Source organism: Haliotis cracherodii, unplaced genomic scaffold, assembly GCF_022045235.1.
Source record: "Haliotis cracherodii isolate W230 unplaced genomic scaffold, xgHalCrac1.p SCAF_18, whole genome shotgun sequence".
NCBI lineage: Eukaryota > Metazoa > Mollusca > Gastropoda > Lepetellida > Haliotidae > Haliotis > Haliotis cracherodii.
In genome coordinates this window covers 2,380,433-2,432,178 of record NW_027266273.1, presented here as the reverse complement: position 1 = coordinate 2,432,178, position 51,746 = coordinate 2,380,433, and the positions used below count along the sequence as shown (strand labels likewise).

The window sequence follows — 51,746 nt, the reverse complement described above, 5'->3', positions numbered from 1 at the left end:
TCATGTATTTTTGGTGCAGCAACAACTGTTGCATTAAGGACAGCACATCATCTTTCCATAAATGTTTAATCATTGGGTGAACAAATGCTCAACTCTACTGGGTCATCCATCCATAGGACATGGTGAACCTCCATGGGTTAGTTTCATGAACTAGGGGCGGTCTGGTAGCCATGTGGTTAAAGCGTTCGCTCGTCATGCCGAAGACCCAGGTTCAATTTCCAACATGGGTACACTATGTGAAGTCCATTTCTGTTGTCCCCTGCAGTGATATCTATATTGCTAAAAGCGGCGTAAAACCACTCCTTCCTTTCATGAACTGAGGCACATGTGTACAACTAGCAGCAATAATGTTGATGTTGTTGAGTTTTATGGGGCAGGGTCCAGTTTCACAAGGCGATCTTAGCATTACGACTGTCATAAGCCTAATTAAAGTATTGGAGTTACGATCATCATAGAGCTTGGATCACTTTGTGGAACATGTCCCGGGATATTAAGATCTTATTTCCGTACAATTCGAGTCAAACAATGAGTTACTGGGGTTACTGTGTATCTGTCAAAGTTGTTTTGCAGTCAGTGTTGTCGTGTTTCATTGAAGCTTTATTTGTCACTGTTTTCCTTTATGTATGTATCAGATTGTGATATATATTTTTGTGTCTTTTATTATCAAACATTCCTTGTTTCAACAAAATCTTAGCCCTTTTATATGAACTATTTTGTTTTATTTATGAACAATAAATACTTGAGATATTTGTGTTTGTCTTGTTGATGACTGATGTTAATGTGTTCCTCTCAGGTCAATCATGGGTTATCGAGACCTGTAAAACTTGCCACACGCATACAGAGAAATGCATAGGTTGTGCTAATATTCTTGGGATATTCTGGAACAAATTGTAAACACTGTTTGTATATCATGGTAGAGAGGAATGTACAGGTGGCTGTCGACTCATTGTATGTCACTTGTTGAAAGAAGGAATTGTTTCTTGTTGTAACTGGTATGGACTATATGAGACACAATCAGTCAACAGTCTTCAGAAAACATTCTATTCTATGACATACAATCAGTCAACAGCCTCAAGTACATTCCATTCAGTCAACAGTCTCAAGTACATTCCATTCAGTCGACAGTCCCCAGTACATTCCATTCAGTCAACAGTTCCCAATACATTCCATTCAGTCAACAGTCCCCAGTACATTCCATACAGTCAACAGTCCCTGTACATTCCAGTCCATACATATGGACAACCAAGGAACTGTATGCATGTTCATCTATGCAGTATAAAAATGACACTTGCCTGTGGCATGACCTGGGGCTTCATGTTATGTCACTTGCAGTTTAATTCTCTTCCCAATATTTATTAGAACATCTTAAAATGGATCATCTGTTAACTTTAAGTCACAAAAAGTGTACTTACAATAACAGGTTTGCTGACTTAGTTGATGCATGTCATCTATTCCAGTTCCATAGATGGGTGTGTATGAAGTCAATCACTGGATTGTCTGGTCAAGATTTGATTGTTTACACAACAATAGCTGCAATATTACTGAGTGCAGCAATAAACAGCGAACAAACAAACATGTATTACATGGGTGGGTTAGGTTTGTTTTTATGCACTAATGTACTGAAAATAATGACCCCCATCATATTTTTGGATGATCCTTCCAATGTCCTTGATAATTTTTTCATGACCCTCCCTGAAAAGACAAAATACAAATGCCCTTTATATTTTATAATAAAATTTCCATTTTAACCATGACCCACCCATTTAGGTGTATTTTTCATGACCCTCACCAAGAGACTGTCATATTTTTTTTACCTTCCCCTGATTGTCTCTCTCCCTCTGATAAATGATGTTTTACTTGTAAATTGTTGCGTTACATCTGCATGCGATCCCACTAAACTGTTTAACATCCAAAATCATTCACTACGGGCTGTCTGTATAAAGGAACTCGCCGAAGGCCGTGACTCAAGCAGACAAGAGACGATGAATGGGGTCACGTGACACCTGTAGTAATAATACGCTCAGGACGGCCGTGATCGGTTGAGACTTGGGGAGAAAATGCGAATTATTTGGATATTAACCGTGAACCTGTGAATATCTGTGTTTGTGATGTTTCCGATCGTGTGTGTGCTGTTGTCTCTTGTAGGTAAGTGGCCACGAGTTGATCAGATTTATGTACTGGTATTCTACCTGAGCGTTCCTTTTACAGGTGGAATATCACGCTTCCGTGATGGCGTCCAACTGACATAGATTTCAAACAAGCCTGTTGTCGAAACGTACGTGTATACCTGCAGAGGAAATATCTCCGCGTCACAGAGTAGATTGGATGCAAACAGGACGCTGAAGTTCAGAAATACGCACACGCCAATCAATTTGTCGATTTCACCGTGAAATAGACATAACATGCCCGTCAAAACAATGACAGCCACGAGCCGGAAGTCAACACCTGCTTACACAAACACTGCTTTAGCCATTTAGTTGTTTCACAACGAATTAAATCGATGTTTGAATAGCTCAGTAAATCATCTTTCTAGGGGTAGAGACTGTACAATTCGTATCTCTCGCCCACTTCCACACGACGTTATATACATTTATAATACAGGCCATCGCATCGGGGTTATATGACCGGATTCGGTTGTCTCCTGAATATGTATGTACGCAGTGGTGTTAGTGGTAATGGTATTAGTCATGGTAGTCCTGGTGTTGGAAATGTAGTCGTAGTTGGATCAGTACTATGGCTATATAGGCAGGGTTACAGAATTTAAAACTGGGCAAACAGCACTTGTTTGCTGCCCAGTCATTCATCCACTATTGACACATTCTGTACGTTTATGAAGTGATATGCATGATATATACTGAGGGGCTAAAGAAAGTATACCAATTTATTTGTTTGTGTAATTGATTTTTTTTTTAAAACTGTCGATATATGTGCTCGGTGTCTTGGTTGATTGTTGTTCACCAAACGGCGTGAACGTTTGCTCATTATATTAACCCCTGGTTTGTCTGGTCCAGATTCGATTATTTAGAAACAACTGTGATATAGGTGGAATATTGCTCACTGTGGCGTATGACAGCAACCATTTGCGTTACCTCTGTTTTTATCTAGAGTTTTGAGTTGTAGATGTAAACCATAACATAAGATGTAAAGGGTAAAACCAAGTTACGTCTTGCTTAGATTCTACAAAATATCTATGAGGTGTCCAGGAACAATGTCACCTGTCTCCTGTCTGGAAGTGCACACCGCCCTGGTATGTTGTAACGGGTGACGTGATATATCACATGTCACGCTTGTTCAAACACACCACAACATGGACTGCAATAAATATCAGCTCTAACCCTGGCTACAACCAGTATTAAAGACAAATGTACACAGTGTCTGCTTAATGTATGTGTGTGAATCATGATGCACTGCTTTTCCTATCTTATCACGCCACCAAGCGGAATCAGCCACCCTGAGTGAGGCTAGTTGGCAGTATACTTGATCTGAGTCCTTCAAAAAACACTTTCTTTGTCTGTTAGCTCAAAACTTAGGATACATTTGAATCCTGCGTTATTGATGACCTAATTACTCAGACAATGTCCAGTTTCACAGACAACACTCATTACAACGTGCAGATTGAAACTGAAAATAGTCTCCAAACATTGGTCAACCATTAACCCCGAAACACTCCGGCTGTTTTCTGTGTTTACACGGGCGGATTGTTTGTTTCCGGGAATATCCAAGCATCAGCTCCGACAAATAGAACGGCTCAACGCAGAAGTACACAGACAGACAGACAGACAGACAGACAGACAGACAATAGTTTATTAACGTCTCACTCCTGTACATACATAAAACAGCTTTATACAACTTGACATAGATAAAATGTACAGAACCATTCAATAGAATTATGAGAGACGAGTTATCACAGAATTTATACATAAATGATATAAAGATGATATAGTAAAAAGTTATCCATATAAAAGATGTTTTCTACGATTAAGAATTAAAAAGCAGACTTTGGCAAGTATAAAACACACACTGGAGTCACTGAAAATAAAACAAAGTTTGTCGACATCAGGCATATCTAAAACATTATAAGACTTAGCAATACATTCATTAAAAAGAGTTGCCCTGATATCATCATATAATGCGCAGTGAAACAAAACATGGACCTCGTCTTCTACGCTGTCATTACAGTGAAAACATCTTCTATTATTGACAGGTACACCTTCGTATCGACCGGTTTCCACTCGAATAGGAGCCACACCACATCTAAACTTGGCTAGTGCCGATCTATAGTTTTGGGGCATCTTATTTGAAACATAGTATTCTGTCCCATATACTTGTTTGTAACATCGATACATTCTCAATTTATTAAGCCCATTTCGCCCCCCTTCCTTTCTTAACATATCGCTCCAACGGGTAACATATTCATTTTTACACCATTGTTCCACCTGTGTACAAACAGAAAATTTATCAATAAAACCTGTAGCGTTTAATAGATGTCCTAAATCCATATTATTAAACTTCTTTCTTACCCTACCATTCCAATTTTTACAACCATTTACAGCGTATCTATCAGCCCAGTTAAACACATGTTTGTTTAACCTACTAGACATATTCTTAAGGCGACACCATTGTCTTGCTACACTTTTCCACTGTCTGACAACAGGCGGTATCCATCCCATGTCCCCATTTATAGCGACGTTAGGGGCGTATTTGCCGAGTCCCAAATAAAATCTAATGGCCCTATGGTGTACAGCATTTATTGCTGACACATCGTAATTACCCCAGATAGCCGCCCCGTAGTCAAGAACAGACCACACCATACTATCGTACAATTTGGAATATGTTTGGAAATGCATACCGCCTATTGTCTTAACTTTGGATATCAACAGACCCAAAGCCCTATTAGCAGACTTCGCTGCTGCACGTGCCATTGCAGTAAAATCTAAGTGGTCTGTGAACAGTAGGCCAAGATAATTATACTTAGCAGCAATGTCTAAAATCATATTTCCGACATTAAAAACATGCGTCGTCTGTATGACAGACGGATTTCTAAAATGGACAATTTTAGACTTTTCCTTATTGATCTCGATCTTATTTGTGCAACACCAAGTATGTAAAACATCTAACAGTAAACTGAGATCAGCTTCATTCTCAGCTAGCAATGCTAAATCATCTGCATATGCTAATGCTGCAATATTAAAATTGTCTACAGTTACACCAATATTAAGACTGTTGAGAGTATGTAATAAATCATTTATGAACAAGTTAAAAAGCAAGGGAGATAACAAACACCCCTGTTTTAAGCCACGGTTTACCGTGAACCAGGAAGTAAAGAAACCATTCACTCGAACACTGCATTTAACACCCTTGTATAATGATTGCAAGGCAGGCAACATTTTGCCTCCAATACCATGGTGAGAAAGTTTATCCCATAAAATGTTTCTATTAACACAGTCGTAGGCTTTCTTAAAATCTATGAATGCAACAAATGTAGATTTCTTTTTTACTTTTCTGTTTTCTATAATTGCTGTTAGCGTTTGGACGTGATCAATAGTAGATCTTTTTTGTCTGAATCCGTTCTGTGAATCATGGAGTACATCGTTAGCTTCTGCCCACAGTTGTAGTCTTCTGTTAAGGATACTACAATACAGTTTATAAATGGACGTAGTCAGGGTGATACCCCTGTATGAGAGGGGGTCTCTAGGGTCCAGGGTTGAGCACTTTGGAATGGGACTAATTATGCCTTTCGACCATATTTGAGGAATGTATGCAACGAGGTGATAGAACAGCGTCTCACCACTAATGTTTGAAGATTCCGCAATGTGACAACACAGTGATGGATATATGTCGAATGAATGAGGTCATGGTCGCAATGCATACATGACATCACGTACCATGTGTATAATACTGCGCTAATCATTAATTAATCTACTTCGAATTCAGATCTATCGCCAATAAAATGCATGACCGTCTCCTCAAATCATCCGTCCGTATCTGAATTTGTCATGAATTCATGTTAAAAAGGACAAGATTATTTCAATTCAATTCTTTATTGACCTAAAGCTTTGCAGCTTATTAGTATAACGTTAAAACTGTTGATACAGGTGACTGAAGAATAATATACCTATGGAGAATATACACAAGCCTATATTTAATTAATTCTTAGCTGACATGCTCTATAAAGAAATTTGCCAAGACAAGACATCTGCTCTACATTGGTAATAGTACATAACTATACAAGTTTAAATACTGAGGGTATTTTCCAGTAGTATTTGATGAGCGTTTGTTACTCTCAGGGCAGTGACACAAATCACTCAGGTTGTTACCCGTGTAACAAATAATCCTATTGGACTGGGCCGAGTGGGAAGCGGTCAAGCTGAAGTCGAGGCGATTCATCAATTTCGGCCTAAGTGTATCATTCATATGGAATTCTGTGAAAGAAATGCCAGCTAAAGATTCCACCCTCAGGTTTGTGTTACATATAAGAAACCTGGGGGTTCTTTTTAATATACACATCAGTCCCGCATTTTAACCTTATTGATTATATCATTCTTTAGTATAAATCTGTTGGCAACAAACGACTTTATAGTTTCGGGACAGCCAGATTAGCGATCGTATCATACAGAAGTTGTGACCTCCTACACCCCGTGTCATCATGGTCATGATTACATGCAACTGCGAAAGACACTCAGTGCTTTAAACGTTAGACAGACGAAGCTGACTTGTAGATAGAGAGACAAAGACAGTTGTTGAAATATCAGTCCAGAGACAACTGATTTACATTTTTATATAAATGGTGAAAAGGGTGAATCTGGCTTTACACCAAACCAGCAAATTTGTAGCTATAGAGAAAGAAATTTGGAAGTTATGACCATAATAATTTCATGTTTTCCAAACATAATGATTTTCTCATCAGGAAGACCTAAATCGATCTAACCGCAAAGTAATGTCCGAGCATTCCGTGCATGCACAGCTAGGCTGTCGTGAACTTGAATATTGCTGACTGTAACGTAAAACAACATTCACTCACACTGCATTCGTACAATCTTCCATTAGCTAATGACAGAGATGCACATCCGAAGAGATGATAATGAATTTGTTGGAGCCTATAGTAAGAAAGTGAACACCAAGTATATATGTATAGTATATGTATTAGTATCAGCGATATAACTTTACACCACGTCCATGACGGGCACAGACGTAAAGACGTTGGTCATGTAGCCTAAGCTAAGTGTATTTCATTAAGCCAGCCGGCGCGGGGTTAAGTTGTAGGTGTATATATGTACGCTATGTCGGATTTATTGCACAAGCTATGCTATGTCACTATAGTCACTAGCTCTTTAAGGGTTATGGTTCATATGTATTAATCATGTTATTATTCATACGGTTCATTGTTTGATTTCTCTGCCTCAGACTTGTTCATATCGGAGGGGCCGGAATTTGATTTTATTATTTGCACAGCGGATAACAGGAAATTCGTTGTTTCTCATGACAGTGCATGCAATTTTTATCTTCAAAAACTTTATTAAAACTTTCCCATATTTTATGTTGTTATCATCATGTCTTTCGTCAAAATCACATCGTTCAGATGACCACGTCTGTCGTCACAATAACATCCACCAGAAATGACTTCGTCACAATCACATTCGTCCAAATGTCCTCGTCACAATCACATTCGTCTGAAGTGTCCTGGTCACAATCACATTCGTCCAAATGTCCTCGACACAATCACATTCGTCCGAAATGTCCTCGTCACAATCACATCCGTCCGAAATGTCCTCGTCACAATCACATCCGTCCGAAATATCCTCGTCACAATCACATTCGTCCGAAATGTCCTCGTCACAATCACATCCGTCCGAAATATCCTCGTCACAATCACATTCGTCCGAAATGTCCTCGTCACAATCACATCCGTCCGAAATATCCTCGTCACAATCACATTCGTCCGAAATGTCCTCGTCACAATCACATCCGTCCGAAATGTCCTCGTCACAACCACATCCGTCCGAAATGTCCTCTTCACAATCACATTCGTCCGAAATGTCCTCGTCACAATCACATCCGTCCGAAATGTCCTCGTCACAATCACATTCGTCCGAAATGTCCTCGTCACAATCACATTCGTCCGAAATGTCCTCGTCACAATCACATTCGTCCGAAATGTCTTTCGTAACGATGACATCTATCAGCGACGTCTTTCGTCACAATGACATCTGTCAGAGACGTCTTTCGTAACAATGACATCTGTCAGTGACGTCTTTCGTAACACTGACATCTGTCAGAGACGTCTTTCGTAACACTCATACCCGTCAGTGACGTCTTTCGTCATACAGTCACACATCTGTCGGAAACATCAATTGACGGCTTTTAAAAACCGATACGTCTTTCTCTACGCAAACAGATAAAGATCCAACAGACAAGTATAGGCGCTCGACTTTGCATGCTTAGTAAACACATCAATATGCAGATATGTCAAGGAGGTTATTCAAAACCGTTCGAGGCAACAAGAAAGTAATCATTTTATTCGTCGGATATTTGGCACAAAGTAAGAAGGTGGCGAAGGTTTATTGGCTTTTTTCAGTGCCACATTCCTCTTAAAAAGAAAAAGAAAAAGTTAATAGTTCTCCCGAGGGACGTATATTAAAGTGTCAAAACCCCTTCCAGAATCGAAAGGAATCTCTGCTAAAAAAACCCAGAGCTGATTGTACAATTTCGAGCTTGGGATCATTCATCACTTGCAAAGAATGATGGTGCCAGGTGTTTGCGAAAAGGTGAGCGTATCCTGCTCCGTCGGTGTCTTCCGTCAGAAACACATGCAAAGACAAGCCAAGTGTTTACCTAAATAAACACGGAATTATTAGGTAGAAGTCAAAATAGGGAATTACATCGGACACAAGTTTTGTCACTGATGCGTCAAATTTGGAATGGCTTCTATAAGACTTTTTGAAAGCTTTACGGCTTTTGAGCAAAAGTCGTTTGACGCTTTTTTAAAAATCTTCGTAGAATCTTCGTACGTATGACACGTACCAGATTGAACTGAATTGTGTATATCTTCATGTTGTCACCAAGTGATAAAAAACCGTCCCCCAAAATTGAAAAAATCCCAACATTAATGAAAACATAATCAATTTGTTGTTGCACTATCTAGGAACTTGAGGAGAATTGTTTTCCATGAAAATTTTAAAAATAATGTGGTCTCAAGATTTACACATAAATAGTTGTATTTGTGTGTTGGATGCGGCTGAAAAGAAGAAGTTTGGCCCCTCTTTTCAAACCCCAAATAAAAGCCGGAACTTGAATAAAACCCGGTTTCTCGAATAAACGCCGGGTAGTATTTATGCAAGGAATTTCCCCCATTATTACCCTTGCGGTTAAACGCCGGGGTGAAGAGCGTCTGAAAGACATGTACACCGGGGCGTTTAATCGAGGAAATACGATACTGTCAGCGTAAATGACAGAACAAGCAAGCTACCTGTGTTCTGACTTTGAAAGTTTTAGTAATGTACAGACAGTAGGTTATACAATCAAGCCCAGAATTAATTTTACAGCTGCCTGCAATAATATTTTAACAACCTGATCGGATGCTGAAAACCACAGAGTGTCAATCAATTTTGTGAACAGCCTCTTACATTCATTTTTATTTTGTAGAAAATGCATGCGTATTTTTTACCATTGTTTTACAGTTAGGAGATAAACGTGCTGTGTTTGAAACTTAGATTAATGTTAGGCCGAATTGAGTCTCTAAATTTCAAATGAAACCGAACGAGTAGCGTCCAGTTTGTTCATTCTATTTCGAGTATTTCACGTAGTCATGGTAGAATCTCTCAAAACTTCTAATTTGCTAATTGAGGTGGCTCGTTACTTTATATGCTTTTATTCAAAGATATTTTAAAGAGATTGCCAATGTTTTAAATATGTTTTTTTTTTTTTAGTTTTTGTTGTTTAACGCCGCACTCAGCAATATTCCAGCTATATGACGGCGGTCTGTAAATATCGAGTCTGGACCAGGCAATCCAGTGATTGACATAATGAGCATCCACGTAATTGGGATACGATGACATGCATCAACCAAGTCAGCGAGTCTGACCACCCGATCCCGTTAGTCGCCCTTTACCATGTTTACGGCAAGCATGGATTGCTTTTTAAATATGTACCGAGGTGAGATTTCAAATAAATGATCTGTTTGTCTGTCTGTCTGTCTGTCTGTCTGTGTGACTAACGTGCTACATTGTTTTCTGTTCCCTCCACCAGGGTTGGGGGATGGCCAGGTCCAGCTGCAGCCAAACTGCCCCTCGGGGGAGGACATCCTGCGCTGCAAGGGGGAATATGTGAGGGACTTAGAGGGGATTATCGTCAACCCCCTCGAGGAGATCTACACCACCAACACATACTTCATCAAACCGATGGAATGGACGTATTATGAAACACAGCAAATATGCAGGTTGGAAATTTGAATATTTTTTTTCTTCTGAAATCCTGTTTTGGTTCATGTCTGCTTCTCCGTCAAACCTGGGCAAAGGTGAATCGGTGATATCATGCTGAATCGGTGATATCATGCTGAATCGGTGATATCATGCATCACAACATTGTGCAGAGTTACGTCCCTTATCTGCGCAAGGATCCGTTAATTGTGTTTCGATTATATGTGGGAATCTTATGGCTTCACCTAAACCAGTTAACCTCTACGACACGCATCACCTTTGGCCTTGATGTCACTGAAATAATGGGGCTGTCGGGTAGCCTAGTGGTTTAACCGTTCGCTCGTCACGCCGAAGACCCGGGTTCTATTCCCGACATGGGTACAATGTGTGAAGCCCATTTCTGGTGTCCCCCGCCGTGATATTGCTTGAATATTGCTAAAAGCGGCGTAAAACCAGACTCACTCACTCACTCACTGAAATAATGTGTTCAAGCTAATAGCTGCGCCCTTTTATTGCGATCCCCTGGTCGTGTGTTCAAATCCGTGATTGGCCCCGATTATGATCCTCGGTCTGTCTGCATCTCGCATATCGTCTACCACCCGCACCAGTTTTGCACGTGGCATGACTGAAATACATTGTAATGTGTTCAAATCAGCAATGAAACTCATGAAGTCTCTCTTTGAACCAGGGGCGGGCAAGTCGTCTAAAGGATCGTTGTGTCCCCCAGGCGTGCCCGAAACTTGTGATCTTGGGTTTGAATCCAAGCTTCGCCCGGATTGTGTTTCTAGGTTTGTCAGCACCAAACCAAGGATCGTGCGTTTCACCAAAATTGCAAAGACCTTCATCACTTCGGGCTTTGAAACTGACACGCCGTGATATAACTGTAATATTGGTCGAAGGGGCGTTTTTACACAACTCACTCACTCGATCATTCAGGGCACCGCCTTAATTCGTCTTCGTGGTTTGCTTTCAGATTCAAAACCCAGTACATAAACTATCTGCTGTGCGCAATAGATCTGCGCAGACGGTGCATGCTGCAGGACCAACGCCAAGTGTTAATGTCTCGGGCCCGGATCGAGCAGTCGATCAACTATTTGTGCAGCACCTATAAGTGTGATGAATGCTCAAAGATCTATTGTGATTACTGCTCAAGAGATAGATGTACGGTTGGATTTCACTGTTCACTGTTTTGAATATATATTTTGGGTACATGTTGTGTGTGTTACTCAACACTTGGAATATTAACAAATATGGCGTAAAACCTTACTCACTCACACTCGAAAAACAACTTAAAAACAACCCTTTCAGAGTTTGAGTGTATCTATACGGATAACCTGTGCCCGCCAGAGTGAATTCATCATGTAACTTATTTAATCCTTTAATCTGGTAACCTTAATCTCTGTATACGAAACAAATCCCAGCAAAACAGGAACTGCAATTGAAATGGAAAATCTTCGTCTTGTGATGTTTTATGGCAAATTTCACATTTTACTTGGCCAAGTTTTCCCACTCCTTCACCTGAAGCGATACAATGTATTTTTTTGTTGCGCATAATACTCGATTTTTTAAATTTTTTTACCGCATCCCCTAGAGTGTGTGCATTATACTTGGTTGCACACTACAGTCAAGTAAATACGGTATATTGTTTGTTGTTTAACGCCTGGGCCAGGCAATCCAGTGATTGGTATCGTGAGCAACTACAAGGTCCGTCGGGTACGATGTGACACGAAATCAGCCAGGTCACCGAGTATGACCACCCGATCAATTAATTCGCGTTCAACCTGTTCTAACCACTGGGGCTAGGCTTGGTCATATCATTCAGCCTGCGTCATGTTGGGCTTACCCAGCGCCTGTAGGTGACTCGTTGATAAGCTGCAATACTGGTCAGAATGGCGTTAAACCCACTCTCTCTCTCTCCACCAACACTTCAGATTTCCAGTACGAGTGTGCACAGAGGAATATACCCCAGGTGAGGCAGTGCATGGGGGAGTACGAGACGATTCCACATCACTCAACAACCCCCGACATCGAGAAACGAACATGGGAGTTCCAGAATTACACTTGCAAGTAGGTAACGCTCTGGTTCAAACTAAGGCATGGTATGGTGGCTCCAGAGTTACACTTGCAAGTAGGTAACGCTCTGGTTCAAACTAAGGCATGGGATGGGGGCTCCAGAATTACACTTGCAAGTAGGTAACGCTCTGGTTCAAACTAAGGTATGGGATGGGGGCTCCAGAATTACACTTGCAAATAGGTAAGGCTCTAGTTCAAACTGAGGTATGGTGTGGGAGTTACCCAGTTTTCTATAAGGTTTCCACCGGATTGAATCCCGGATGAGACTCCACCCAAAATATTACTAGCGTTAATACTTTCCTCAGAAAGTGTTATCCCAAATATAGTATAATGTAAAAATGACCATGTTGAAAAAGGCATTGTCTACTCATGCACATAATGTCTCAGTTGGCAAAACACCCCACTTTGTTTTAACCCTTTTTTTCAACAAGACTCACTGTTTTGTGTAATGTCTCCGGCTGACCCACCATTTTGTTTCAACAGAGTGATCAACACCTACCGCAACTGTATAATCAAAGCACACCACCCCTGCGGCTACTACACCAAGAACGTGACGGTCTGGGTCTCCTTGTTCGCCAGACCCTACATCTGTTCAGCCACGACACACACCGCGTCCGTGCTATTGACAATAGGCATAATACTATCAGCTGTCATTCACAGAATCTGTTAATAACGTGTTTGGTTGGTTTTCATCTTCATATTTGCAATGGAAAATTCATAATTGGTATTGATATGAATCATTTTCAGTGACGGAACAGACTTTATAAAATACGTATGAAATGATGAAGAATATCTCAGGTATTTCAGCTACTACAAGGTCAGATGTCTGGTCTCGGGTAAAATTTTGCTCATTGCATAAATATAACTGACTTTATGGGGTTCAAACTCGGTTTTTTACTCTGTCGGATAAGGGTATAAATCGCAGTACCCAGGGTACCTGAAGACTTTTTAATATATATTTTTTTAATTCGATGAAAAGTGATAATGTTTGTGATGTGTAAACAAAATGATCTTGACTTGTGTAAGGGAGATAACTCTTGTTGACTTCTTCGAAAAGTATAGCGCTATTATAAAAATAGCCTTAGTTACTTTAATGGTAGACTGCTGGGTACGTGATCTCAAGATGTGAATGAAACCGTGTTTTGTTTAAAATATTGTGTATGTACAAATATCAAGGCATGCTTTCTACAGTACTTGGCAATACCAGTATTATATAGAACGTTAGGACTAGAGTATGTTACTCCAATACTTGCTTTAGAGGGAGTCAACCCTTGAACTACAGGTGCTAGATAGATCGGTGAGACGTAGTGTAGTTTTTTGGTTTCCATGGTAACGTGGTCACTTTCTTGAATCTTTGCGTGAATGTGACACTTGAAAACATGTGTTGAAGTATCGAATTACGATTATTGTACATATATCGCCGCCATGTTTTTGAAGAAGTGACAACAGTTGGTTCAGGTTTGTATATTGTAAAAACAAGTGTTGAAAGTATTGTTTTCCTACATTCCCTTAATAACTCAATAAAATAAAAAAGGAACATATTTACCAAGATCAAACGATGTTCATTTGTACATTTAACATTACCATATACAACTGCATTCGACAGCAATATTTTTGAGAAACAAAATAAAAGTCTTGATTTTCTTAGATAATTCGGTCAATTTATTTCCTTCTATTTTAAACGATTTTCTGAATTCATCCATATGGCAATTAAAAAGAATTCTCATTTTTGCGTGCAGCTGTATCAATGATATTTTTGTAGATAATATCTGAATATTGTGGTAAACTTTTGTAAATCGTGATGACATTGTTCTTCCAAGTTGTTTTTCAAAACTCAGCAACTGTGCTTATCTTCCTTTGTGAAAAATGCATCTGTACTTATAAGAACAGGTATACTAAACTCTCATTTTTACATCTTTTATTATTTATACAAATAAAACACCTTTTCATTTAAGCATGTCTTGTTAAAGTGTGTTTTCTGTTTCAAATACTGGTTGTACATGATTTTAATATATATACAAACATGTCTGTGTATATTTCCTGCTCCACAGTGAAAACGCTTACTCGTGTTTTTATCGCTTCTTTTGTTAAAGATTCTCATTGTAAATATAAGAGGATGATTGCCATTTTTTTCGTGTTTCACACCGAAACTTTTACTCGCATATCAAAATGCATGTAATGAGAAAAACGAAATTGCGAATTCTTTCCACCCAGATCAATGGTATTCTTGACTTAAAATAGGGAGAGAGAAAATATTTGTCAATGTTTTAGTTTTTGGTACTTCTCAAGATTTAAAGAAAAATCGGGTGATATGTGACGCGCTTTTGAGGTTTGACTTTTTAAGAAGTTGTTCCCGTTCTTCTTTCCCCAATAACTATAGATCGATGGGCGAAACAGAAGAACAATGCAAACATTTTTATAAAAAGTGATGTCTTCACTGTTTTGTCTGTTGGATGAAATAAGGAAAACAGAAAGTTTATTTTTAATGACAAATTAAATGGTTGCCTTCCTTACAATATTGACCCATCATGACCTACTTTTTACAAGTTATTTTTGTCATTTTTTAAGTAAGTTAAACGATTCGCCGAGAAGAAACTATCCTACTCAAATGTTTAATATACTTCCGTATTTGTGAAACGTTTAGCCAGTGGATGTTTAAAGCAGGAAATCAAACAGAGTGTATAAGCATCAGGAACTCCATTGGTCATCACTAGCTTTATGTCCGGGCTGACGCTGTGCCTTGTTTAGTTCATTCGCGGAATGAAGGAACTGACTACTGATTGAGTCAATATTAAAACTGATCTCAACATATATCTGTACATGTTTTGTCTGCACAATATAACGAGAACGCTTCATATGTAAAACAAAACTACCAAAATTTCTACTTGTTTACTCTCCAAAAAGATCTGCTTTTATCTAACGTTTGCCCCGCACATCATTGATGGTGCAGGGTCTATTTGAAGTGCGTTTCTCTATCGTTTAGGAAACAGTGTATTCAAACCCGAGTAATGAGCATGTCTCCTTTCCATGTACCGTTATCAATTGCAATTGCCAAGGAACGTAATAGGCATTGAAGTATGTCTTTATGCTAATTGTGCGAGTGGCGGGTGCCACCGGTATGGCAGGACATGCTAACCCTTTTCGCGAACACCTGGTGTCATCACTGATTTTCAGGTAATCGAGACTGGTTATTCTCTGGCATTGGCGTTTTATATTTGTTGACTCAGGAAATATGCTGATCATGTAGAATTTTGTTGAGTCATAAAACAACTCTTAAAGAGGATTACAGTGGGTGCCCAGTCTAGATTTAGACGTTATGACGTGAAGAATCAGCAGAGGGTCGTAGTGGAGTTTAGAACACAACTGTAAGCTTGCTAGAACTAGCATTTAGAATGACCCCACTTTAGCATGTCTTTCTACTGTCAGTTAAAACCGTTCGTTAATGTTAACGGAAAGTGGCGAGCTGAATTGAATGAACCACCAACGTTAAGTAACGTGAATCGGCTTAGTGATATTGCGCACGTCTCGTCACGCGGCGTTAGAGATAAAAGTAGACAAGATCCCAGGCAAGCATTCGGCTTGGTCACGGGGTGAAGAACTGGTTACGCTCCTTGACTACGCGGCTACCTTGTCACTGTCACGATCGATGCAACGGAAGAGGCAGTGACACAGACCAAGCGATGCACTCTTTGGCGATGTCGAAATAGATTATATCTTTTCTTTAATTCTATGTCTCTACAAGAAGAGTTTGAATTTCCCAGGAAGCAATTCAAATGCATGACCGGCATGCAATATATATCTTGCAATTGGGCGAAAAGTCATAAAGTCTGGGTAGCTATTTCTATTCACATTAAATATTCTACAAGGATTGAGTCCAGCGGTTAAAGTGTTCGCTGGTCAGGCCGAAAACACATGGATACAATGCGTTAAGCCCATTTCTGTTGCAGCCGATGGATTAGCCTTGTGGTTAAAGCGTTCGCCCATCACGCCGATTCGATTACCCACATGGGTACAATTTGTGAAGCCCATTTCTGGTGTCCCACGCGGTTATGATAAAACCATACTCACTCATTTCTGTCGCAAAACATCCCTCTTTCACTTACTTGAAAATACCCAAACCTGGATTCAGTGGCGTTAATTATTACTTGGCGGATTAAAATACTCACATTCTCATTCTCCGTGTTTGATCTTGGTTTGTTTACATTCTTGATTTAAGAGTGTAGATATGTATTTTACAGTTACAGCTCTATTTGTACATTAGCAACTTTTAAAAAAAAATCGAGATGATTGTGATTTTTTATGTACAGCAGAATATTTTATTATTGTCCTGTTTGACAAATAAATAATATACTACATACTTCATAGTCACTGGTGTTTATGTATATTTGACCAGCTAGTCTCAAGTCAAGTACAAAGATTTACTGTGACAATTATCATTAGCGTTTTTTATTAACGACCCATAGGTCGATCCCCGCCGCGTCATACTAAAAAATGCTGAAGATGGTACTTGTTGTTACCCTGCCTGGCGCTCGGCATTAAGGGCTCAGTCACACATACAGGATGTGTACTGCCGTTCTTGATAATACCATTCCCGATTAAAATTTGTCCAAAGTCTGATCAAGATCCTGTGATTCGTGGCGGGAAATTCACAAACAATCAGATATTATTCACGAAGCGTCCCGATTCATCCATTTCCAGCATAATTCGTCCCGATTCTCAATCCGAATCTGATCCGATTTGTGTCTTCCGCATGGTAAAAAACGACCGAATCTGTCCCGACAGCGTCCCGATTCTACCGAATGAGATCCGACAGTGACGGGACAGTGAACCGACAAAGACGGTTCGCATTCGGCAAGATCTGGACTCAATCGACAAGAAACAGCAATGAACAATTCATGCCCGTTCATCACGACAGCGTCCCGATCCACAGGACACCGTCCAGACAACACAGGACATTGTTACGATTTTGATCAGATATAGCAGAATCTGCCACGACATAGTCACGATTGTAATCAGACTGGACAAAATCGGCTGAGTTTCCCGAATGTTACGAGACGCACCATACTGTCGGGAGTGCTTGTTCGACCTCTCTGGACCTTTCCCGATCCGTAGGACTCTGTTACGTACGACTGCGCTCAGACAATGATAGGACATTCTAGATCATTGAGGATGGTAATCCGACTTTTTCACTGTCGTGTCGTAGCGCTGTCAGATCACAAACTTGAGCCATAATCGGCACAGTGTGAACCTGGCTCAAGGGCCCACAATATAGACTTATCTGCTGGGAGTCATTTAATGTGTCTGAGAGGGGTATCCATGTTAAACTGTGACGTGGTATCTTAGTGGGCTAGCATTATCAAACCAATATAATATGCTGAACTACAATCGCATGATTGGGTGTCACTGGATTTATACGAAAGAGATCAGATGTCAGCGAGCTACGAGAATATCGCAGCACCTTATGAAGAATAGTTACTTTTCTGTGACAAGTAAAATTGCGACATCTTCACAGGGACTTGGGTGATCTTATTCTTAAATAATGATAATGAAGTAGTGTCCTTTACTTCAGTTTGAAGAGTGTTCCACAAATAACTGCTGTCATGGACGGAATATGTATAATTTTGGACAGTGCTTCTGTGCCCGTTTGACAGTTTTGTAAGATGTTCAAAGTTTTTTTTATGTCTTCGTCTAGAACTAAAGGTAAGCAACGAATTTCATGATATAAGCTTGATTTTGGGGCAAACTTAGGTAAACATGTGACAATTCTTGCTGCTTCGGATTGGACCATTTCTAGTTTACCGCTACTTTCTACAGTACAGCTGTCCCAGACGGCTGATGCATATCCTATATACAATAGATTACATACATCATACACTTTTGACAAAATGTTTCTCTAAAATAGAAGTTACATAGTTTAAACATATTTTATTTCGACTGAAAATTGGGATCGGTAAACAAGACGACGCTTTTTAAATACATCTCCCTCTATATACATCAAGTAACAAAAAATATTCAAGATGTATACACAATAATTACACAATATATACCTTGGCGGTGTTATCAAGTACACAAGTCTTTGGGCGATCGGTTTTATTGTCATCTGCTCTGGTTTTTTTTATCAAAGACGATATGCTCGTCCGACCATGGACGACAACTGCAGCTGAACTGCGTCAGGCGTTCCTCAGAGTGTAATACGCTCAAGTGCCTATGGTCTTCATCAACCGCCTCATCATCCATCGACGTTGCACGGCAGTAATCAATGCATATGGCGGACACACGAGATACTGACTTGTGATGCCATTTTCTCAAAGACTAGTGTTATGTTTCACTTTAAGAACATTTGACACTTCAATTTCAACCTTGGTGATCAGTTTTGCCATGTTTCATCTTTTTAATATGTCTCAAAGTATGGTAACAGTGTTTGGACAAATAAGGTTTCTCATATATCTATCCGTGGTGACGTTTCTTTTGCGGTTCAGTATATATGCAATACATAAGTATTCATTTACCAATACTATTCATAGAACAAGAGTAGACATACTACTGTTGAATATATTACTGACAGTAAATTATTGACAGAGATAAATGTATGTCTATCAGCTACAGCTATTAGCTGTACACTACATAAATTACTACTGAAAGCACCGTATAACAAGCAATATGGTAGTTTAACACACTAATTAAATTATGTTCTTCTGGTACGGGGGCACGGGTGGCCAAGTCGTCCAAGGCGCCGCAATTCGTCGCGTCCCCTGGGCACGCCAGAAACCTATATGTGGGTTCGATTCCCTTTTCGCCCCGATTATATTTTTAGGTTTGTCAGCACCATACCCGTTCTCATCGAAGTGGTAACCGTCTAAGACCTGCATCACTTCGGGCTTTCCTCCCATGGGGTTTAACGTCGCGTCCAAGATTATCGCACTTATATAGCGACACGTGTATGTGTGTGTGGCTGCTTGTACTAGTCCGGACTGATGCCGATTTATAGTGCTAGCACACTGAGATACCATGCCGCAGTTTAACATGAATACCCCAGTCAGACACAGTATACTGACTCAGAGCCGACCAGTCCTTGTTTAAGCCCCTTAATGCCAGACAGGGTAACAACAAGTACCATCTTTAAACGTCTTTTGGTATGACGCGGCTGGGGATCGGACCCCGGACCTTCCGCTCTCCGGGCGGACGCTCAACCATTAGATCACGGAGGCGGTCACATTTGAACGGAGGACGCGTTGCACAGTACATAGGAAGCACTGCCATACACTCTCAACCATATATTAGGCATTAGGGAATGTTCGTTTGTTCAGTTTTCAAAATATTAATCGAGAACTGTGTCAATATATTTTTCAAGCGTTGGCAGAAATGGAATTGCTAAGTTCAAACGAGTGCCATAAAGCTCGAGAAAACTGATTTCTCATTGACTGATGTCGACTTGGCTGATGTCATTTCAGTCGTCGGTCAAAGTACGCGAAAGGTCGTCCTCACATGACCCGTAATGGGATGTCCTCAGATCTTTGTTTAGCGACAGCGAGAACATAGATCTGATTTAATTGAGATTGGATTCAACATCAATATAAGGAAAAGGAGCCCAGAGACTCTCTTCGTTTTCAGATACTTTCAGTAATCTAGACTTGCCAAATATTATAGCCTTGCATGGGCTGTATTTGTTTCAGGGTCTGTATGACAGACTAGACTTACACCTGGCTGTGAGAACTTCACAATGATAGGACAGCATTCGTTTTCTAATGACCGCTCGCGCAGCCCGTGTTTTTATCGTCTACGCTGCAAAAGCGATTCGACGAGGCCAGAGTTTTTCTTAAGTTTAATTCTCGGGTGAACTTCTAGTTAATTTAAACATCGACCAGTGAGTCATAAACGCATTCTGATGTATATTTCTTGACATAATCACCGACATCCACACCAGACTCTGTACAAAAGGATTTCCCTGGAGAGAACAACTTGTGTCACCGGGGGTTTGTGGGTAACTAGCTACACGTGGGAAGTCACCGACCCGTGAGTTGTTGACGATGCGGTGAAGTCATCTGGCACCATGGGGATGAGTGTTTGACTTACTGATGCTTGGCGACGGGTGAACACACACGATTCTCGGAACATAGAGTTGAAGTTATTGAGTCCATGAAGATCCGGGTTAGAGTAAGCCTTCAGCAACCCATGCTTGTCGTAAGAGGCGACTAATGGGATCGGGTGGTCAGGTTCGGTTAATGCATGTCATGGTATCCCAATTGCATGGATTGATGCTCTTTATAACAATAGGATTGTCTGGTCCAGACACGATTATTTACAGACCGCCGTCGTATAGATGGAATATTGACGATATAGTTCTACGTTAAACAAACAAACAAACAAACAAACAGTAGGTTATTGGTGTCCCACGGATTCAACAATTCATTGTTGGGATGTTTACATTCTATGTTGTCATGGTGCCTTGTGATAAGTTGTTTGTTTGTTTGTTGTTTAACGCCGCACTCAGCAATATTCCAGCTATATGACGGCGGTCTGTAAATAATGGAGTCTGGACCAGACAATCCAGTGATTGACATCACGAGCACCTATCTACGCAATTGGGATACGATAACATGCATCAACCTAGTCAGCGAGCCTGACCACCTGATCCCGTTTGTCGCCTCTTTCAACAAGCACAATCGCCTTTTGCCGCATTTTAGACAAGTAAAGAAACAACAACAATATTCACATAGTATGGTCGTGTTTGTTTCACAGTGTTGAAGATACACACCCATACAGTGTGCAAGAGGGACGACGTGCATATGACTCCTGAATTGGTGTTGATTGTCAAAACTATAAGTGTGGAAAGGTGGGGTGAAATGAATTGGGGTGAAATGAATTGGGGTTTAACGTCGCGTTCATTATTATTGCCCTTATTTAGCGGCGTGCTTGCACGCGTGTTGGCTGCTTATGCTATTCCGGGCTAATGCCCATTTTATAGTGGTACCACGGAGATACCATGCCGCAGTATAACGATCGATTCCCCACTTAGACACAGTATTCTGCACCGATTGACATAAAAATATACCAGGCTTGTTCACAGGTATAGTGCTGGTTGAAAGATTCCAAGTTACCCAACACTATGTAACATACAATGTAACCTACACAAATGAAGTTAGGTCCACTCGATTATTTCATACCATGAGTATGAGACGCCAGCCCTGGTAACTGGGTAAACAACGATACAACACAGGCAATGTTTCAATGTCGAGTCCATTATCCGATGTCGCAATAGCTGTGGAAGTGGAGAGAGTACATACCATTTTTTTAGTGTTTTTAAATTTAAAAATTTTTTTTTTTTATAATTTATTATTTTTGTTGCATTTTACATAAGTTGCACATACATATTAGACTTGTCACTACATTTTCTAAAATAGTAAATGACAGCTTGACCAAAACTTATTAAACATGTTAACATTCGAATTCAAAGTTTCTGCATATTTAGTTAAGTTCTAATAGTCGGAAAGCTCCCGTTGGATGTCTTTGAAATCTGGCTTTTTATGTTGTATTCTTTTATTAAATATGTAATATTTTAATATAATTATCATTATGTTGAGAGGAGAATTGTTTCTTTGGGTGTAACCCAGGAAAACTATTTCCTCAGATATATTTGTATTTATCTGAGCGTCCGAAGAAAGCCAGACTTTCAATTCGTTCCAAAGAGGGCGAACACAGGAGCATTCCCAAAATAAGTGAAACACAGACCCTTTCTCTTTAGAACAGTAACTGCACAAATCACTATCCACGTATCCCATTTTATAAAGACGTGAATTTGTGGGTAAAATGTGATGTAAGATTTGATACTGAAACCATTGGAATTTGATGGCATTGGTGCATTTGAAAGGCACTAGGTTATAACTAGCACGTTGTCTTTCACCTACATTGTATGTCATGACCAAATATGTTCCCATTTCGCGAAATACCAGTTTTATGTATGCATGATCTAAATCTGAAGTGCATACACGACGAGGTATATGATAGGTCACATTTGGTCTATTGTATACATTGTTGGGGAAGTCTTTGAGTGAGTGAGTGAGTGAGTGAGTTTGATTTTACGCCGCATTTAGCCATATTCCAGCAATATCACCGCGGGGGACACCAGAAAGTCTTTGAAACGTTAATTATCTAAAGTGTTCACATGACAACTGTAGCATTTGTTTCCTTTATGAATTTGTTAATGGTCTTTCATATGGGTGTGGGGCTAAAACGCACGGAAATAGGTCGACGTCACAGTTTTCAAAATTTGTCAGCTAGCGTTGTATACTTGACCTGAAAATCTCACTTGTTATAACTTTGAATGTTGTTTTTCTCATTGGCGATAGACTTGACTGACGCGCAGGATTTAAACGACGCACCAACGCCCCACATTTCCTTACCCCGGTTTGCTATCAGCATGTTCGTTCCTCCGTCCTTCTGTCCTGCGTCCGTGTTCCTCATATTTCTTGATGAAACTTGCTATACAGATCAGTCTAGTGGTGAACTGGTCCCCATTGATGATTTGGGATTTTGAAAACGACTGAACAGCATTATTGTTTTCTTCACTAAACTTGGCATGTAGGCAATTACATGTAGGCATGTAGGCTTTTCCGAATTGCGCCTGATCAGGGGAATATCATCTGATGTCATCTGATGACTCTTGTTTGGCTCTAATAGTATGCAGCACGATATCGCGGTAAACGTTTATTTAGCAATGGTTTTACTAATTATTCCTGTGCATCACTGACTATCATGGGAAATATTACATGAAAGTAAAGAAACAGCGATTGTGTAACAGCACAATATATTGATGTTCAAGAAACATGGTTTCTTCTGTAAACATAATCTCAGACTGAAAGTGGCTTGGGGTCAATTGTCAGTTCACCCGTGGAGATCTGGGTAGAGAATATAGCTATTCAGTAAACCATGCTTGGCTTAAGAGGCCACTAACGGGATCGGGTGGTCAGTCCTGCTGACTTGGTTGATGCTTGTCATCGTATCCCATTTGCGTAGATCGATGCTCAAGATGCCAATCACTGGATTACCTTCTCCATACTTACATACCGCCGTCATATAGTTGGAATATTGTTGAGTGCGACGTTAAACAACAAACACACAAACAATTGTCAGTCCACAAGTCAGTATCGGGTATGACCATCATTACATTGATACAAACTCTACAACGGCTCCTCATTGTCGACACATGTTGGTTAAGGAAGTCTCGTGGGATGCCATTTCAGATCTGGCCTGAGGCCGGTCGCAGTTGGACCAACATCACCGGTTGGATTGGAAGTCGGCGTAAACGACGAATAGATTGTTGGGATGTACTGTAGGTCTCTGATGTCATGTGACAACACGTGCAATGCGTGGGCGTACTTTGTTGTGCTGTAAATTTATGCGACGCCAATTGGTCTGAACGAACGGGAAAACAGATAATTTCGTCACGGTGCCGTACACCTGTTAGATTGCCATCGATGACCACTAAATGGGTCCTGTGAAGCATGCTTCCCCATTACGCCCCCACCTCCGAATGCAGAAGGTGTAACAACACACGCGTGAGCGTAACATTCCATCCGAAGTCGCTACACACGTTGACGGCCACACGTTGGGGGCACGGGTGGCCCAGTCGTCTAAGGCGCCGCGATTCGCTGTGCAGAGTTGCGTCCCTTGGGCACGCCAGAAACCTATGATTGTGGGTTCGAATTCCGGTTCGCCCTGATTATGTTTCTAGGTTTGTCAGCACCATACCCTTGCTCGTGGGTTTCGCCGAAGTGGTAAACGTCTGAGGCCTGCATCACTTCGGGCTTTCCTCCCACATTAAGCTGACACGCCGCAATATGACTGGAATACTGTTAAAAGTTAAACCCAACTCACTCACTCACTCACTGCTGTCCTGATGAACCCTGGAATCATCTGTGAAGAGGCAGTTGTCTTGACCAGGCGAGGCAGCTCGATGACGTGGCACCAAAATTGGACGTACAGCAGAAAATCGAGGTCGGATGTTATGCTCACATACTTGATTCCTGTAGTTCTTGCACTGAGCCACGAATGCTAACGAGCACTACGATCTTATTTTCATTAGACTGGTCCAAAAACGTTCTTTTCGGACCCTTAATGTGCTTCGTTGGCCATTCAGTTTAAATTACGATTAAGAAAAGCTAATTTTATCGTTCACATGTGATTTAACGTTTCATTACAATTCCAAGGTTTTGATAATAATAGCTGTATAGTAAATATACAGTGAAGTCGAAATATTGTTTTCTCAGGGGCGGTTCTCCCAAACAGATTACCCCTGATATTGCAGTAGTATTTCCATGATGCATTCCCTGCCCCGCCCTGTTTCACTAGTCTCTTTACATGTGGAATTGATTTATTTCATAGTTCGAGACAATGCATTGATCCAGCCGAAAGGCACATTTCAGTAATCATTTAATGGATGGAAGTGACGCATTGTTGTAATCGAATCTAGATCTCAAGGAAATCAATACCTGGGTCGATATTACCCGGCATGTGCTTGGAAGCAAAGGAAAGGCAAAGGATGTCTGTCGCCATTACCCTTATTGGAAAATTATTCCACCGATATATAGTTGCATGGCTGGCGATATTTAACGCCGTACATTACGCTTGATAAATAAACTGTGGGGAGTCTTAAGTAGGTCTTCCAGTGTTATGTCTTCATTTCCTGTGCCAACATGTTCACAACCTTACTGTCATAGTGTCGCGTGAACATGTTCACAACCTTACTGTCATAGTGTCGCGTGAACGTGCTGATGCAGAACTTTGCCAGTGACAAATCCTCACAAAACAACATTTAACATCAGGAAATATCGATAATGATGAAACTACATTTTACCCAGTCCGCATCTTAAAAAACCCATTTATCTATCTGCATTAAAAACAAATACACTCGAAAGATTTAACATTTAACTTTAACAAAGTATATAATATGTATTGTCATGCCTTTTTATTAATAATAACATACTTTCCGTTTGAATGGAAGACGCATAGTCTTATATATGTACATATTATTCTTTTTGAGTCTTTTCGAATTTCGCTGTTTACATACGCGGTAACCGTGAGTTAACGTCGCGTGCAGTCCGCAATGTCCAAGCAATATCACGGCGACCTGCATATGATCGAGTGTGGACCAGATAAACCAGATCCTGCTGAACAAGAGGGCAAGCCATCCACCCCATCGGGGCATAAGCACACCAATCAACAACGTCACAGAGCCTGACCACCAATCCCTAAGTACAGTAAACTACGGGTATAACGAACTCAAAGGGGCTACTAATTTTAGTTCGTTATAACCGTAGTTCGTTACAAGCATATATACAGCATAATTACAGCAAATAGTCGGGACCAAACCCAAAAAGTAAGTTCGTTATATCCGTCAGTTCGTTATAAGCATGTTCGTTATAACCGTAGTTTGCTGTATACTAGTAGTTGCCTGTCACAGTCGTATGGACCGGTGGGACCTATGTGTACTCAGACGCCTGCGCAGCAACCCATGCTTGCCGTAAAAGGCGACTATCCTTGTAGTGGGCGTTCGAGTAGCCCAGTGGCTAAAGCGTTCGCTCATAACGCCGAAGACCTGGGTTCGAATCCCGACATGGGTACAATGTGTGAAGCCCATTTCTGGTGTCCCCTGTCGTGATATTACTGGAATATTGCTAAAACCAAACTCATCATCATCACTATCCTTGTCGCGACTAATGGGATCGGGTGGTCAGACTCGCTGACTTGGTTGATGCATGTCATCGTATCCCAAATGCGTAGATCGATGCTCGTGATGTCGCTGATCCAGACTCGATTATTTGCAGACCGCCTTCATATAGGTAGAATATTGCCGTTAAACAACAACCAAATAACGAACAGTTGCCTGCGCGGTTCAGTTTCGATGTATCAATATTCTACGCTTTCACTTGAGTTGTCGATGGCATTTTGGTAAAGTATAAATTGACAGGAAAATGAAAATATTCTGAAAACAAATATATAACCTGTTGTGGCCTTACTGCATGACGTAACTCACGTGCAATGTTCAAATATATCACGTACATGGAACCATATGTCACACGCGGGACGAGAAAATGAATCGCCTGCAGCAACCTGTGATGTTTATTTGACAACCGTTAAGAGGTAAGAGCGAGTTGCATGGTAAACATTGCTAGAGAGTACTAATCGATAAATGTTCTCACGGGTAACATCAATCAACGACAATCGATTCATTTTGTTTTTCATTTCACGATGCATAAAGTAAACTATATTCCAGTCCCGTGATGCATATTTTTCCATCCAAAAAGCAAGAAAGGTTTTATAAAAAGTTTATTTACAGAGAATTGTATTTTCAAATATACAAACATTATCAGGTTCTTTTAGCGTCCTTTGAGTTCAAGAAAATAGCAAATATACAAGACTGTACATGCACTGAGAGACAAAGAAAACGAAACGGCTCGATTGGTAGGGAGTGCATATACATGTATGTCAGTAATGAGAGATACGGTGACTCAAACAGAACGTCGCTATGAAGCTTTATAAACATTCATCATTACAAGCCATGCTCATGTACAAACTCTCGACTTACGATCATATAGAGCATTTTACATAAATGCGAATGACCATTCGTTAGAACTCGTCTTCTTTCTTAACTTTTAAGGTGGGGGGGGGGGGGGGGGGGGGGGGGGGGGGGTGTGTGTCCTGTGAAGCATGCTTCCCCATTACGCCCCCAACCGCCGAATGCAGAAGGTGTAACAACACACGCGTGAGCGTAACATTCCATCTGAAGTCGCTACACACGTTGACGGCCACACGCTGGGAGCACAGGTGGCCAAGTCGTCTAAGGCGCCGCTATTCGCTGTGCAGAGTTGCGTCGCCGGAAACCTATGATTGGGGGTTTGAATCCCTGTTCGCCCCGATTATGTTCCTAGGTTTGTCAGCACCATACCAATGCTCGTGGGTTTCACCGAAGTGGTAAACGCCTGAGACCTGCGGCGTTAAACCCAACTCACTTACAATCTTGGCTTTTACAAAGATGAGTGGCCACGAATTGTAAAAGTAACTTTGTTTCGGAATCACGAATGCCATCCGGACAAAATGGCATCTTCGTAGTTCGCCGACAAGAGCGACAGCCTGGTTCCCTGGGTAGCGCCAGTGAACCATGCTGCAAGGGTGAGTGGTAACGAATGGCATTTGTTTCTTCTTTGCTGCGGACAACCGGAAGTAGTTGTCGACACATCCGTCGCTTTTACAAATTTACAGCAATTTACAAACACGTCTTAAGTGTGACCTAATGTTTTCTAGCTGGAACCAGCTAGCAAATTTGTAAATAATTTTACAATTTACATAAAGAATGTGTTGGGATGCGAACTTTTTAAAAAACATAATCACATGATACTGACCGAGCACAAGTTTAAATATACATTCTAGTTATGAAGTATGCACAGCAAAATAAGAATAAATGATACTGATTTTGAAATATTTAAAAAAGAAAAGAAATATGAACCCCCACACTAATTGGACCAATCGTTAAATAGATAAGCGGAATTATAAAGCGTTATTGTTATATCGTACTTGGGGATATTAAACGTTCAGCCATTCTCACAATGTGCATTATATACAATAAACACGGTAATAATGCCAAGATGTTTTTGAGGGATTTACACACTACCAAAGGATTGGTAAATAAGCAGACTTTCAAATGCATACTGAAACACTTTAGAAACGGGACACTTTCCTTTATAATTATATTTGTAAACAAGGCAAATTTCCTGCTTCCTTTCCGTTGGTTCAGCATTCGAATGAGTCTCATACCTACCATTCTTTGGTGATGTACCTACCATTTACATATTTGAGTGAATCACAAAAATTAGTTACAACCTTCTAACATATTGAAACACTTCAAAATGGAATTAAAATATTTGAAGTTTGTGTTGCGTTTCTAAAATGTTTCAGTATATATTCACCCTCTTATAGAACTATATTTATATACTTCCGATACGGCAACGTACTGGTTTCCCGTTTAACATAGGAAGTTAACAAAGATTTACAATAGGAAAAGCCCACTTACTAACTAATATTTTCTACTGTTTTTCATTCCGGCATATTTGTTAACCTGTACATAAAACATTATATCACAGCACAGAAATTCCCCCTGAGCGAGTTATCATAATTGAAACACATACATGACCACACTTGGTGTGGCCTTATATATAGACAGTGTTCTATTTGTGTTTCATTTACAATTTCATTTATAGATGATTCTAAATTGTGTTGTATAATTTAATATATTTATATATTCAACATGACATTTAAATATCAGTGAAATGGGACTGCGGCCAATGATGCGTTAAGAAAATATGACCCTAAAATTAAACAGGCAATTAATAATAAAATCGTGTAAAATATGCTTTTTCATAATTCGTTTTCATTTCGTCTGCGCATCTTTTACATTTCTAACGACCGCAAAGTCTCTATAATGTAAAGCTGTAAAAGGCACATTCACACTTACTCACTGACACCACCAGCAATATTGTGACGTCACAATGCAGTTTTAGAGCACGTGCAATTCGCAAGCTCCTAACTGCATCCACATCTCGTGTTGAAGAATGTGTCACCCGTTGCAACGGAGGCCTCTTAATTATATAGAGAGGAATTCTGAAAGTTATTTATTCCACTGAATAGTTATTGGACGACACCCGTGCTGGGAGTGCCTTGTTGTTTGATACGTTTCAAAATTTTCGCTGACATCTTATTTGGGCATTGTTTTCCCACCGAAACAAATATTATTAAGACTTGCAAATTTGAACTGGAATTTTTAAGTTGAATCAAATTGCATGTGCAGTACATATGAGTCACGATGTGAAAATTCCCAGCGTCATCAATAAGATACCATGGTCGGTGACCATTCTTATGGCTTACATTTATTTGTAGATGGTAAAGAAATTGACTGTTCAAGAACACTACTCAATTTACAAAGGAAATTAAATAGTCATGATTTACTTGTACTATATGCCCATGGACAAATACTGTTACAAAGACCACGTTGTGGCATTGCCAGGGGAACCACGGTAAATACTCCCATGGTATTGACCCCATGTATGTACCCGGTCGATCAATTCAGGGAATCTAGGCAACGCCGAGTCAACTTCGGTCAATACTTAACATCCCTGTTTGGCATTTTTAGATAAAAAAATACAAACAAAAAAATTTCGTATGAGAGTCTAATAATAAATATCGGACCCGAGAGACCACCAGTGGTAGTACGTACCTGCCTGATCGCTAATGTATAAATCTAAATACGAAGCGCGGATCATATGTCGTACAGGGCCCCGTTCCTCAAAGCAATCTTAGCGCTACGATGATCGTAAGCCTATGTTAAAGTATGGGACTTACGATCACTTTAGTGCTAAGATCGCTTTGGGGAACGGGGCCCAGACGTTGAACCACTCTCATCCATCTACAATATGGTTGTATTGTGGCGATACGATTCTAATCTCGATAACTGGGTGGCAACACCTTAAATCTAACATACATGAATACTCCTTGACTGCCATGTTAAAGAACCGTATGCCATATATTCAGTGCACTCTAGTCAGTGTAAGCTAACAATGACACTGACATGAAACACGGTACGCATCCGTTAGCAGATAGAGTGAGTGAGTTAATATTTAACGTCACATAGCAAATAGAAGTGTCGACGCGAGTCGATTTATGGGATACATGATATCACAATATGAGACCCGTATCGTAGCATAAATCATCGACTTTTTCCAAAAATCGAAATTAATACTTTTTTCAGCAAAGTGAAACTGTAATATTATGTTGCATAAAACAACACTGGCGGAAAGCGTTACAGTCTAGTGTTATATTAGTGTTTTTTTTTCAAATATCATAACGTGAAATACCCATAGACTGTAAGATGAATAAGGCACCGAGACGTAGTCCATTATTCCACTGAATGACTTACTGTTTAATAAATCCGACATACGTTTAATCAATTCGTCAAATATTGCTTCAAATATCCTAAGCAAATAAATGTTTAACTATTGTTTCAGCAAAAAGCATATAATATTTGTTACCATTTTCGAAAGTTTGCAAATCATAGTTCTTTGTTGCTTTGAGAGTACAACAGTATTCCACTGAATAGTTCATCATTTCAAAGTATGTATCCGCAATCCTCTTTCTAAAGATCTCGTCGATCTATGTCGAAATGCTGCTCCTTCTTGAAAGAAATATGGCGGCTCCAGCGGCCATGACGATGAAAGATATAGAGGCTTTGATGGCGTCACATCCACACCTGACTGGTCGCATCTTGTGCAGGATGATGTCCACGACGTTTTTGGTGTTGGTGCTGCACCCGTCCAGGTTACTCATGTAACACCTTTCCAGTTCGTCCATCATACTAAAAATACAAAAATTAAAACTGAACACCTGACCACATACTTGTGCTTAAACGAGAGGCACCCAACTTGACTTTCTCCTATCACTATTTCACTTATTCTCAGTTTTTTCTCCTCCACAATATATACACATGCACAAAAGTTAAGCGCCACCCACCATATTTGTGAGCTGTTACTTTTGGAACTTAATGATGACTATTATAACGAGATGTACGATTGTTATAAGCCGTATATGTAAACCTCATGTGATGCAAAAGTTGTCCCAAAGCAAGTTTGTCTTGTGTTCCAAAAGAATATGAGCAGAAAGGAATTTTACCGAAGACCAGAAATTGAAGGATTAGAAAACAATGAAAAACCTTTTTTGTCATGTAACTGTCATGATATCAGCAGACCATATCAGGTGTCACATAGACACCCTAGGGAGTGCAGAGTCTATTGCAAGACAGAAAAGTCAGTAACGTGTGTATGATCCACGGACATTGACCACAGCTTCAACCCTACACCTCATACTCATGACAAGTCGTTTAATGCTTCTCTGAGGCAAACGGATCCATTCTTCATGAAGTGCGGCTTCAAGTCCAGCGAGATTTTGAACTGGGGGATCACGGTGTCTGATTTTCCGGCCAAGAATGTCCCAGAGATGCTCAATCGGATTAAGATCCGGACTACAGGCCGGCCAAGGAAGAGTGGCAATAGCTTCTTGACGCAAATAAGCCAAAACTGCCCGAGATCTGTGTGGTCTAGCATTGTCGTCCATATCAACAGGTCTTGTCTGAAGAGGATGGTTGTCAAAATGAGGGACTACCACTGGACGAAGAACGGCATCTTGGTATTGTTGGCCATTCAGGTTTCCACGAATTGTCACCAGCTGAAGTTTGCAGCGGAAGGAAACACAACCCCATATCATGACAGACACCCCGCCACATGCTAAGTTCTTCTGGATGTTCCTTGGTGCAAAACGAGTGTTACGTTGCCTCAAAACACGTATTCGACCATCAACAGTTCGTAGCAGCATTCGACACTCGTCAGACCAATGGATCCTTCTCCAGTTGGCCAAGTTCCATCGACTACGGGCACGACACCATATCAGACGATTCTGAATGTGCCTCTCAGTCAGCTGAGGACGTTTTACTGGTCTTCTGGCGTTATAACCAGCCGCTCGGAGGCGACGCCTTACGGTCATCGTCGAGAGTCTCTGATGGGTAATTCACTGCAGTCTTAAATCTGTTGAAGTGGCAAATGGATTTCGTCTGACAATCCTGAAAAGACGTCTCTCCTCTCTATTAGAGGTCTTTCTTGGCCTAACAGACCTATGCCTGTCATTGACATCATTGGTTTAACCATGTTTGACAATCAAGCGAGTGATAACACTGTGATGACGACCCATTTGTCTTGCAATTGCCCTGCATGACATGCCAGCATTTTTCAAGCCTATCACTTGCCATCTTTCAGCGTTCGTTAACTTTCTCCTCACCATGGCTGATTTTCAACCTCTATTGGAGGGGGAATCTCACACAGGAGCAAAATGCAACCACGTGTCTGAAACTTGAATTTCACTATTTGTAGGGTAGGGGAACTGCAGCAACACGTAAAGCACGCTTTCCTTGTGGTATCTGGACAAATTTGGGTTCATGAAACTATGGAAGCTTAATTCAGTCATACATCATCATATTTCGTATTTCTTATTCCCACACGTGAAATCAAGAGACTATGAATATGGTGGCGCTAAACTTTTGTGCATGTGTATATCAGTTAATAGTTGAATTGTTTGCATTACTAAGAAGTTGACGGATGACAAAGTAGACACAATGTATGGATAACAACTGCTTTAATACTGTAAAGGCGACGTTACGACAACGGTATAAGGATCTATACCGAAACGTCGCCTTTACGCAAAACAACTTTTAGCTGACAAAGTAGACACAATGTATGGATAACAACTGCTTTAATACTGTAAAGACGACGTTTCGACAACGGTATAAGGATCTATACTGTAACGTCGCCTTTACAGTATTAAAGAAGTTGTTATCCATAAATTGTGTCTACTTTGTCAGCTAATAGTTGTTTAGCGCAGTGAGCAATGTATCGATTTTACCACGGTGGCCTGTGAGTGGTCGAGGCGGACCAATCAAACCAATTGTAGCAAGAGCAACGACCCAGGCCATGGCGATTCGATAACACTATCATCGACATGTTATTGTAACCTCCAAATACAAACTTTTAAAGTCTTTAGTTTAGATGCTATGACAAACTAGTCGCATGTGACCACTTCTATCATGGAGTCCCGATGGTGACATAATATGGCTTTGGGTAAGTATATAGCATCGACATTATATATTGAGTGTTTGGTAACCTAGCCTCACCTTTCAACTTGAACTTTAATTCGCACAATGGAAACAAAATCATTGCCAGAACCGAAATCCAAGAAACAATGCCTATGTGAAAATTATTCTTATAAAAACAACAGGTATAAACTTACTCGCACTTGACGTCTGCTGTGGCGGAAGTGATGGTGGAAATGGCGGTGTTGTAGCAGGACTCTATGGCAGCTTTGTTGGTTGTGACGCACGTTCCAATCACGCCTGAAAGACAGAAGGCGTTGTTTGTTCAGAATTACAACATTCAAGGCATCAGTAAAGCTTTCAAAAGCGTCTGTAGTAGGGATACGGAGGACATGTCCAAATTGGATGCATCAGTGACAAAAATGATGTCCATGCAATTCCCTGTTTTTATTTGTGCCACATGTTCCCGTGTTTTTTCAGGTGAACAATTTACTTGCCTTTGCATGCGTTTGTGACGGGTGCCACCTATTGGGCAGGATACCTGGTATTACCACTATTTGATAGTGATTCATAAACACATGCTTATGATATAGTCACAATCAATGGATTCTGCTTAAATTGGAGATTTCATGTTTTTGTCGTTTCTATTTACGATGCTTTATTCCTTCCGGGTATCAGGATAACATAGATCTTTATTTCATTATTAAAAGCAATCCCAGGCCAACGAGTATCTTTCGTGGTGAAAAGAAACAAAAATTACTCTACGTGCCAAAGTGAGAATGCGACCTGCGCCAAGATTACATACGACACAAGGAACACTGTTACGAGGTTCTTCTTTCTTGACCTTGACCCCTAGGTAAAAGGTCATTGCTTTTGTGGTAACAACCTTGCATGCCCTGGAACTATGACGACTAGAAGGGGAGACATCGACAGGGTCTAGCAGACAGATAGACAATTCCAGAAGAATGATAGCCATGGTGTAGTAGACAGATAGATAAGGTCTAGACGAAAGATTGAAACGTCTAGTAGACGGATAGGCAAGGTCTACCAGACAGACGGACATGGTCTAGTAGACAGACATAAAGGTTCAAGTAGACGGATGTTCAGGATGTCGTGGACACGCTGACAAGGTCCAGCAGACGGACAGACAGAAGGTGGTGTAGTTGAACTCACTGCCTCGCTGGTGCTCCTGGCAGACGAACTGGTAGACTGTGGGGATGACGTTGACGCTGAGCACGAGATCCTGGTTCTTGGAGCCGATGCACTGCCTCTCCGCCGAGATCTTACACGTGAAGAAGTTCAGGAAGGACTCTTTGCTGGTGTCTCTGAGGACATGAAACATGCAACATTTGATCCCCGGAACAGATATAGTCACAGGTGCATGCATATGTGTGATACAAAGGTATATGTTTCTTATGGTATGGTTCTGGCACAGTCGATGCAATGATTTCGTTTCATGTGTTTGAACCAAATTTTAAGTTTAGAGGGAAAAGGTAGGTCATCCAAGTCACGACAAAACTTCACGAGAGAGGATGGGGAGTGTCGTACCTTGCAAAAGTACTTGGCGATACTAACCAATGGCATGCATTTGGGCCGTGTCCTTTTCTGCCGTAAACTCATGGTGAGATATGCTAATCAATGGCAACGACTTTCATGAAAAAACAAACCCCAAAGCAAGTTAGCCTCCAAAATATTGAAAAAGATAAAGACGAAACCAGAACCTTGTGCGCAAGGATGTTCTCCTTGATCCAATATCTTTCCTTCCGATCAACGAATCTCTGTCACTGGCTGCAAGCATGTACTTACAAACACACTCGGTCCATATCCGCCGTTATCCACGACTTAGGGTCGACCGCCGCTTCGAAGTTGGCGTGGTAGTTGTGGGAGCCATCGCAGGAGGCCATCTGTGACGCGGAGGGGCAGGTCGTGGTCGGGTGCGAGTAGCCCCCTGAAGTACAAGAGAACCAGTCAGTGATCAATGGACCCTGTGTGAGGATGTCATTCCTCAAAAAAAGTGGGATGTCAGATTGAAGGAAGGGTGATGCGGGTGTATTTGTTCAACACCCGGGTGAGAGTGTGCCTCACCCAATCCTCGTGTAAGAAGTTTCTATTCGTTGGTTGGTTATTTGGTTTGTTGTTTTACGCCACACTCAGCAATATTCCAGCTATATGACGGCGGTCTGTAAATAATCGAGTCTGGACCAGACAATCCAGTGATTAATATCATGAGCATCGATCCACGCAATTGGGACCGATGACATGCATCAACCACCTCAGCGAGCCTGACGACCCGATCCGGTTAGTCGCCTTTTACGACAAGCATAGTCGCCTTTTACGGCAAGCATGGGTTGCTGAGGACCTATTCTACCCCGGATCTTCACGGGTCTTCTATTCTTTGGAGATACGTGAGTTATCACTTGACAGTTTGTTGGGGGTTTGTAAGATCTAACCTGCAATTAACTTTTATCTGAATTAAATATATGATAACGCCACCCATTTTGGTTTTTATATGTATACTAGTAGATACTTATATGTAACTGACTCAGCAAACTTTAAAAATATTTTTTGTAGACATAAATGTTCACATTTTACATGCTATTTGCACTTCGCAATCACTCTTTCCACTTAAATCAGGTCAAAAATGGATAACAAAATAAACCTAGTTTCAGTAAACTGTTGTGGTTTGGCAGTATAAAAGAAAAGAAATCAGGAAGACCTGACGTGAAAAAAATCAATATAATTTGTCTGCAAGATATTCACATCTCGAAATTGAAGATATAATGAGAAATAATAAGGGGCTATATAAATCTGTTGCACGAGGAATTGCCATTCATTTCCTCAATATGTTTTGAAAATACAAATCCACACCACTAAATTTGATGAATTTGGTTGGTTGGTTGGTTTGTTTAACGCCGCACTCAGCAATATTTATGGAAACTAAATCAGGACAGATACAATTATGGAAGGAATAAGACTCCCACTTTGTAATATATATGGACCTAATTGTGATGGTCCAATGTTCTATAATTCCTTATTTATTAAATAATAATTCTACGTGCAGTACAAAATGGCCAGTTGTCATCTTCGTTTTGTAACGAAAGGGGCTCTATACAGGGTGACCTAGACTAACATCTAGTCTCTGAAATGAACTATTTTACAGAAAAAAACACAGTTGTTGAATTATAGTCGTAAAATACAAAATTCTTTAAGACCCTACCCAGGGAGGTTATTCTGGGGAGGATCACAAACAATTTAAGAAGAAACAGATTCGACTGGGCGTAAAAGCCAAAATAGCTGTTACAATTACCGTTACATGAAAACATTGTTTGCGGTATGGTCATTTCAAATACCACAGTCATATAGTTCATAATGACACATTCACAATGGCAAACCACCATCATGTAAACTGAGGGACGAAAGGAAATATACCGACTTTGTCTTTCATGTAAATGAAAATTGAAAGAATTGTTGTTAAGTTTGATTGTTTATTTAACCATCACTCATTCCAGTAACAGTTTTAAAATGTAATCTGTGGCTGGGTAATTGTGTATCAAAATAAACTGGTTCAATGAAACCTGGGTAAGAAATGATTTTGCAACCACTTGTTTGTGATGTTGTAAATTTGTGCCGAAAAAAGCAAGTTTATTCATTTTCAAAAATTGATGTCTAAGATATCCATCATCTGGTGTGTATTATGCGACCTTTTTTAAAAAAAAAAATAAAAAAAGTTTTGAATCAAATCATATTTTAAACATAAAACAACCATGTAGAAGTATTATTTGAGTGTTGACTATTGAGATATTTTCAACTGAAAACCAAACATATGATAAAATGAAGTATGAAGTATGTTTGTTTTTGCCCCTCGGTTTATAACCTTTAAGTTCCCCAGTGATTATCTTACAACGCTATACATAATCATACCATTGTACCATCATGTGACCTAAGTGATAAATCTCGTCAAATATTTATTACACACATGTGTGGAAAATGTAGAAACTGTACTCTCCTCCTACGCAAGGACATGGCTACAGACTGGAACATCGGTGTGCCATTAATCATTCAACCAACGTGACCGTCCCAAAACTGACGTTTGTTTTGATAAACATTGTGGCAGTGACATAGTGATATCGACCACAGTGAAGGCGAGCCAGCCTCTCCTGATAAATGGTTAGTACTACAAGATGGCTTACTAAACGTTACGTATGGATCGATAGAGCCTGGCCACGACTTGTGTGTACAAATGTCGCAATGAAAGCACTTTGGTGACAACGCCACAGAACTCAATTGATGCGCATTAAGGGTTGTGTTAAACGCTTTCCTTGGTCACAGCATGGATGATTAAACAGAACTTTTTCAACGGCAGCTTCATATAGATGAAGTTTGTCAATAAGATAATGCTCAATAAGGGCTATATAGAGCTACCTTTTAATCATAATTCTGTAAAGATTGTTGAACACAATATTTCAATAAATTAAATGAAGGCAGTTTAACACTTCCAATGACTTGAGGCAGGCAACGAACAACATTCCGCCACTTAATATTGGTAATTAAATTCCAGTGTTTAATTGTAGACTGTTTTGGATTCTAGTATCATGGAAAGCCTTTATTAAGGAGGTAGGCCAATGTGTGTGGCATATTTCATTATTGTTACTTTTAACTTTTACGTTATTCTAATTACGCGTGTATATAGTCATCATTTTGCAACTCTAGCAACAAGGGATGTCAGGCTCCTAACGCTGGTCTGTTAGAGGCGGCCAGATGGTCGGGGTGGTCAGGCTCGGTGACCTGGTTGATTGTGTATCACCGTACCCCGACGGCGTTGATCGGTGCTCACGATATCAGTCACTGGATTGTCTGGTGCAGACACGACTATATAGAGGCCGACCCCATATATAGCTGGAATATTGCTGACTGCGGCGTTAGAAAACAAACAAACAAACATGAGGTGTTAAATTCACTATTGGTTTACACCTACAATAAACTACATAATACGCCTGCCCATGTATTGCTGTTTCCAGTCTGTATCGAATTAAAAAAATAATATTTACTTAGTTTTTCAATAACCGGGTCTGATTACACGGGATTCTATTTCTGTATAGCATGTCGCGAAAAAGGTTAATTTAAAAAAAATAGTTAGTTAAACCACAAACTGGTTCCCGCAAAACACCCCAAATAAAGTATCGCGATACACATGGTAACGTGACTCAAGTATCACGATATATATCGAGAAGTGGAGTAATGGCGTGCCATGACACCGCTACTAGTAACTGTATATATTGTTACTTGACTTGAACGGGTTAGAATTGGTCTCCAGCAACCCATGCTTGGCGGAAGAGGCGACTAACGGGATCGGAAGGTCAGGCTCGCTGACATGGTTGATGCATGTCATGGTATCCCAATTGCGTGGATTGATGCTCATGATGTCAATCAATGGATTGTCTGGCCCAGACTAGATTATATACAGACCGACGTCATAAAGCTGGAATATTGCTGAGATCGTGGTTGTTTGTTCTAATCCGGACTCATATTGGTTTCATAGTGCTAAGCCGACTAACATGGATATTTCAGTGACTCCGAGCCGGCCGGCCAATCCTTCTTTTACCCCATATGGTGCCGAGTGCCAGGCAGGGTAACAACAAGGACCATTTTAACGTCTATTGGTATGACACTGTAAGGGGATCGAACCACAGACCTTCTGCTCTCCGGACAGACGCTGTTGCCACTCCACCATGCACGGTGTCGGTTCTTTGAACATTCGATACTGCGTTGATTGTGACGTGTTTGCCAATTTCCGCCAACTGAACATGGGCAAGCAGGCATTATCTTGTAGCCGATAACTGATAGGTATTGTACAGTATGTTCCCTCCTTGTGAGAAGAACATGAATTTCACCTTGGCCATTTTATGGCTTAAAAACCTTACAACTTGACAACAGCATATACTCAGTACGCTATGTATGTACTTCTTAGTTCCAGTATCGTTTGTACTTTAAAGGTGCACTGGTCCTACGGTTAGAGGGACTCTACCGTGACCGTATCGTGCGTAGGCTGCACCACACTTGCTTCATTATTGACTGCAGTGTCATTGAAATAATCTTATTGTCTATTTGCGTATAGCCTTTGCCAAGGCGACGATAAAAACCCAGAACGGGGTATCGAGTGCAATGCGACCAACACGCATGGATCTTGTCGTCATGCTTCTTTTAGGTTGCTGTATAATTTACTAGGATATATATATGGAATATTCTCAGGTGATTCATTGACTCGTTGCTTTTTTGTTGTTGTTTGTTTGTTTGTTTCCTACGTTGTTGTATAACGCTGCACTCAGCTTTATGGCGTCGGGACCAAATAAGCAATGATATTTATTAGGAGCAACGATCCACGACGTCAACCAAGTCTCCTTACCGACGAAACATTACGTGCGACCAGCCAATAGGTTGTTGAATGGGGACAGATTCGAACACGGAACCCCCAGCGCGGGAACAGGTTGCCCAGTTGTCAGAGGCGCCGTAATTCGCTGTGCATAGATGCGCCCTCAGCAATATCAGGATCCGCCGAATTATGGGTTCGAATCCCCGATTTGCTTTGCGGGTTTCACCAAGTCTACGAACTTTGTCACCAGTGAGTGAGTAGAATTTGACGCCGCTTTTGGCAATATTCCAGGCGGGGGACACCAGAAATGAGCTTCACACATTGGGGAATGGAACCTGGGCCTTAATCGTGACGAACGAGGCTACTCCACCCCACCCTACATTCCCACCCTACATTCCCACCCCCAGCCCCCTTGTCAGAATGAGCTTTCCTCCAGAAGTAAGTCATCCTCGATTGCGCTCGATCCTCTTCATTCTGGAGTAATTCGATTGAAGGCTTTTATTAACGTCGTGTCATTCGAATGAGATTAACGAAAACGAAGATGTGGCATCAAGTGGGTCCAGGGTTCATTACAAAGTGTTTGAGTTAAATTACACTATTAGGTATTGTTTTACTCTGCAGTCAGCAATATTCCAGATTTATCACGACAACCTGTAAATAATCGAGCCCGGGCCAGGCAAACCGGTGGTTGATAGCACTAACAACGACCGACACCGGCGGGAAAGATGATTTGACGACAATCCAGTTCACAGGTTGTAACCAGGTGGTATCCAGTAATTTTCCAGGGGAATTGTAATTTTTTAATTTGAAATTGAAATGTTAATATTTGTTAATATAAATTCTAATATATCTTATAGTTAAGATATATGTTTGCACGAGCATTGTATAAACTGCCGGGCAATAGAAAGAATATGCACTTGAAAATTGGATTTGACAAAAAATATGACAAACGTTATCAATACGTTACTGGGCTGAAAACTGTTGCCGAAACACAGTTAACCGACGGTAAAACATCAACAACTATAATACCGTATCAAAAACATCACCATCGAATAACCACTTGTTCTTTTTTTCCTTTTTTGGCCACCATCAAAGATGAGTCTATACTTTTTTTGCCCGGCAGTTTAGTTTAAATCAACTTATGAAAAAGAATATTGAATGTTCATATAGCAGTACCGATATCAGTATTTGTAAAGATACACAAATGAAATAATTCCTTATGTTAAATTTGCTTACTGATTCAGAAAAAGACAACGTTCCATCCTATTGTGTACAAAATTTTAAGAAATCGTGAATAAGCTTACACACTAGTACCAGTATATAAATCAGAGAAACGCAGTTCACAGCAACGTTATTTACTCCACGTTGACAGTCCCTGTACCTATTTAAAAATTTTGAAGTATTAAGAATAGATGGAATGTTAACCTTAGAGTAATATATATATATATATGTTTTCAAAAAAAAGGTCCACTTTGATATCACGGGTTGTGGGGTTTTAATACCCGATGGATATAAAAACAACAATAATAGATGTCACCAAACGGTTAAAAACAGTTACACATCAAGCACAGATTGAAACGGCATCGTCACTTTAATAAGACGGTTCTGAGATGTCACAAACAGTCGTTATTTGTCATTAGTTTTGAATTGAAGACAATGAGTAAAAGCAGAATTCTTATTTTAGGAATATCAGAAGTAAATTGACTTTCCTTTAAAATATTTATTGATAAATTGTATACAACCCTACTTATCATTAGTGGGTGATTAATTAAATTAAATTAAGAGATTCGGTGATCTGCGGAAGCCTTTTAGGGCCATTTGTTTTTTTATATTTTTTTCGATACTATCTTGAAATTTCAACTTAGTATCTTGAAATTTCAACTTAGGATCTTGAAATTTCAACTACTATATCTTGAAATTTCAACTTCTATATCTTGAAATTTCAACTTAGTATCTTGAAATTTCAACTTCTATATCTTGAAATTTCAACTTAGTGTCTTGAAATTTCAAGACAGTATCGAAAAAAAACCCCAAAAACCAAATGGCCCTAAAGTGATCCCACCAATACCACCAAGCAGAATTTTGCGCTAATCACATATCCAGCAGGCACAAATGTATGGTATGGGTGAAGAAAAAAATAAGGTGTGCCCCGAGAGACACACAATAATATAATATTGTACCAAATTCTTGACAAGAAATATCAAGGTCCCGAAATTAAAGTCAATACCAAAACGTACAGTACAGTACACTGCACCCTTACGTTATTTTACAGGACCGTCGTATTCCCTGTAAGAACCATTGACAATCATCAGTGGATGCCCCTTGGACCCCCAGTTATGTACGTGAAGGTAAAAACCTTGAAAGGGAACGACATATCAATAATAATGATCATAATATTTTAATAAAAAAGTACCCAACCTTAATTTACGAACTTAAATCAACTACTACATGCATGTAAGATTATTTTACACATTCGACATCTTGAATAATGTAGTTTTACCCGTGAGTTATTTCAGGAAAACTTACAGATGATTCACATCAGCAAATAGGAAGTCCACTTACCTCCTAGAAACGTAAGAAACACAATTTGCACCGGGAAATAATTCATCCTTCTTAACCTATTTTATCAGATTCCAGCAGAATATCACCAGATCCAGCAACAGTTAAAGCCAATATGGAAGGTTCTGCTCAAAGTGTATTTGTATATCGGTCGCCATGGCGACGAGTTGCGTCTCTAAAGATGAATATCGATATTTGTAGAACAATGGACGATGATAGGTCGTTGTTGCTGTGGTAGACAGACCCACTGCGGGATCATCGGTGCCAAAGTTCAAATGCTATGCAACGATTTCATTAACCTAATAACAAATCACAGGGGAAACGAGAAATAGGTTAAGCTTTAATCCTTCACGGCTGAACATTCAGTCCTAAGGCACTCATTATAAGACATACGTATTTATACTATCAATGGAATTGTAGGGCTCCAGAGATATATACTACCAGAGGCATTCATTATAAGCCATACGTATATATACTATCAATGGAGTTGCAGGGCTCCAGAGGCATTCAATATAAGACAGACGTATATATATTATCAATGGAGTTGTAGGGCTCCAGAGGCAGTCATTATAAGACAGACGTATTTATACTATCAATGGAGTTGTAGGGCTCCAGAGGCATATACTACCAGAGGCATTCATTATAAGACAGACGTATATATACTATAAATGGAGTTGTAGGGCTCCAGAGACATTCATTATAAGACAGGCGTATTTATACTATCAATGGAGTTGTAGGGCTCCAGAGGCATATAATACCAGAGGTATTCATTATAAGTCATACGTATATATACTATCAATGGAGTTGTAGGGCTCCAGAGGCATATACTACCAGAGGTATTCATTATAAGACATACGTATATAAACTATCAATGGAGTTGTAGGGCTCCAGATGTATTCATTATAAGTCATACGTATATATACTATCAATGGAGTTGTAGGCCTCAAGAGACATTCATTACAAGACATACGTATATATACTATCAATGGAGTTGTAGGGCTCCAGAGGCATATAATACCAGAGGTATTCATTATAAGTCATACGTATATATACTATCAATGGAGTTGTAGGGCTCCAGAGGCATATACTACCAGAGGTATTCATTATAAGACAGACGTATATATACTATCAATGGAGTTGTAGGGCTCCAGAGACATTCATTATAAGACAGACGTATTTATACTATCAATGGAGTTGTAGGGCTCCAGAGGCATATAATACCAGAGGTATTCATTATAAGTCATACGTATATATACTATCAATGGAGTTGTAGGGCTCCAGAGGCATATACTACCAGAGGTATTCATTATAAGACATACGTATATAAACTATCAATGGAGTTGCAGGGCTCCAGAGGCCGTCATTATAAGACAGACGTATATATATTATCAATGGAGTTGTAGGGCTCCAGAGGCAGTCATTATAAGACAGACGTATATATACTATCAATGGAGTTGTAGGGCTCCAGAGACATTCATTATAAGACAGACGCATTTATACTATCAATGGAGTTGTAGGGCTCCAGAGGCATATAATACCAGAGGTATTCATTATAAGTCATACGTATATATACTATCAATGGAGTTGTAGGGCTCCAGAGGCATATACTACCAGAGGTATTCATTATAAGACATACGTATATATACTATCAATAGAGTTGTAGGGCTCCAGATGTATTCATTATAAGTCATACGTATATATACTATCAATGGAGTTGTAGGGCTCCAGAGACATTCATTACAAGACATACGTATATAAACTATCAATGGAGTTGTAGGGCTCCAGATGTATTCATTATAAGTCATACGTATATAAACTATCAATGGAGTTGTAGGGCTCCAGATGTATTCATTATAAGTCATACGTATATATACTATAAATGGAGTTGTAGGGCTCCAGATGTATTCATTATAAGTCATACGTATTTATACTATCAATGGAGTTGTAGGGCTCCAGAGGCAGTCATTATAAGACATACGTATATATACTATCAATGGAGTTGTAGGGCTCCAGAGGCATATACTACCAGAGGTATTCATTATAAGACACACGTATATATACTATCAATGGAGTTGTAGGGCCCCAAATTGATTCATTATAAGTCATACGTATATATACTATCAATGGAATTGTAGGGCTCCAGATGTATTCATTATAAGTCATACGTATTTATACTATCAATGGAGTTGTAGGGCTCCAGAGGCAGTCATTATAAGACATACGTATATATACTATCAATGGAGTTGTAGGGCTCCAGAGGCATATACTACCAGAGGTATTCATTATAAGACACACGTATATATACTATCAATGGAATTGTAGGGCTCCAGAGGCAGTCATTATAAGACAGACGTATATATACTATCAATGGAATTGTAGGGCTCCAGAGGCATTCAATATAAGACATACGTATATATACTATCAATGTAGTTGTAGGGCTCAAAAAGGCAGTCATTATAAGTCATACGTATATATACTATCAATGGAGTTGTAGGGCTCCAGAGGCATATACTACCAGAGGTATTCATTATAAGACAGACGTATATATACTATCAATGGAGTTGTAGGGCTTCAGAGGCATATACTACCAGAGGCAGTCATTATAAGACATACGTATTTATACTATCAATGGAGTTGTAGGGCTCCAAGGTCATTGATAATATCTGTCTGAATCGCTGCACCCTTGTTTTCCAAGTGATTTGATTGTTTGTATTGTAACATCCATCTTCAAAGGATTGAATTGAAACTTAAATTATTCACAAAGGTTTATCAAACAATACATAGTCAATAGGTTTCAGCTTCAGACGGTCTTGTGTTATCTGAGCTATCATTGTCAGAATAGGCCTCAAGCATCACATATTTATGACAGATTGAGTGTATATTGCTTGGTCAACAACGTGTGGCGTTCAGGGGAATCACCGTACCCTGACGGCGGGGGTCGCGGGGGGTTTGTTCATGAGAGATAAAAAATTCAACAGAAATCTTTCGCGCTATTTGTTTGGACAGTTGAAAACAATGGTTCATATAATAACATGGCTGATCGAATTTTTGCCAAAAACTTTTAAAATTTAAAATAGGCTGAATAAATCGCCTTTCAATATATTTAACGAGAGTAAGAGCTATGTCAGACACGCTCGTAAAATCCCTGAGTACAATTAAGTACATGGGGGAGATGAGAATTTGAGCCAAAGACCAGCGTGCAGTTTGGATTAATGTTTTTTGTTGTTTTAATTCTGAGCCTTTTATGCACTGAAAACCTAAAATACATACAACATTACATACATACATTACTTTGTAAATAAGTTGGTCCTCTCCAGAAATACATGTGCCGAAGGACAAGTTTACCCGTAATGCGCCCTGCGGGATTGGTGCTAGGACATCTTTTTATCAGGGACAGGAATGTAGTGTCGGAGTCCAGAATACCAAAGTCCGTCCCCTTGTCAAAGATGGAACCTTTAACCTTTCGATCTGGCCTGACAATGGCCATATATAAATTGACGCCCATGCTCCACATGTCGAACGAGAGAGAGAGAGAGAGAGAGAGAGAGAGAGAGGGAGAGAGAGAGAGAGAGAGAGAGAGAGAGAGAGAGAGAGAGAGAGAGAGAGAGAGAGAGAGAATCTCATGCTTGTTTTGGAAAGGTGACTTTGTACAGACTTTCTGGTCACAGTTTATTACATGGTTGTCAGGAGGATGTTATCACATTCATAACCTTAATCTAACATATTTTTGTGTGTAAAAAGGATGTATGATTGATGCTGTGATTGGTCTCTTTATCATCTCAGCAAACTATTTCTTGAATATATGTGAGATAAATGACCTTCCATGCTTTGTACATTTTAAGACCGATATAAAAATGAGATATATTGATAAGACTTATTTTTTATAAATAAAAATGTTTTAACGAGTTTTATACTAAATAGGCAACAAATGTATCATGGTTTATTCGAATAAGATACTAATTACCACTTTATTAGAGAAGCTCTTATAACATTTTACATTATAATGGTATGAATTAACTACCGACCCCCCCCCCCCCAAAAAAAAAAAATAAATAAAAAAATAATAATAATAATAATAAAAAAAATTAAAAATATAATAATAATAAAATAAATAAATAACAAATAAAATAAATAAATAATAATAAATGAATAGAAAATAATGATTAAAAATAATTTAAAAAAAATAAATATGTATTTTAAGTATTTTAATTTGAAGTTCTGCATGGTTTTTGTTTTCTCATGTTTAGCTCTGTAGTTTCCCTGGCAGAGATACATAGATATATGTACGCAACAGGAGTACAGAAATAAAAAATATCAATTAAAAAATAAGTAATATAAATTGAAAAATAAATAAAATAATAATCCACGTATCAGATGAAGCACTTCTCTGTGCACTTCTGGTGGGCAAACTGAGTTTGTGTAAGGACACTTCTGTTGACCAGGGTAAGGAGCTTTGGGTGCCTGGTGTAACTGATCGGTTATATATACCAGACCAGATAGAACTAACAATACTAAACTTCGTCCTCTCCACTTTCTAAACCTTTACTTTATTAAAAAAAACAGGGCGGTCGGGTAGCCTAGTGGTTAAAGCGTTCGCTCGTCACGCCGAAGACCCGGCTTCGATTCCCGACATGGGTACAATGTGTGAAGCCCATTTCTGGTGTCCCCCGCCGTAATATTGCCAAAAGCGGCGTAAGACCATACTCACTCACTCACTATTAAAAAAACAAGGAATAAGTTTCCACTGGTTCTCTCCAGAAGTATCTCTGCTGTAGGGCACGCTTGGCCGTAATGTCCCGTGCAGGGTTTGTGTCTGGACACATTTTAATCAGGAACAGGGGTTTGGTGTCGAGTCGTCTCAAAACACTGAAGTCTGTCCCCTTACTGCAGACCCCAGCTGCCAAACGAAACTGTCCTGAAATTACCGCATACAGAGTGACACACATGCTCCACGCACAAGATGGTTTCTACCCTACAAGGAAAGGAATGTAGTGTCGGAGTCCAGAATACCAAAGTCCGTACCCTTGTCAAAGATGGAACCTTTAACCTTTCGATCTGGCCCGACAATGGCCATATAGAAATTGACGCCCATGCTCCACATGTCGAGAGAGAGAGAGAGAGAGAGAGAGAGAGAGAGAGAGAGAGAGAGAGAGAGAGAGAGAGAGAGAGAGAGAGAGAATCTCATACTTGTTTACTCAAATGATTAACACATCGCGTGTTGCGCGGTATCTATCCCGCGTACTTCCGGTAGGGCCAATGTAGGCGTGTGGGAATTATCTGCTCATGTCCAGATGAGTTTGGTTATGGCACTTGTCTGATCGTCACACTGAAGTCGTTAATTTTGAGCACATTCTTCGACCCTACTGGCCTATTACTGGTTATGGGTTCGAGTCAAACACCTTTCTACCAGGGGTCAGGAGTTTGGGGGTAAGGTGTCTTAGCTGATCGGTTGGACTAATTAAGCAGATAAGTCTTATACATTAACTGTACTCTGTCCTCCCCATCTTCTAAATCTTTATTTGTTTAACAAGATATAGGTTTCAGCTGGCCCTCTCCAGCAATATATGTGCAGTATGGGACGTTTGGTCGTAATACGCAGTGCAGGGGTTGTATCCGGACAGCTTTCAATCAGGGACATAGCTTTTGTATCGGCCGCCTTGCTGAAGACGTAATGATTCTATTATTCTATTGGACTCTCCAGCTGCCAATTGTCTCACAATTACAATACAGTGAGCGAGTATGGTTTTTCGCCGCTTTTAGCAATATTCCAGCAATATCATGTTGGGGGACACCAGAAATGGGCTTCACACATTGTACCCATGTCGGGAATCAAACCCGGGTCTTCGGCGTGACGATCCAACGATCCGTTACAATAATACAGTTATTACTGATTAACACTGGGAAGTCAAGGCCTTCCCTTAAATATGTAAAATCTCGTTACAGAAAAACTTCGTTAATCTGGACCCCATTTATCCGAACTTTGTAACGTTTACATGTGGGTAAGGAATATGTACTGTACCGTCCGGTTTACCGGGGTTTCGCTGTATATGATATGGCTTTTGTCCGTGTTCTCTGCATCTATGTCTAGCCTAAATATATAATGAATAAATGTCGGTCGCCTCTATTCTGTCTTGTTACTGTATCATCCTCAACTTGAGCAAGATTGGTGGCAGTAGTTGAGTGGGGGACCGCGTTCGGCAGGCTTGACAACTGAGAGCCTCAGGGGTTTCAGTACTGCCCCATACGGAAGCACGTGTTACACGTGGTGTCTCGAACTATGCCACTGTTCACCCAGCTGTGAATCAGTTCACGGTAGGATTAGATGATATCGTAACGGTTAACCTTATATCGCTTAAAGGCAGCTTGGTTGCGTATTTCCCAGGGAGCTGAGAATGAAATTCGAGTGCACACTGATCCAATGACCGAATAATAATGGTGCTCTTTGAACATGATATCCATGCTGTGGCTTTAAACAACGAACAAAACCACAGGAAAGCGCAGTACAAATGGACTGAGTCTCTTCTTGGTATTGTCCTCCGACATTTTATGCGGGGTGTGGTACCGTTCGATGTGATGCTCATCGTACAAGGGCCCATGCCAAGCCGATGGAAATTTTTTCGACAACGACGACAACTTTGTCCTCTGTGATTAGCTTCTCCGCCTGTTATATTTTCCCTTCCTGTACCACAGCTTGTGCTCGTCCACCACACCATATTGACAACTGATCATACCATTGCCTTTCTGCAGGGTGTTCAGCCTCTATGGTCGCTAAGTGTCAAGATGCACCAACCTAAGGCACCTAAATTATCAGATCTGTTTCACAAAGCCACCAGAACTCGGTGTTCTAAACATGCTAAAACATCATCTCGCTTCATGGTTTGGCGGCAATGCATCAGTTGCGTAACTTGAGGTGGCGGTGGGATTGCCTAGCGGTCAAAGCATTCTCTCGAAGACCCGGGTTCGATTCCCCAAATGGGTACAATATATGAAGCCCATTTCTGGTGTCAAAACTATACTTAATCGCTTACTCGTAACTTAGGGACTGGCCATTTGATATGCTGGGGTAGACCTGAGATGTTGTATCGAGATAAGACATTGCTACAGCTACACAACCAGGTGTGTGACTGGACTGGTTGTCTGGAGTATACAACTCACACACACTGCATGGCCTCTACAATGTTTTATCCGGTGTCTCTCTCACCCCCCCCCCCCCCCCCCCCCTCACACCCCACCCCCCACCCCCACCCCCACCTTCTTTCTTTTTTTATAGATTCGCTTCAAAAGAATTTATATGATCTATAAGAATTTCGTTCAGCGTGAAATAAGTGTGTTAATTTAGGCAACAAGTTCTGAATGTTTGCAACAGCGACTATTCGTCAACATGTCCTGCGCATGTGCCGAATTAACCTGTCACGTGTAACGTGTTCGTCTGGCCGAAAATCCTGAGCTTGGTGGTGTCCATACACCGAAGTCGTACAGAGGTGAAACGTCTGTGTACAAATAATTAAACTGTTGTGTATTGCAATAATGTTCAACAATAGTACTTTCATTCTTGCAAATTCAGATATATTGTGGAGAGTTAGTAATTTGTTAATATTTTTGTCCTCAGTATTTACATAGAAAGTATTTAAGTAGCAATTAATACTGCCATAAACTATCTGTATTGACATTGTAAACTGTTGAGTATGTATCCAGGTGAGCTACAGTGCCGTGATTATTATTTCTTTTGTTGGTTACAAATCTGTGAAAGTAATTTTGATATAAGAGATGGCCAAGGGCACAGTTACCATGGCTGATCTGACTCAAATTGTATCAATATAGATTGTCTGGTCTAGACAGACAGACGGCCATCATAGAGCTTAACTATTACTGAGTGCGGCGTTATAAAACAACAAACAGTATCATGATTGTGACAGACCATTTTGTGGAAGGTCACCAGTATTGATGTACATATTTGGTAATTACTTTGAGGAGAAGATAGAATATGATAATGTATTTATTCACCCTTTCTTCGAAACAGTTTCAGTCATGTTTTCTTAAATATCTTTTAGGGATTTTTTCGTGTCATTGATTGGAAATAGTGTTGATATAACGCCACAAACCTATTACGATATATCAAGATATTATTAGTTTTAAAAATAATTATTCTGTTCTGTATGTGTATAGATAAACAATTCGTATTTAGACCTGCAGTTGATTGATTTAATGCTAAATATGGATGATTTTGGAATGACTAAAATTGAATTTTCTGCCTTCTCATTGTCCATTTGAACCATTGTGATCATTTCTGTGGCAGTGAATCATTAATTTGATATCAATATTCACAAATTTGTATCAATACATCAGTCAACTCCAGAACAGAAGAGAACAGAAGTGCAACTTCATCCCAGTCTGTTTCAACTGATGTGTCAACTGCTGGACACACTGAACATCGACATGTGCACTAGAGGATAATGACATTGACGTGCACTAGAGGATAATGACATCGACATGTGTACTAGAGGATAATGACAACGACGTGTGCACTAGAGAATAATGACCTCAACATGTGCACTAGAGGATAATGACAACGACATGTGCACTAGAGGATAATGACATCGACATGTGCACTAGAGGATAATGACATCGACATGTGCACTAGAGGATAATGACATCGACATGTGCACTAGAGGATAATGACATCGACATGTGCACTAGAGGATAATGACCACCAGCTTTCAGTCTTTGTGTCTCCAATCGTAGAACCACTGGCAGGGGATATTCTAGCTCTATGAACGTGGTCGATAATAAATCGAATCTGGACCAGATAATCCAGTGATTGACATCATACGACATAAGCATCAATCTATGCAATAGGGATATGATGACATGCATCATTCAAGTCACTGAGCCCAAAGACGTATTTGCCGAGCCTGACCACTTGAACCTGTTAGTTGCCACTTATGAAAAGCATGGGTGGCTGAAGACCTATTCCAACAGGGATTTTCACGGGTTGTCTGCCTTACTGAACATGAAAGTTTTACCATGTAATATTCTGAAATTTAATTCGCAGCTAGTATGTGGCATGCTGGAAATAACATACTGTTTCATACTTTGTGTGCCTAATTTCATGTTTGATGTACCAGGTGCCTGGTGCCTGCATTTTCTCTGCCGTGATGGCAATGTCTCTCAAATTTGCTTACTTAAGTCTGATCTGACTGGTGGTTATATTGAAAATATTTTCGTCCATTGCAGTCCTTTGAAATCAACCTCACCATTTGATAAAATGTTAAATTTAGCTGTGTACCGTGATATTTGTCATATTTTTGACTTCTGCTTTGGCTGCCGATAGAGCAGTGATGTTATTTTGTCCATTTAATGAACATGCTGCCAGAATGTCTGCTTATGACCTTATAATTTTCTGGAATATTATATGAGAGTTTGATTTTTCATTCATATCATCCTTGATGATCCAGTGTACTTTCCCCTTATCAGGGATGAAAATGGATATTTTCCTTTTCAGCTGAAACTTCTTTGCAATGGAGCGTGGTCCATAATTTGGGGGTGTTTATTGGGGTAGCCATCAGATTTTAACAAATGTGTGGTCACTAAAATTCGCGGATCCATGGAAGATTCTCACCCCTGCCTTATGTAACATGTAAATCTGATA

General features: G+C 40.1%; 2 protein-coding genes across 2 annotated transcripts; one reads left to right on the top strand and one right to left on the bottom strand.

The window, feature by feature from the left end:
- Window positions 1-2,002: 2,002 nt before the first annotated feature.
- Window positions 2,003-16,794, top strand: LOC139465661 (uncharacterized). Its single transcript, XM_071247398.1, has 5 exons — window positions 2,003-2,145; window positions 10,246-10,435; window positions 11,389-11,576; window positions 12,347-12,482; window positions 12,972-16,794. Exons 1-5 carry the CDS (start codon window positions 2,109-2,111, stop codon window positions 13,156-13,158), a joined length of 738 nt encoding a protein of 245 aa, XP_071103499.1. The 5' UTR covers window positions 2,003-2,108; the 3' UTR covers window positions 13,159-16,794.
- A 10,687-nt stretch (window positions 16,795-27,481) lies between these two features.
- Window positions 27,482-42,197, bottom strand: LOC139466113 (uncharacterized). Its single transcript, XM_071248135.1, has 5 exons — window positions 42,101-42,197; window positions 34,975-35,116; window positions 34,342-34,493; window positions 33,366-33,468; window positions 27,482-30,888 (listed from the first exon to the last, which is right to left on the bottom strand). The coding sequence occupies exons 1-5, from the start codon at window positions 42,144-42,146 to the stop codon at window positions 30,687-30,689; spliced, it is 645 nt and encodes a 214-aa protein (XP_071104236.1). The 5' UTR covers window positions 42,147-42,197; the 3' UTR covers window positions 27,482-30,686.
- Between the last annotated feature and the right edge of the window lie 9,549 nt (window positions 42,198-51,746).

Bases quoted from the DNA above. Each gene is read 5' to 3' on its own strand.
- LOC139466113 (XM_071248135.1), bottom strand. From the start codon at position 42,146: ATGAATTATTTCCCGGTGCAAATTGTGTTTCTTACGTTTCTAGGAG. The intron at 34,494-34,974 runs GTAAGTACATGC...TCATGTCCTCAG, and splicing joins GATATGGACCGAGTGTGTTT to AGACACCAGCAAAGAGTCCT. The intron at 33,469-34,341 runs GTGAGTTCAACT...TCTGTCTTTCAG, and splicing joins CCAGGAGCACCAGCGAGGCA to GCGTGATTGGAACGTGCGTC.
- LOC139465661 (XM_071247398.1), top strand. From the start codon at position 2,109: ATGTTTCCGATCGTGTGTGTGCTGTTGTCTCTTGTAG. The intron at 2,146-10,245 runs GTAAGTGGCCAC...TCCCTCCACCAG, and splicing joins TGTGCTGTTGTCTCTTGTAG to GGTTGGGGGATGGCCAGGTC. The intron at 12,483-12,971 runs GTAGGTAACGCT...TTGTTTCAACAG, and splicing joins TTCCAGAATTACACTTGCAA to AGTGATCAACACCTACCGCA.